Genomic DNA, 72,089 nt, shown 5'->3' on the forward strand with positions numbered 1-72,089 from the left:
TTTTCTAAAAGTTTTCATTATTCATTTGGACGGTAATACTTAGGCAACACTGAAGAAATGTAATGTCTGGTGCATATTCATAGATTCATAGATTCAACAGTGTGGTATCCCTCAGCTCTTTTATGTTTGCTGTTCCATGGGATTTGAACAAGATATTGACTATCCTAACAGTGGAAATGGCACTGATGTCATTAGGTGATTTGAGTTCTCATGTTGGCCCTGCCAATAGATGGCCCTGAGTTCCCAGGCAAAGCATTTAATTTCTCTGGGCTTCCGTATCCTCGTGTGGAAAAGTGATCAGCAATTTTCCAATTTCTTTAGCACCAAAATTCATTTATGCAACAACAAATCTAACATATAAAACAGATTAAAGTAACACAGATGTTAGTGTGACTTTTCTAAGTTCAGACCCATAGTATGTTGACTGGTCTTCCAATAACCCCTAAGATCATAAATATGAGAAAACCTCATTCTAGTTATAATGGAAACCTCAAATGATGCCTATTTGCTGAAGAGTTTATGCAATTGCTTTACCAAACCTGAATGTCCAACTTCTGGGATTTTTATGAGAATAAAACCTCAAGTATTTAAGCCATAATTAATTTCAATTTTCTTTCCATGTCACTGAATCTAATCTTAACTAAGCAAGTTGTGAACCCCCTCCTCAAAAACATTGAATTACTTTTCCTGTTTTCTATCAGACATGCTCAGGGAGGAGTCTTGCAACAGAAATACTGGGACCAGAGGAGTCAGGTGCTTTCTTGTGCAACTTTATCTTTCCCATACTTCCTATTATCAATCATATCTTACATTGCTACAGTTTTAAAAAGCCAAACTAATACTTGTTCAGGGCCTAGAGAAGAAAGGTGAAGATAGAATTGGCAAAGAGTTGGAAGAGGGCGAATGGCAAAAAGGAAATCTATATCATCTGAGTTGAGACAGGATTTGGGGGATTGTACATTCAATCCATTGCTTAATTCCCTGTAGAATGTTCATGCCACACATAGATGAAGCACCACTATGTAGTAAGTAGCCTAGAAAAGTACCTGGTACCTCATAGGTTTTCAATAAATATTTAGTGAATAGATTTGTTTTAAAAAGGTTCTTTTTGCTATTGAGCCAAAACATACCCTTATTAAGTATATTGAATTTCAGTTTATTGCTGGATTCACTTTGTGTTATATTTCACTTTATAATGGTGAAAGAAAGCTGTCTATATCTAATGCTAATATCTTGACAGTAAAATAAGACACTAAATGACAACTTCTTTCAATTAATTCTTGATAAGCATTTTGGAATCAAATCTAATAACTTTCATGTCTTTTTGGTATGACAGCTCATCAATTACTAGGAGACAGTTATCCCATCCTACCCCTCCTACACCTTCACCAATAGTTTCTTATTCTGCCAAAAGTTTACAATTCCTTAAATTCTAACTCATGTGGCTTATCATGTCTCTTTGTCATTCTTGTTTCTCCCCTTCATTGTACCCTAATTGATCATAAATTCATTTTAAATACAGTGCCCAGCACAGTGTAGAATAGTACTCTCAATTCGATTTCCTGAATACCATGTTTTTATTAACTCCTAAGAGACATTTGCTTCTATTCTTAAGTCATGTCCTCCTAAACATTATGTACCCTAAACATTATGGAATATTTAATGTAAACATAAAAATGACTATTTAATAGTTGGTTCAGTCCAATCCTTGTTAGTGAAGCCAGGAAGAAGTAGTCTGATGCTGAAGAGCAAGCCTGGAGGAAGCAGGAAGTAACTAGCCAGCCCAAAAAGTGCTCTAGCTGAGAAGGATGAAACTTTGCTGCACAAAATATAATCTTATGCAAATTATGATGTCTTCTGCAAACATATCTTCCAGTTGTAACGAGGCTGCTCATTCAATACTGAGAAGCATCTGGGGCTACAAGCTACCAAAACATCTGGAAGAAGAGAGGTAAAAATCACCCAGATGTTTGATGAACGATAGAATTAAGATGGGAACTAGTTGCAGCTGTCATTAGTCCTTTTTTCGGTACATTTGTAAGATATCAGTGAACCTCTTAAGTTTTTCCAGTGTATCAGCTTTAAACACACACACACATGCAAACATATATACATGCATATATACACACCTAGAAGATTGTGAAGAACTTCCATACCTTTTACAAGGGAAGGAAAAGAATTTAAAGTTCAAAGAAGCTCATCAATGAAACTCAACAGTTTGAGATCACTGTTTACAGTTGAAAGTTACAGTGGAATTTGGATTTTAGTTTTTTTGTGTCTGTGAACCTTCAGAATTTTTTTGTCTTATACCAAAAAATGTGTTGGTTCCTATGATGACAAATATCAAGTGCCTATTTCTAAAATTTTCAGATTCTATTACGTCAGTTCTCTCAGAAATAGCTGCCTGATTTCCAGTTCCTCTTGTGTCCCATGATTCTGGCAGTCACTGATACCATGATAAGAAAATCAAGATACCATGATACTGTGGTTACTGCTTTTTCCATAAACCTAACACCATAAGAAATTTCATATAGTGAAATATTAAATAGTAAAATTATGTTCCTCTATTGCATTCCCCTTAGTAGAAAGACTAGCAAAAGAAAGACCAAAGAGCATTATAGATGGATCTGTTTCCATAAACAAATATTTCTGCCAAAAATTATACAGATTCCTTGCATTTTAGTTTACACTCTGAATTATAGTTTATTTTTCCAGTGGAAAAGAGACATATCACAGTGTCTAAGTGAATAGGAAAGTTAGTGCAGGCATTTTTTTTTATCTTATTGCAATGAAAATTTTTACTGTGATAATTAGAGAAATTTCTAATACCACAGAGAAATGGGAAAATAAAAGAGCATATTGCAAAATCTAGAAATTTATAGCACCACCTATTGGTTTCAAAGTAAATATTGAAATTTTTCTACTTTTACTAATTATGAAGAATAGTATACAGAGGCATTACTATAATTTTGAGTCATTGTATGAAGATTAATTTTTTACTTCCCAATGAATGATACTATGAAAATTTTTTAAATAAAACTCATATGTAGGACTAATACAAAGTAAAGTTTTTATATGCCAGGGAAGTAAAATAGAGTTGAGAGTTGTACTCTTGCATTGCTTATGCCTAGTTGTATTAAGTTTTTTAAATTACCTTTTCAGTGTTATTTCTAAACCAATGAAGTGTACTGGGCTGCATTTTTTCTATTGGACAACTAGAACAGTTGGGTTAAAACTCACCAGGCTTTTAACTTCACCATTCATGCCTTCCATAAAAGCTGGGAAAGATGCTGAAAGTCTCTGGTAACATTGGCTACTCTAGCCTCTCATTCGGATGGTTGTTACACTTTTCTTCAATCCAGCCTTCATAACAGTGAGGGAGACTTTGCGGGAATCATAAAAATGCTTCCTTTCCACTCTGCTTTCAGCATGCTCCAGTTTGCATCTTTCTCCAGAATGCATGGCCCTTCCTAGGGGCAGGGAAGGAAAGAACCATTTATCTCTTTCCCACAGCACATGGACAATACTATGGAAACTCCCTTCCCCACCCTTGGGACTTCTGAATTTATGGAAGGATCAGTTTAAATCTGTAACAGAAATTATGAACGTATTTACTCTGACCCATTTCTTTTGCATGGATTATTTTTAAAATCAAGTTTTCCTTTATAAGACTTGAAGTAAAAGCCTTGAGGGCATCTATGACATCCTGCCTCTAATATTTGTAATGGGTGAATGATTTGGAAAACTGAACTATATACAGAGGGCCTCAGAATAGAACTGAAAGGAAAACAATCCCACTTGGACCCCACAGTAAACACTAGTTTTAAATGGTTTCTATTCATTAAACCAACTATTCTCTAAATTTTCAACAGACATTAAAATATGAAGAATGACTATATGTGAAAGCAGAGAAAAAGAAAGAAAACAATACAAAAATAATAGTGGACTCTAAAATGAGTCAATCAGAAGAAAATAGACAGATAATGTTCAGGGAAGGAATGATTAGGCTGAACTGTATAAAATTACATTTTTGTAATTCAAAAATTGTCAAACAGTCTAAATTTCACATGATTCAATCTAATATTAAGTGTTAGAAAAAACCATTCAGTCATGTTAAAATTCCAATAAACTTCCAAAATTCCAATCACTTCCAATAAAAATGGAAGTGATAGAGGGAAAGAGCCAATAATACTTTACATAACTCAGAGAGTATGTGTTGCCTATGAGGCTTTCTTCACCAAAGCTTCAAAGTGGTTCATCTGTGTCTGGCCTGGCACTCCTTTCTAATCTTGAGCATTTCTTACTACTTTCTTTCAAATGCATCACTTCTCATCCAGGTTCTAACAGGTAGTTTAAATGTTTCCATATTTGGAACTACCTGTCCTTAATGGAATAGATTTCAAAATGGGACACATGATCTTATTTAGGATTTTTTTTCATAAAACTGTTATTTTGTTTTTTGTTTTTTAGACTTTAAGACTGTTGCAAACAGCCTGATTAGGCTCACTGCACACTCCCCACCCCCCAACTATTCTAAACAGGCTTCACACTAAGCAGCCTTCACAGTCTCCCTGTGGGTCTTACTCACAGAGCAAGTCGTAATAACAAGCTTCTATGCCCTGGCTGGCTTTTTGGCTCAATGGGATGTTTCTGCTGCCAAACTCTGCTTCGAGGGCTTCATGGGTTTATCCTTACATGCACCTTAGTGACGTCCTGTATTTTGTCTCTTCTAAATTCAAGTTCATTTTCTATGTCTACTTATTGCTAACCAGGCGACAAAATGTCTACATCTGGAAGGAAAGAAACCCCTCATATATTTTTGCCTTTTCCTCTGAAAAATATCCTGTTGTACATGTGGGGAGAAGCATGCTAGTAATAAGAGGAGGAAATGATGGGGTCAGCCGGACTGTTAGAGACAGTCCAGATGAAATTTAAAAACGGAACTGCGGTGACGGTTTTTGAGAAAACTGGGTGATATGCGTTTCAAAATCTACAGCCCAAAATCCAGGCTTGACTAAAACATACCAAGAAGCTTAGCTCAGACTTGCAAGGTTCACTCCTTCTAAACATGAAACAAGGAAATGTGGAAGGTTTGCTCTTTCTCTTTAATAAAGAACGTTAACAACCTGCTTTGGGGAACACAAATCTTTTTATGGAGTAAGAACTAGCTCTTAAAAATGGGAAATATATGTGGGATGGTGTTTATTTATGCACACGTAAGTATACACATATGCAATGATTATTAATATTTACATACACATACACGTATGGAAATAATTGTCTCCGAAAGTGGTTTAGATCTAGAAACAATTGGCAGACAAAGAAAGGAGAGCTGAGAATAGTCCAGTCTGCAAAACCATCCCAAAGGACAACAGTCCCAACAATAGGAAGGCTGATAGCATAATAATCCCCATAAAATACCATGGGGAGGAGGGAGTGGAGGATTCTCCAGTATTTTTATGGATTCATAAGATTTTAGAACACAAGTTCTTTTCAAATAAACTTTTATTTCCTTGTGCAAAGAGAGATTGATAGCTTCAAAGGAAGGTAGGTGGGTGTCAGAATCTTGCCAATGGGTGATAACTGCCACACTTGGGTGGGTGTTTGCTAGATGGAGGGAGAAAAAACAGAAAGCAAGCCGTCCCTTCTGAAAAGATATTCCCACCACAAACATGCCACTGTCCACTACAGAGGATGTGTTTTTTTCTGTCCTTGCAGGATTTCAGGTTGATTTTTATCTCCGTACAACACATGCCATGGAATATTTACATGTTTGGGTACATTAACAAAAAGAAAAAACACAAAACAAAACAAAATAAAAAGACCACACGGCGCACACACGCGCGCGCACACACACACACACACACACAAAATGGGATTGTGCTCCTTTGTTTTGCATTTTCTGTAACCCAGATTGCGGTAATTATCTCTCTGGCTTTACAAGCCTTGTCTTTCATTCTAAAGGCAGTTTTTGGAATCGCGTTACACTTAACTCAGTTTAACAAATAAGAGTAGTCTGGCAAAATGGCACCGTGTGCTTTCCACAAATATTTGTGGTATAGGCAAGCTCTCAATGTTTTCATTATGCCCCAGGTTCTTTGGTTTGAAAGCAAGTGGAATAACGTAAAGAAGAGAGAGGAGCATGGATTTGGGAACTGGGGGCATGTTGGATGCACTTTGCAGATCCTTCTGTGCCAGAGAACTGAAAGGAGGGAAAAGATACAATTTAAAAATAACCGGGAGAATAAAAAGAGCGAAGGTTTGGAGGCATTTAGCAGAGCACAGTTTACCCTGGCGTGAGCTCCGGGCTAATGATGAAATAATAACATTTGGCGCTCAGAGCCCCAGAGACTGACAATGAGAGCACTGTAGCCTGTGCGCTCCACACGTTTGCCGGGCTCTGTAGTCGGGACAAAGAGTTGTAGCACAGAGGCAAGCAGAGGAGGGGTGAGAGCGAGAGTCTGCACTCAAGTTGACTGTAATATAAATATACATATACTGTTCTACAGATGTTCCTCATTGGCGAAGGCTGGCACATCATTACGCCCTGTGCTTCATAATATTTTAATGAGCTTTTTCTCCAAATAGCAACAGAAATGAACAATAAGAAGCTCTCAGGGAGAGAAAGTTGGTGTTGTTTTTGTCCCTGGGAAAAAAAATTCTCATAATAGGTTATATTAGTAATGGCAGGAAAAAAAAAAAAAACAAACACTAGTCTGGGCTTAATAAAATGGAATCAAGTTTAAAACATAGTTTCTGAAACTAGTTTCCTTTTTTCTCTCTTTTCTTCAACTCTAACAGTTCATTTAGGCTAAAGGAATAACGTAACGGGTTATAGCGTAATTCTGGGTGATTGTTTCTCTAGCTCTCCCCTTTTCTCTCTCCCTCTTTTTCTCTTTTTAGAGAAAAAAAATAAAGAAAGCCCTAAGTGAAACTGTTGCAACAATGCTGTTAATATATTGTGCCAATTAAAGTCTTGAAATAAATAACAAACCACTTAATATGTGTTGTAAATGTCGTGCTGATTTAAGCATTGTTACGTGCAGATTATATCTCTTCAGGGGCCGGATGGCTGGGTCCTCAGTGGAGGTTTCCTTTTTGAATGTGTGTGTGTGTGTGTGTGTTCCCTATTATTCCTTTTTTATTTTGCCATAGGGTAAATTCCAAATAAAGACCTAAAGACTTAGTGAAAGTTTGCTACCTTCAATACTGTAGCCAGTTTTCAGCCTTAGTACCCCTGCAAGGAAAAGACTTATTTCTGGCCATGTTCAGTATTTCCTTTAAAAAAGAAAAAACTCTACGGCAAAATGAGAGTATGTCCCTTATTTTAGGATGTAGTCTTTTGAAGATGTTTTTTACACAGATCTTCTTATTTTAAGGTAAGGCAAGTGAGAGAATTTAGTTTGTGAACATGTGAGCAGCAAAATTAAAATAAATAGAATAATACCTACTAACCTCTAGATGTTATTTTGAGAAAGACAACAAATTTCCACATGAAAAATTTTATATATTCAGGTATGAAGTACAAATACTGTCTTCTAAATCTGTGGATTAGACATCATTATTATTTGGAATGTCCATTTCTCATGTAAGCGTTCTATCATTTCTAAGGTTGATGTTTTTTATTGATGATAAAATACGCCCAGACCTCTTCCCTTTTTCTAAATCCCACTGTACTATATGTAAGGATTAATGAAAAAGGGAAATCTCATTTCAAGGAATTCATCAGACAATTAGGCTTAAATAACGCAAATTTGCTTTCACTTTTTGCATTTTGACATTAGGAAATGACAAACAAAAGCAGAGGATCTCAAGGATAAATTCATATGAAATAACTTTTAAAGAAAGTTTCTAAAATATTATTTAAAGATGACTTAATTGTCTACCCCTCTTATATATCTCCTTCTTTGGAATATAAAGTACTGTTAATAGGGAGGGCTGGAGGCACAAGAAAACTTGTCATGCCCTCCAAATCAGAATTTAAATGAAATTGAATTATGATGAGTACAGTTTTAGTGTCAAGTTTAATTTTTTTAGAAGTGGATATCATATGCATGACAGTTTTGTTAACTTAACTGGCCAGAATATATTAACAATCTGAATTTCACTTTCAGGTGTCCTAGATAAATGCCCTGGATGTCATAATGCAGTGTGTATGTATATGTGTGTATATTCAGAAAAAGAATTTTCTGTGTACGTAGATAAACTGATATAAAAGGTACAAAATGGGCATTTGTGGCTTTTCATGAATTCTTGATTCCTAATAAGTGCCCTGTAGAGTTAATAATTTTTTTAAGAAAAACAAATTATAAGAATAAGTTAAACCTCATGTGGGCAGAAACAGCTAATTAAATTAGATGTAGTATAGTAGTATAGCTCTGTGCTTGAAAGCCTGGACTCGGTGGTAACCGGATCATATGGACTCAAACCCTTACACTTTCATTTAATAGCTGGGGCCTTGAGCAGGTTTATCAACCTCACCATGCTTCAGTTTATCCATCTGAGAAATGGACATGATGGTAATACCTTCCTCATAGTCTTATAAGGATGATATGGGTTAATAAATGTAAAGTGCCTGAAACAGTGCCTGGCACATAAGTACTGAATAAGTATTTGCTATCATCATCATCACTATTATCATTACTATTTAATGAATCCAGTATGCTACTATTTCATCTCTCTGCCTGCTCTTTGAACCAAGCATTAGAAGTCCTCAGTCTCAGATTCAGCCCCACACTGACTGGCTTTGTGATCTTCGTTTAGCCTGTCTTGATCTTCTGTTTTCTTTAGCTATAAAATTAGGGAAAATTAAGAGATAATTTATGAGTCTAGCTACATGTTAGAACATAAGCCTTTTACAATAATTCACAAGTTGACTAGGGATACCTAATAATGCTACAAAGAAAAAAGTGATTCACGGGAGCTGAAGTTCAGGGCAGAGGGGTTGAAAAGTGTCAAAACTGTCACCCTCTCCCAAATCGCGCCTAAGAGAATTTTACCTGCAGTATGTAGTGCCTCAAAATCTAAGGGGCCACAGCATAAAATATTGGGGCTACCATGAATAGCTGAGGGTCACTATGGTCTAAGGCTGCCTTTAGAGGCTTTCGTCTCAGTTTCTATCTCTCTGGAGAATAACTGTTACCTAGATCAAAACCAGGGTTGAGACAAACCATAAACTTGTCTTCAGGGATCTACGTCTTCTTTTCTCTGGACCATCAGCTTTCCTGGCTCTCTGGAGTATTTTAATCCATTCCATAAAATTAAATTAATATTTAAAAAACCAAAACCAAACAGAGGCATAAGGAGGTTCTCTTGGGAGCTGAAGTTGCATTTTTTTTTTTTTCAGGAGAGTCTCTCCTGTCCTCTGACCAGAGGACACTATATAAAACAATGTGCTTCTCAGCTGGAGTCAGTGTGGAAGATAAAACCCCCGTGCACTACACAGTCTCCCTAGATATCAGCACTGACAGTCTCTACCTATGAGTGTCGGAAAGGTTTAATAGTCTATCTATCTAACGATAATAACACCTAACAGGTCCTGAGTACTTACTCTGAGCCATGCTGCTTTCTAAGTGCCTTCCATATATTAGCTTGTGGATTCTTCACCAAACCCTCTAAGGGCATTTTTCTTCCATGTCTCAGATGGAAAATTGGACATCGAGGTGCAGGTCACATCATAAGGAGGTAGTATAGCTAATGCTGAAATCCAGTCTTCCTCTAAGTAGAGCCCCTAGTCCCCTAGCAGTCATGCCAGGACCCAACTCCAATAATAAGTGCCATACAATAAATTTTAAAAAGTAAAGTCAGAAAAGCTTCCCAACCAGCTATTAGGATTTATGACTACTAACTCAGATGATAAGATACATCTATCTGCCATTCGCCAGTTTTAAAAATAAGAATGTTTTACTCTTTGGATGGTGATTTCACATCTTGTTCTGATTTGAATTTCCCAGTGACTTTGAGAAGTAAGAAAAACATCCAGATTTTGGAAAAGTACAAGTTAACACTTCCTTCTCTTGCCCATAGTTTTTACTTTAGGTTGCTTCTAAGGAAATTTACTCGGCACTACTTACATACTAGCAAGCTGCGTAAGAAAACCCACTAGTTCCTCTTAAGATACCGAACCGGGATCTAAGTTTGGTAGCAGTGGGAGAATCTCTGGCTTGTGTGGATCTGAGAGACCTCCTTCAAGATGTATTAAGGCTGTTACTATTCCTCTACCACTGTCACCAGGTGGGTTAAAACCTCTAGCTCAATTAGTATTGTAACCAGATCTAACCCTTTCACAGTTGCCCAAGGAACAAGTGACTCCTTCATTGAGGAGAGAGTCCTGGCTGCCCGGTCTAGCCACCCTGCCTCGGCTTTGATTCCTTCTGTACTGCCAACCTTGGAGGACTGACATTTTATTTCATTAAAGCAGTGCCATCAAGCACATGTCTCCACTGAACTAAAAGGAAAAGGGAAGCTCAGTGTGATTTAAAACTGAGTGAATTTTGAAATAATAAATGGAGTTGAAGCTGGATTAACTTGGAATATGAATATTGTTTGTTATTTTAAAAAGTTAAAAAAAGAAAGTTTGTGTCAAAAATATATTTTGATATTAATATCTTTTAATTTTTGCCTCAAGAAAATAAATGGCAATGCCAGCAGTATTAAGCAGAATTAACAAATCGTGGTTCTTTATTAATATCAATTATAGCTCTATGTATAAACATCCTTTTCATCTAATCAGGATGGTGTAATGCAAGACATGTGTTACCAAAATCTTGATCACTATTAGAGTGTGTTAAAAGCTCAAGATTTAGTGAAAAGAACTCCAGATTATGCTGGGAATAATGTGAAGTATACATGTACATGGACTTGCCTGATGACTCAGACAGTAAAGAAACTGCCTGCAATGCAGGAAACCCAGGTTCAATTCCTGGATCAGAAAGACACTGTGGAGGAGGGCATGGCAACCCACTCCTATTCTTGTCTGGAGAATCCCATAGACAGAAGAGCCTGACAGGATACAGTCCATGGGGTCACAAAATGTCAGACACAACTGAGCAACCAACACTTTCACTTTCACATACATGCACATGTAGCTTATGACATCATAATATAGTATACTAGATAGTCATGCAGCCAAGTCTAGACTACTTTCTGCTAGGTGTGTCAAGCCTAGGATTTTCCTTTTTTTTTCTTTTTTGTTTCAATTTTCTTCAATAGTTGATTTACAATGGTGTGTTAGTTTCAGGGGTACAGCAAAATGAGTCAGTTATACATATAGCCACTCTTTTTTTGGATTCTTTTCCCATAAAGGTCATTATAGGATATTGAGTAGAGTTCCCTGTGCTATAGAACATATTCTTATTAGTTATTAGTGTGTATATGTCAATCCCAATTTCCCAATTTATCCCTCCCCCATCTTACCCAGTAGTAACCAAAACTTTGTCTCCTACATCTGTGACTCTACTTCTGCTTTGTAAATAAGTTTATTTGTATCCTTTTTTTTAGATTCCACATATAAGTGGTGTCATATGACATTTGTCTTTCTGTGTCTGACGTACTTCACTCAGTATGACAGTTTCTATGTCCATCCGTGTTGCTGCAAATTGCAGGATTTAGTTCTTTTTATGGCTGAGTAATTGGAGAAGGCGATGGCACCCCACTCCAGTACCCATGCCTGGAGAATCCCAGGGACAGAGGAGCCTGGTAGACTGCAGTCCATAGTGTCACTAGGAGTCGGACACGACTGAGCGACTTCACTTTCACTTTTCACTTTCCTGCATTGGAGAAGGAAATGGCAACCCACTCCAGTGTTCTTGCCTGGAGAATCCCAGGGATGGGGGAGCCTGGTGGGCTGCCATCTATGGGGTCTCACGGAGTTGGACACGACTGAAGCGACTTAGCAATAGCAGCATGGCTGGGTAATATTCCACTGTATATACATACCATATTTATGTATTCCTCTGTTGATGGACATTTACATTGCTCTCATATTCTGGCTAAGAGTAAATAGTGCTCCAATGAGCATTGGTGTACATGGAGAAAAGGGAACCCTCCTAAACTGTTGATGGGAATGTAGGTTGGTGTAGCCACTATGGAGAACAGTATTGAGGTTCCTTAAAAACCTAAAAATAGAACTACCCTATGACCCAGCAATCCCACTCCTGGGCATATACCTGGAGAAAACCATAATTTAAAAAGCTACAAGCCCAGAATTTTCTATTCACTTATTTATTTGCAACATAAAGTTCAGAAGTTAGGGCAAAAAACTCTCATACCACCATTTAAGAGCAGCCCAAATTGGGGAGAGTGACTTAAATTTTTTGATCCCAAGTTTACATATCTTCAAAACATGAGTAACAATTCCTGCTTTACAGCATTACCAGAATTTAAGAAAACATGTATGTTGTCCCCATCAGAAGACATGGTTCATAGTAGTTGCTCTATAAATAATATAGCTGCTGTTTCTATAATTACTTCTACCTTACATTCTCTATTTATCTGTATGTTGCTAATACTATCTCAAATCCAGTCAAGCTCTTTGTGATTTGAGTGTATACTTCTACCTTGGTCAGACAGCAAATAATCACGTGGAAAAATTATACAAAGGACATGACGGTATAGGGATTGAGAAAGAGAAGATCAAGACAAGAAAGCTGAGTTATCTCTTATTGTTTTCCTAAACCTGATATTTGAGGAGTAAGGGAGTAGCACGTGACAGTTTTATCTTTAGTGCTAAGAGGCAGCAAATTGTCATGCAACTAACTCAGGAGTAAGACATTGGTTGCAGAAGAAGTCCTTTGTCAATATGACTCCCTGGCAAGTATCCAAGAATGTACAATTCTAATTCCTTTTTACTCAATGAATGTTTATGTTTATGAAAAGACCTTATAAGCGTTGACTTGATTTCCCTGCAAAACAAAATTGCCATCATGATGATGACCTTGTTGTAGTTACTGAGTAGGTTTGTTTCAGCACACCCATCTAAAGGCACACTAGTCTAGCACATTGAAAAAAAGAGTCTTACTCAAATTTAGGGAAAATCTTATAAAAGAAGGCCTCTCTCAAAAACCTAGTGTTGAGCAGTCTACCAGTTCTTTCTTTTTCAGGGGATTGGGAAATAGTGCCTATGAGTGTGTCCCTAGATAAGCAGCCCAAGAACAGAGCTGGAGAAAGCTGAGATACAGATGGCAAAGGTCTGGGCTGTCCTTCCTGGCACAGGCATGTTTGTGACCAGCTCCATGTCCCACGCAATGGATTCAACTGGATAAGAGCCTAGCCCATTACAAATGATGGAGGGAATGGAGAAAATTGTTTCCCACAGAGAGGATGAAGTTCAGAAGGCAAACTGAATCTGCAGGAGAAACTTGCAGGCCTGCATGACCCTGGAAACATAACACAATCCAATCCAGCCCATAGGAGGAACTTCTTAGGCTTCACAATATGGTTCATAGTTCTCACAGTGCTAAAAGAAGCTTTCTAATAGAAAACCTAATTTTCTCACTAGAATGGGGCTCAAAAACAGAGAAAAATTTACTGAATTAGAAAATAAATTTGATATTTGCCTGGGGAAGATGAGTGAGGCTTAATCTGGGTGATTCCAAAACATTTCTCGGTGAATGTAACAGGCAGGTCAAATTTAGCTCAATAGGAGGAAAAAATCTGACATTTACATCTATCCCAAACTTGGAATGGTTGTGGTTTAGTCGCTAAATCGTGTCTGACTCTTGCGACTCCAAGGACTGTAGCCTGCCAGGCTTCTCTGTCAATGGGGATTCTCCAGGCAAGAATACCAGAATGGGTTGTCATTTCCTTCTCCAAGGGATCATCAAGCTCAGGAATCGGTCCCGGGGCTCCTGCACTGCAGACAGGTTCTTTACCGACTGAGATATGAGGGAAGCCCAAACTGGAAGGCACTGAAGGTATTCCAGCAAAGGCTGAATAAGCACTGCTTGGGCATGTTCTGAAAATTTATACCTTGGAAAAGTACTAGGCTAGAATCCTGAACTACTATAAAAATATTAGATAAAAGAGAAAAGTTTTGATATCAGAAAACACTGGGAAAAAAAGCTGCATTGAATTATTTGTAGAAAGCAAAGCTAAACTGCTCTGCTTTCCTCTCTGCCATCCCACTCAAAAGCCCTGCCATTAACATAGAAGTTTGGTGTTCAGAAGCTAAGAGCGTTCAGTGGGGACAGCGACTTCGGGAGGAAGCTAGTTGCAAGCAACAACTAGATGGTGTTTAATCCATGTGTTTCTAGTGGAGTAGAAGCACCCTGGTTTATTTGGCTCTAGTGGGAGCCTTTTCATAGCTCACCAGGTGTCCTCTGCTGATTTGTACTACAGAATATTTTTCTCCAGTCTATATTCATAATATCTTTGTTTTTACCATTCTTAAAGAGAATACTTTTAGTCACAACTGTGTCCGAATCGTATTTAATATCCTTGATCACAAAAAATTCTATTGGCTTTTGCTTCTCAGTTTTCATTACCTGAATGCTCTCTGCCTTTCGTCCACTCTTCAAAATCTATCTGATACTTTTTCACCCCTTGAACCCTCCTCTGGCTTTCCAATGAATTCTTTCTGAGACTTCTTCTGGGAGTTCTGGGAATTCTTTCTGGAAAACTTTGGGCTTCCACAGAGCTGTGTATAGATCCCTACGATAGAACATATGACCAAGACCCATTACAAAATTTGCACACCCAAGTGCAAAATGAAGATATGGGTCCCCTATTTATAAATGGGACCTTTGTGACTGCACAGATGAAATGTTCGTGAAGCCAACCCTATTTCTGATGTTGTAATCAGATCCTGTGTTACATATTCTATGTTGATTTCAGGCTACTAATCATCAGTCACCCTTTTCTTGTGGTAGTGTCCAGAGTTCCACTGAGGGGTTACTTCTTCCCCACTGTGTATGTCTCAGTGCATCTATAAATCAAGGTGCCCCAGCCTCTCCTTCTAAGGAATAGATACGTGACTAAATTCCACTAACTCCTCTCCCTCCTCCCTTCCTATCTATTCTCTCTCTCTCTCTTCCTCTCCTTCTCCTCAGTTGTTGAAATCTTGATGAGAAGGATAAAGGATAAGGACAAAAAAATTGTAATGTATTTGTCCCCAGCAGTGCCCTCCAAGGCTGTTGAGAAGTTCTGATACTTACACCCTCAATGTGTGCTAGTTTTCGAGTTCTTCTATTTTCTAAGCCTGATTCTCCAGGCTTCTAGTTGGTCCTGTGAGTGTCCCAAGAGCTTTTCCATAATTTTGTCTCCTACTTAAGCAGCCAAAATTTGTTTCTGTTGCTTGCAATCAAAGAACCCTATGAGTGACAGCATATCTCACTCTTACTAGACTGGGGATTCTTTAGTCTAATTAAAATTATAGCATACATACACACACTAAGTAAATACAGAAAAGTGCAAAGTGTCTCACATATGGGATTTCTTTTAATTTTCAAAATGAACCTTCAAGAGTGTCACCATCTCCACTTTTTAGATGACACAAATGAAGTTCTGGGAGATCAAATAATTTGTGAAAGTCTCCCAGTTACTTATTTATGGAATCAGGCTTTTCAGACTAAGGTTTTTTCCGACTCCCAAGACCACACTGTTTTTGTTGTTGTTGTTCTTTGTGTATACCAATTGTCTAGCACATTTCTTGGCACATTGTATTCCCAGTAATTATTCAGCGAGTGATTGAATAAAGGAGGAATGTTCCTACCATGTCTTCATCCAGTAGCAGTTCATAACCAATACCTAATGGCTGACAATTATAAAGTCAAGTTTTATCTTTTGCCTCTCTCATCATAAAATTTTATTTGCCATTTACTACTATGAAAACATTGGCAGATTCATCACATTTCTAAAACTGGCTTAGCATACCAATAATCTCAATTTATTAAATGATTTTTTTTAGTGGTTCACTGTGACTGTCCCTTTCAAGATCAAAGGCACAATGACTGGCACAGATATATATATATATAATGTAAATTTTTGACTGCCAAGAAACAAACTGAAACTTTAGCTATGTTGGCCTTCACTTCAATAGAGACATTCAGAAATGATTTTCCTTTATCCATAAATCTTTGCAGAATCAATAATGGGGAAGGGATAAAGAAATACAGAGTCTGAGAGTCTGCCTGAAAATGTAATTGTGCCCAAGTCCAACAGCACTGAGAACCAGAAAGTCAAGAAGGTAGCTAGAGCAGTTCCAAATTCTACATGAGATCTATCTAACTATTGTATAAACAGAGGAAATACATTTGGCAGGTAAAAACAAAACCCATTATTTTCCCTCTTATGTGTGTCTAAACAATTCAATGTAAATAAGATGTTACTGAGTAAAGGACTAATCTTTACTGTTCCCTGTACAGGTTCAGAGGTAAAAAGAAAAAAAAAAAAAAAAAGCAATTAATTACAAAAGCTTCCAAACAATGCAAACAGCATTAAGCACAGTAATTATAAGATAAGCACTGGAGCAATTTTCAGTTGATTGGGTGTGGGTGTGCAGACGTAAACCTACAGTTTGCCTGCTGACGTAAGAATGGTTTACATGCCAATTAGTGGTTATTGCTACTAATTATTAAAAACATTTTTAAAAGTAATTAAAAATTAAATGCACCTGTATGATGGCTCATAACTGTGTGGTAGTCAGTTGCTCAGATTTTCCATATCAATCACACAGGAACTAATCGGTAAGATGGAAAAGCAGTATGACAACACGTATCAGAAGCCCAACCACATATTCATGTGCTTTCTCTGAGGAAGCATTGCTGAGATGTGTTTTTTCTGCTCAAGTTTCTATGAATAAATGCTACCAAGTCAAGGTCTTTACAGCTCATGAGGATAGTAGTTGAATGTGTAATCCTTTGTTTCTGACTTTAGTTATAACCTCATTGCCATAAAATACTGTTGAGAAACCAAAGAAGCAAGGGAAAGATAAGACTTAGCCTCATCTAAGATCTCACTTTCCTTCCTAAAAGCTGTGCCAGAGAAGACAACTTTAAAATTCTAGAATGAATACCAGGATCCCAGTCTCACCATTAACTATGTGACCATGGGTAGTTCAAGGGCTTCCTAGGTGGTGCCAGTGGTAAAAAAAATAAAATAAAACCCACCTGCCAATACAGGAGATGCCAGAGACGCAGGTTCAATCCTTGGGTGGGGAAGATCCCCTGGAGGAGGGCATGGCAACCCACTTCCGTATTCTTGCCTGGAGAACCCCATGGACAGAGGAGCCTGGCAGGCTAGAGTCCGTGGGATCACGAAGAGCTGGACACATCTGAGAGAAAGAGAGATGGACACATCACTAATCCAGCTGCCTCAGCTTCTTTACCTTCAAAGAAAGGAGACGGATTAACTGCACTTGTAAATTCCTTCCAGTGATAAAATCTGTGTCCTTATTGGGCTAGTATTCATGTGACATAGATGAGAAGAAATGGATAATATTTACTGAGTGTTCATTTAGTCTCAGGCTTTTCCATCAGTGGTTCATATCCTTGGCTATGGTGCAGAATCACCTGAAGAGCTTTCCAAAGTATATTGTCAGGGCCTGTTCTCCAGAGATTCTGACTCAATTGGATGGAGGTGGGAACAAGAAAGACATCCATAGCTTTTCAAAGCTCTCCAGGTGACTCTAATGGGCTTAGAAAGTTAATAAATTACAACATGCTTTCCATACATTAGATCACTAATTCTGATATTTTAAAATACTCTGTGAAGCATGCATTTTTGTCCCCATTTTACAAATGAGGAAATATATTTAGGGACTTTCAGTGTCTGTCATAATACAAATGTGATAGAGACAGGATTGAAATTTTGGAAAACAGATATTTTCTAAGCATTTCTGATCCAAAGAACCTGAGTTTTCTTAACCTTAAATATACTATCAGTTTTGTAATGCTATTGACTGACTTATTGGTCCTCTTGGCTTCCTATTTTTGTTATCAAAGCATACACCCTTAAATGTGTTTTCGTTAAATTTCTTTATAGTTCTCAAATATACAAAAGGAATCAAACACAAAATAAGGGTTATGAATTTGCTTGTTATTCCTATAAAGGATTCTTTAACATGCATGTGTGCTCAGTAGCTAAGTCATATCCGACTCTGCGACCTCATAGACTTTAGCCCTGCAGGCTCCTCTGTCCATGACATTTTTCTAGGCAAGAATACAAGAGTGGGTTGCCATTTTCTCCTCCAGGGGATCCTCCTGACCCAGGGATTGAACCCACATCTCCTGGGTCTCCTGTGTCTCCTGCGTCTCCTGTGTCTCCTGCATTGCAGGCAGATTCTTTACCACTTAGCAGTCCAAGTGTGATGTTCTGGAAAGTTAGAGCAAGCAGGCTCTGTCAATAGGTGATGGAGACTGAAAAAGTATGGAAGCTCAGGAAGAAGAGGCCTGAGAGATGACTGCTGTCTCGCTACAGCCACGTGCACAGACAGGGATGCAGGAACAGGAACCTGCGCGAACACTGAGAAGTGAGGGGAATTTCTATTAGCCTCTGCCTCAGGCCTTTTAGGTTTTGTTTGTATTTTGTTCATCTTAAGGCTGTTACCTCTATTTCTTAAGATTATCTCCCTGGACCCAGGACATTCCTACCACTTATTTAGTTATTATCTCCTCTGGAAATCTGCTTATCTTTTTAAAAGGTACAGAGCAATTTATGTCCCACCATCATTCTATTTACAGTCTTAATCCTACACAGCCAAAGTAAAAAAAAAAAAGAGTCAATACCTGTACATATTGTGAGTCTACTATTTGGTACATTATTGGAGCTTCAGGATAAAAATAACAACAACAAAAACCAAAAATACACCTCACACAGCATTTACTGCGCTTCTTTTGATGGGAGATCCCACTACCTACCTGAAAGCAAGAAGGAATTATATTCTCACGCCAGCATATAATTGGCAGGCCCATATTTTGTTTTTGCTTGTTTCTTTCTTTCAGCAAAATCAGCCTGCCTTCTTTCTGACTTTCCCTGCCAACCATATCGAATTATGTGAGGTTTACGGATGTACAGTCATTCCTGGGCAACCTGAAAATGAAGGAGACAAACAAGGAGATACTGCAAAACAAAGGAAAAAAATGTGAAAGTACGGGTGAATAACAGAAGACAGATTTGAGATAATTATTGGAGAGATGACAGAGTATAATCACCATGATTTGTTTTGCCAGATTGTCGTTTCAAAGATAATGAAGAACTATTAAATCAATTTCTTCCCCCCCCCAAGGAAATGAGTACACAGATATTAAAGAATAAATGAAATGAATACTCAGATACTAATTATAAATACTAATTATGATAAGTTTGAACTGCTAGTTACTTTATACAACACTAGAGATACTCGTTATGCAAATGCACAGAGTCTACCCAAAGGTTTTATAGATCCCTGGAATTAGGTCCAAAGCTATTGTGCAGAAACAGGAGAGAGGCCCAACTTGGTTGGGGGTCATTTTTATTGCCAATTTAACCAGTGTCAGATTAGTGGGTATTTGACTATCACTAAAACACTGTAGGGCTCAATTCACCAAAGTATCATTTTTACTAATATTTTAGTGAAAAGTGAAGAAGTATTCCTCCCGATACTATCCTGCCATGCGGAGGCACCACTGTTTTCTAGTCTCTAGTAATGAAACTTGCATTAGCAAAAGTGAGCTGGTTGCCTACCAAGAAAAAAAAATAATGTCCTTGAGAACTTGGTATCCTGCTGTATTTTTATTGCAGTAAAGCCATTTCACCATTCCTCTTCACTGAATGAGATTTTTTAAAATTCCTAAATCATGAGCCAAATTAGTCTAACCCATCCAGCATTTCATGGAAGATCTTCAGTGTAGGATTATTACATGGAGCTACCAACTTTTCTGTTTTAGGAAAGTGAAAAAAAAAAACATATTTCTCTACCAACAAGAAACATGATCCACTCCACGTTCAGAAAGATTTACAAATGCCACAACACAGTTATCTACCAGCAAACATATCATGTCTTTGTTTCGTAGGACACCAAGCATGAATTATTCATGAGCCCCCATTTCAGATGCTTATTGTGTCTGGTGGCAAAGTCTCCGCCTGTTCAGCCCCAGGAAAGCTCAGGCACTCTGCTGCAGGCCCAGCGCTCTGTGCCACCCAGGGGCCAGCCGTGTGCTCTCGAGTTACTAGAGCAGTGCGGGCGGCTCCAGTGGCCTCAGCTGTGGAGACAGCTGTTTGCCCACAGTCTGTGATGGCAGAAATGTGTGGTAGGCTTCCCCCTAACAGCATGACCCCCCACACACTCCCATGCCATGCGTCATGCACACATTACCACCGAAGGGATGCTAAGAAGCCCCACGATTTGGGGACCAAAATGAGCAATGCACCGCAGTTTAGAAATAGCTCTTTATCTTGTATACAAAATTATTGGATAGCAGGTACAGTCTCAGAATCTAAAACCTTCTTGTTATTTATGTATCAAAAAGTTTGTGCATGCGTGAAATTGACATGATTTCCTTATTTCCTTATTTAATGCTTTGATTGATGTGCCAGGATCCCACAGGCAGCAGAGAATTTTTATTTTTTAAAGATTATTTTAAAAGAAATAGATAGCCATCGGGCATTCCACAACACGGTCCAATCAAGGCCTCCTTAATGGTGTGTATTCATAAGGAATTCCTTTCTGTTCTTGCTTGCTACCTGTCTGTGGCTATTCATTGACACAAAATATTGCACCTTGTACACAATAGGAAGTGACAAGGTTGGAAAATTATTAGGCATGGAAGGGTAAAATATGGGGAGAAAATCTGGATCAAACAGCAGCATCGAACAGTCAATATAATCATCTATAGTAGGCAATCCGTTGCTTGGAGCTTGAGCTGGAAGTGATAGAAAAACTCCACTACAATGAGCACTGTTAAAATTCCATCTGGTATCATTTCCTTGCAGAAGAGCGAGGTGCAGACAGAAAAACATCCCACAGTAAAAAATTCCTCTCATAGACCTTGGATCATCTGTTTATCTTACAGGCACTGACTTACTTTCATTTTGTAAATAACTGAATTGGTCAGTGTAATAAAATTAAATTCTCTGTAAATGTTGAAAGATTCTTACAAGGAAAGTTTCATAGATGTCTTACTAGCATGGCTCTTAAATTCTATTCATTACGTTATTAGGGGATTCTAATGTTGTAATTGGTCTTGGTGAATAGGGATCAGATCAGGAGATGGGGGCACCCGTTTACAGAAACTGGATACTGGATTCGGCAGACTCACATTCACTCAATGTTCTATGCGTATGATGTTTGTGTAAGATCTCTGTCCCCTCACTTCCAACCAAACTCTAACTTGACATAATGCGGCATAGAATGGCACCAGTCATCAGGCTTGCATCAGAAATTCATTTTATTTGGATTCAATTCAGACTCTTAACGAACTGATTCCTGTAAATGTAGCAGATGGGAGCGAAGCAAATGGGAGCGTGTGTGCGGCCTCACACCCAGCATCACTGCTGCTTCCCTGTGCTAAAGCCTTCCTGAGTTAGCTGGTTAGTTAGTTAGCTAATTAGTTAGGCACACTCCAACTGAAAGTTTTCATTATAATTAACACATTTATCCTACCAGTCCACCAAACTGAGGCATGAAAATCTACCGTCCAGCCAAGGCAAGTCGATTCTTTCCTTAGCTTTCTCTCTCCTCATGATAAATGTGGTGAGTGTTGCCAGAAGATGGCCCAATGGTTTATAAACCTGGCAAAGCTGTAGCCAGAGCTTCTTTGCTAAAGGTCAATTAAAAATGTTCATTGCACTGTAAACAGAATTCTCGATAGAAGATTGCCACACAGTGCCCAGAGTGGTCTCTTAATACAAAATATCAATTTGATTTTCCTCAGGAGATTTGCTCTCCTTTTGCAATGCAAATATTTTCAAGTGTACTAAACACGTTTTAGCACCTCAACATAGGCACTAAAACTATTTGCATGCAAAATTACCCAGAGTAGGCAGACAGGCACAAGCTTATGCTAGCACCATATGTGCTGAAGAATTTGAGCCAGGAAACAACTAGTATCTGGACGTTATTTACAATTTAAATTTAATTTTACATTATTATTCAAACGAGAGCTTATATATAAAGTCTCTATTAAAATTAATGTTTCACATGGAACAAAATTTCACCTAAAATTGCATGTTTAATAGTGTTGGGCTTTTTCGTTCCAGCTGTCTAAACCACTCAAGAAGGACAATATGGGCACTTTTGTCCCTTGCTTTTCAACTACCTGAGTGCGGGGTTCATTTTCCCCTGTAACAACTCTCAGAAAGAGCAGCGAAATTAATATTGTTTGGAAGGCCCAGAAAGCAACACAAAACAGGGACCAAGCCAGACACTTGGAAGTGCAGAAGTGATTTGAAGAACTACACGCCACTTGGACATAGCCTGGAACATTGTCCACATTCAGATTTTGAGAGAAAAAAGTCATTTTTTTTCTTCCAAGAAACTCCCCTTCATATTTTGTGAACATAAGAAATGACTCTGGTTAAGCATTTAGTTTGCAAATTGCAGTGTCTTGCCGTGTCCCAGGAAAGCAGCACCTCTTTAAGTACTCTGGAACACTGTTAACCCTTTCTCTCCATTATGCTTTCAGAGTACCTTGATGGAGAAATCAGAAGTCTATTGGCAATGTCTGGATGGTGTGTTTAACAATTACTTGTTCATGCAGATCAAACTAGAACTCATCTATCTTTTCAAGTAATTTAGCATTTCCAGTTTGGTGAGATTTCATATCTTTCATCTCATTAGTTTAAATGTTTACTAGTTTATTTTTGTGTTCATTTTAGGAGAAAAAAAAAAATTCAGCTGAAGCAGAATGAGTATTTCTAACCCACAGCTTTGGAAATAAATTTAGAGTGGAGGGAATATAAGAAAAATTGGTATACTATATTTCATCACAAGGGCCATGTCAGATATACCCAGAATCTTAACTACGAGAGATCTTTCTCTTGGATTAAAGATCCTTAAATTTATTGTAAATCTAGCATATAAAATTTTTCTTTGAAAACTTCAAGTATTGTTCTAGGTTAAATAGCTCTTTTTGCTTCCTCTTTCTTTCTTTCTTTTGTAGGAAGAAGAAGCAACTTTCTTTCTTGACTTACAGTCAGCCTTAGAAATGTTGAATCATTGCCTAGGTGCATGAACTCAGTTCTAAGCAGCTTTAATTTCCAGCAGCCAACATTTCTATAACATAAGCTCTCTAAAAGAGGCCTACAGAAGAACCAGAAATCTGTGGTTGTGTAGAAATTTTAATGAGAATGGAAAATCTCCACGTTTAGGCGTCTATCCTTGCATATTAATATCATTACATTTAAAGGGTGGTTTGATTTCAAACATTGAATTAATTAAAGGAACTTCCAGGTCGAGTTATAAGACCAAATCAAATGCCAACAGCTCCCTCTACTGGCTACTGGAGGAAATTATTTGATCTCAGGCTGAAACTCCAATACTTTAGCCACCTGATGCAAAGAGCTGACTCATTTGAAGACCCTGATGCTGGGAAAGATTGAGGGCAGGAGGAGAAGGGGACGACAGAGGATGGGATGGTTGGATGGCATCACCGACTCAATGGACATGGGTTTGGGTGGACTCCGGGAGTTGGTGATGGACAGGGAGGCCTGGCGTGCTGCGGTTCATGGGGTCGCAAAGAGTCGGCCTGAGCGACTGAACTGAACTGAACTGAACTGAATGAAAACTTGCTGTTTATTTGAGAAGAGTCTTCATCAAATTAAGTTCTTTGGAAAACATTGAAGCTTCTGGGGAAAGATGAAAGACGTTCATATGTGGTGATAGAAAGAAAAACACTAAGAATTACAGAAATTTATAGTCATGTGAATTTTCTACTATCAATGAAGAGTTCTTATCTCCACCAAAAATCATCTGCTCATTCTCTTGCCCTGAGCCATCTATTATATGGACTTCAGATTACAGTTAAAATATTATTAAGGATACATTTAGGTTTTCATTTTCCCAAATCTAATACAAATATTAAATTTATTTTCTGGAAGTTGAAAAATCTTAGTATAAGTATCCATTTTTTCCGTGTTATTTGTCACTTGCTGAGTTCTACAAACAACAACAACAAAAACCAAGAACTACCTTTATTGTTATTATTTCATTGAGAATAGAAAGATCACTTTTAAGTTGCATGCCTTTCGGAAGCCATAATGTTGGTTTCTTTTATTTAAACTCTAAAATTTGGTATAACAAATAATCTAATTGGGACAACAAAAGTAAAACATGTAAAAAATAAGCTACATTTTCCTCCCAAACTCTGTGCCTCAACCTTCCTGAAGAGTGCCATCCTTTCCCAGCTGAAACAATCGAGCTACTTGGTCTCACTCACTTAGAGCCGTCTCTCCCTCCAGTCTCCTCCCCACAACTGCCTGCAAGTCTTGGCCTCATGGTCACACAGCCATAATCCTGGAACATAAATGGAAAATGTAATAGCACACTCAGAAGTTTTTAAATCCCACTCATTTCAACAAGTGAGACTTGAAAATATTAATATGATAGGTGTGTGCGAGAAGTTTTAGAATTTTGACATAAATGCACCATGAAGGAAAAATCTCTCCTTTTTTAGGAAAAGAATGGAGCACGGCAGAGACATCAACATCCCTTTCTATGGAGGTGCTTTAACAATGCAGTCCCACACCCCCAGCTCAGTTTAACATATAAATAGTGAAAACAATCATGTAATTTTTGAAAGATTACCAAAGTAGAATAATTACTTTATTCTTTCCACTCTTTCTCACTCTACCAAACAGCCACCTCGTTTCTTCCACCCACACAGCCTCAAACTGTATGTATGTATCCTTCATGTTTGGGAACTGGCCCATTTCTGTTAAAAGAACTATCTTGCATCTTAAACTTGATATCTTAATTTAGAAAATCCCACTGATTTCCTAAAGCATCCATAATTGGTGTCAAAAGCCTCAGAGAAGATTTTTATGACAGGTTCTTCTTTGTTTAACAGTAAAATCACTGTTGAATTATAGTTCATGTTGGTATGCAACATTTTTAGGGTTTTCTTATTTCACTAATTCACTTTGAACACTAAATCTATTTCAGAAGTTGAATTTTTGAAATGTTAACTTAAAAACATGACTTTGGAATCAGACGGGTCTGGATTCAAGCCTCATCTCTGTCATTTATAAATTGTGTGACCTAAGGCAAGTCACTTAAACACTGGGAGCCTCTGCCTCCTCTTTGGTTCAGGTCAGTTCAGTTGCTCAGTTGTGTCCAACTCTGCGACCCCATGAATCGCGGCACACCAGGCCTCCCTGTCCATCACGAACTCTTGGAGTTCACTCAAACTCATGTCCATCGAGTTGGTAATGCCATCCAGCCATCTCATCCTCTGTCGTCCCCTTCTCCTCCAGCCCCCAATCCCTCCCAGCATCAGGGTCTTTTCCAATGAGTCAACTCTTCGCAAAAGAATAATAATAACATCTCTGCCTCATTGGATGGCTCACTGCAGTTGCCAAGAGATAATATGTATAAAATGCTCTAGCAACATTGTACCTAACAAGCAACCAATGTTTCTATTCCTGCTTAATAAATAAGAAAAGGAGTCTCATGTGAATGAAACAATATAATTGATTATTTTATTTCCTGAGGAAAAAAATGCCATTATAGTCAACCAAGGGAGCATTGGATACTGATTACTTTGACTAGAAAATTGAAAAGAAGACATTATCTAAAACAAGGATTCAAATCTGATGGGCAAAACAGACATTGTGCTCACCTGAGAGAGCACAGTGGAGTTCTTCCCTGTGATGGGACAGGTACTGGTTTGCAGTAGGTTAGAACCTAGAGCCAGAGAATAAAGTTGTCCTCGAGGAACCATCTGGAGAGGATGTCTACAGGACAACATGACCACAAAGGATTGTGAATTGTTGTTGTTGTTCTTCTTCTTCAGTCGCTCAGTCATGTCTGACTCTTTGCAACCCGCCAGGGACTGCAGCACACCAGGCCTCCCTGTCCTTCACTGTCTCCCCAAATTTGAGCAGACTCATGTCCATTGAGTGGGTGAAGCCATCCAAACACGTCATTCTCTGTTTCCCCCTTTTCCTGTCCTCAATCTTTCCCAGCATCAGGGTCTTTTCCAGCGAGCTGGCTCTTCACATCAGGTGGCCAAAGTATTGGAGTTTCAGCTTCAGCACCAGTCCTTCCAATGAATATTCAGGGTTTATCACCTTTAGGATTTACTGGTTTGATCTCCTTGCAGTCCAAAGGACTCTCAAGAGTCTTCTCCAGCACCACAGTTAGATAGCATCAATTCTTTGATGCTCAGCCTTCTTTATGGTCCAAATCTCACATCTGTAAATGATTACTGGAAAAATCATAGCTTTGACCATATGACCTTTGTTGGCAAACTGATGTCTCTGCTTTTTAATATTTTGTCTAGGTTTGTCATAGCTATACTTCCAAACAGCAAGTGTCTTTAAATTCCAGGCTGCAGTCACTGTCCATGATGATTTTGGAGCCCAAGAAAATAAAGCCTGTCACTGTTTCCATTTTTTCCCCCTATTTGCCATGAAGTGATGAGACTGGATGCCATGATCTTCCATTTTTGATGTTGAGTTTTAAGCCAACTTTTTCACTCTCCTCTTTCACCTTAATCAAGGGGCTCTTTAGTTCCTCTTCACTTTCTTCCACTAGAGTGGTGTTATCTGCATATCTGAAGTTATTGATATTTCTCCTGGCAATTTTGATTCCAGCTTGAGCTTCCTCCAGCCTGCCATTTTGCATGAGGTACTCTGCATAGAATTTAAATAAGCAGGGTGACAATGTACAGCCTTGACAAACTTCTTTCTCAAATTTGAACCAGTTCGTTGTTCCATGTCCAGTTATAACTGTTGCTTCTTGGCCTGTAAATAGGTTTCTCAGGGGGCAGGTAGTGTGGTCTGGAACTCTCATCTCTTTAAGAATTTTACACAGTTTGCTGTGATCCACACAGTCAATGGGCTTACCTGATATCTCAGTTGGTAAAGAATCTGCCTGTGATGTAGAAGACCTCAGTTCTATTCCTGGGTCAGGAAGATCCCTTGGAGCAGGGATAGGCTACCCACTCCAGTATTCTTGGGCTTCCCTGTGAATCAGCTCGTAAAGCATCCACCTGCAATGTGGGAGATCCCTGGGTTGGAAAGATCCCCTGGAGAATAGAAAAGACTACCTACTCCAGTATTCTGGCATGGAGAATTCCTTGGACTGTATAATCCATAGGGTCACAAAGAGTTGGACATGACTGAGCAACTTTCAATTTCACTTCACACAGTCAAAGGCTTTAGTGTAGTCAATGAAGCAGAAGTAGATGTTTTCTAGACTGCCCTTGCTTTTTCTATGGTTCAACAGACATTGGCAATTTGATCTCTCATTCCTCTGCCTTTTCATCATCCAGGTTGTACATCTGAAAATTCTTGGGTCGCATACTGTTGAAACATAGCTTGAAATTTTTGAGCTTTACCTTACTAGCATGTGAAATGAACACAGTTGTGCAGTAGTTTGAAAATTCTTTGGCATTGCCCTTCTTTGGGATTGGAATGAAAACTGACCTTTTCCAGTCCTGTAACCACTGCTGAGTTTTTCAAGTTTGCTGGCATATTGAGTGCAGCACGTTCATAGCATCATGTTTTAGGATTTGAAATAGCTCAGCTAGAATTCCACCATCTCCACTAGCTTTGTTCATATAATTCTTCCTGTTGCTGCTGCTAAGTCGCATCAGTTGTGTCCAGCTCTGTGTGACCCCATACATGGCAGCCCAACAGGCTCCTCTGTCCCTGGGATTCTCCAGGCAAGAATACTGGAGTGGGTTGCCATTTCCTTCTCCAATGCATGAAAGTGAAAAGTGAAAGTGAAGTCTCTCAGTCATGTCCGACTCTTAGCGACCCCATGAACTGTAGCCTACCAGGCTCCTCCATCCAAGGGATTTTCCAGGCAAGAGTACTGGAGTGGGGTGCCATTGCCTTCTCAGATAATGCTTCCTAAGACCCACTATAAAGAAAGCTGAGCACAGAAGAATTGATGCTTTTGAACTGAGGTGTTGGAGAAGACTCTTGAGAATCCTTTGGACTGCAAGGAGATCCAACCAGTCCATCCTAAAGGAAATCAGTCCAGGGTGTTCATTGCAAGGAGTGATGTTGAAGCTGAAACTCCAATACTTGGGCTACCTGAAGTGAAGAGCTGACTCATTTGAAAAGACCCCGATGCTGGGAAAGATTGAGGGCAGGAAGAGAAGGGGAGGACAGAGGATGAGATGGTTGGATGGCATCACCAACTCAATGGACATGAGTTTGAGTGGGTTCTGGGAGTTGGTGATGGACAGGGAGGCCTGGCATGCTGTAGTTCATGGGATCACAAAGAGTCAGATATGACTGCGTGACTGAACTGAACTGAACTGAAGGCCCACTTGACTTCACACTCCAGGATGTCTGACTCTAAGTAAGTGATCACACCATTGTGGTTATCTTGGTTATTAAGACTTCTTTTGTATAGTTCTTCTGTGTTTTCCTGCTACCTCTTCTTAATATCTTCTGCTTATGTGAATCATTAGGAGAATCATTTGAGAATCCATACTTTGGAAGTGCATAGACCTTGTTCCAATCCCACTGCTGGGTACCTTTGAACTGTGTGAACTTTGGACCATTTCCTCACTCAGTGTGAGCTCTAATTTCCAATTCTGAGAAATAACATTGTCTAACTCACAAAGCTAGATGAGAAAATTGTGGTCAATGGATTATTGTAAATGATTCTACCTGATCCAACTCCTCTTTCTTTTGTAGCTTTTCTCCTTCCCCGGTCCTCCTCTTTGCTTCTTCTACTGCAGACAAAAGCATCTTCTTGGAAGCCTGAGGCTCTCATTCTTGCCATGTTCCTCACAACACATGATCTCTTAGCTCAGCCATGGTTTCTTGTGGACACTTTCCTTTACTTTGCTGATTGGGCCAAATTCCTTCCATGTCATCTTCAACTATCTTACAGTTCTCCTCTATCATGGCACTTATCACAGGTTTAATGTAATTTGATTGACTCTCTCCCTACTGGATTATGAGCCACGTAAGCACAGGAAGTGTCTGTTTTTGTTACCATTGCATCCCCTAGCAGCAAAATACAGATACCTACTAATTACTGTTGAACAAATAAATGGAAATCCAACCCATAAGAGATGCTTGCAAAATGGTAGTTATTCCTACAAAATCTTAGCATCAAACAGAACTTAGAGGTCCTCTAGAGATTAGTCTAAATCACTTTCCTTCCACTATGTCACTAGCACATTGACACCCTCTTTAGATCCATGAGCAAGGCATCAAGACCTCAAAATCAATGGATGTCTTAAAATCTACACTTATTATGCAATGGCATCCACATTTCCCCTGGTTCTCCTAAATCACATTCTCTTTTGTAATTAAAACAATGTCTCAGTTGTAAAGAGCTCTGAGTGTGATGACAGTAACTCTGAACTATGCCCTCCAGGGGATGGAATTTTATGTAGTGATGGGACTGGAAATCATTTACTTTGGGGAGAGAATCCTTTTTGGGATTTCTGCACAAGACTTTGTATACAGTGAGATGCTGTGCATATTGTGGGGCTGGGGAGTCCTAGAGCTGGATTTTCAGATGTTCTTTATTCCACTGTTTGTATATTTACTCAACTCCTATCCCCTGCAAATTCTGCCACTCGGTAGAAATGGCGATAACGCCTGGGAAACATTTTAATGCCATAGTAAAAGTCACCAGGAGTGTGGCAACACAAGAAAGAAAGTGTAGTGGTAAAGCTGTAGAAACATTCAACAAAAGTTTTTCCATTCATTAAAAAAAAATTACCCTCAGAGACCTGAAAGGCAGGAAATGCTGCCACTTTATTGCCTTTTTAGTCAAATGCCTTTATAGGCATATCCCTCTAACATATATTATTGATATTGATCCCCCAGGGCCTATCACAGTTTCCACCTCCTCCCTGTTCTGACTGCCCCAGGACACTCTGACCTTTTCTATGAGTTTCCATTATGCCTCTTTGCCCTCTTTACTCTTTGTGAATTGTTTTTGGTATTCATTTTTCTCTCAACCACCTTGGAAGTAGGAACCCGTTGGAGAGGGCTAGGTAAAAACACTAAAGACTTTGAAAGTACATACAGATTTTGCAGGAGAAAGACTCAGTTGAAATTCCATTTCTTGATCCTCACTTCCAGGATCTAGATCATTTATAGATATCTTACCAAATTATTAGAATTGAAATGGATTAAAGTGTGGTGAATTAGCAACAGTTTACTTTATCACCCTGCCTCCTACCATGTCATGGATTACAAAAATTTAGTTACATTAGTTTAAACACTTTTTATAAAGCTTTTGTACTTTTGTTTTTATTTTTTTGGTTAGGAAACACAGACAAATGCCTTTAGAAAATTTGAACAATTCAGAAAAGTATTAAAAAAGAACTTACAAATTAGCAGTTGCCTTATTTGAGGGACTACTCTGTCTGGTAACTAAGCACACAACACAAGAATATATACATTAAAATCTTTATTATATAAACTACTTATTATAGGAAGGAGATATCATATAATCTTCCGGATGTATCCCTCGTGATTTAGACCTTGTTAAAAAAAAAAAAAAAGACCTTTGTAATAATCCTCCAGCCCATTTCATTATTATTTCTTAACAATGATTGAAAAAACAGCTACCCACCTCACTAAAGTGCCTGGAGGCCAAGAATGAACCCTTGTCCATCATTGTCATTTCACCAGGTTTGGTCACTAGTTTAAGAAAGGGAATGTGGTGTCACAGAGAGGGGTAGGCAAAAGTCCAGGATTCTAATCATGGTTACAGTTTACTACCATGACTATATTTAGAGCAAGGAAAACTGATCATTGTTTAAGTCTCATTCCCTGGTGGCTCAGATGGTAAAGAATTCACCTGCAATGAAGGAGACCTACGTTTGATCCCTGGATGAGGAATATCCCGTGGGGGAGGAAATGGTAACCCATTCCAATATTCTTGCCTGAAAAACTCCATGGACAGAGGAGCCTGGTGGGCTACAGTCCATGGGGTCTCAAAGAATCAGACACAACTGGGTGACTTTTACTTATACTTTCCTTTTTGTAAATCATTAGCAATATTTTCTCTACTGTCTTATAGAGTGGTGGTGAGAATTAAATGTCAGGGCATTCTGTACATACTATATTATTATTATTTATACTTGTCTAAAAAACATGTATTTATTTAGAAAGAAAAATCACAGAAAATTCTTGGGTCCATCCTTTTCAATACATAGAAATGTCTACAGATTTCACAGAGGCTCTATTTGTTCTAAAAGAAAAAAAAAAATAGTGGACTATTTGTGCCCCATGGAGAGGAGGAATGTATTGAGATTGGGAACTGACTTTATTTTTAATAGAATATATTTATTAAGAGCCTTGATTTTTTTTCTGTCATTGAATTCTATTAGAAACTTAAAACCACTTCTGTGTTTTTAATCATCTCTGCCTTTCCTCTTTTGGGTCTGTAGCCCAAAGTCTCATACTCCTTAGAGGACAGAGAAAACAAAAATTAGTCAGAGTTCTTCCCTTAAAGGCAGGCCTGATACCCTCTCTGGTTATGGTTTGTACAGGTTCTTTGTGGCCTGGAACAGAATGTCTGGCCAGGAAAGCAGAAGGCCGTTGGCTGGTGTCCTGGCATAGGTGGATGGGGACACTTCTCTGTTCCCCCTCATCACTGTCTGGGTCATAAGACAGTGATGCTATAACTATATGCTATAACTAACCTATGCTATAACTATGCTATTAACTAACCACATTGCATAAAAATCCAGTAAACATGAAGTTTATTAATAGTGTAAGTCTCCAAGATACTTCTCATTAAAAAAAAAAAAAAGGTCATACCACAACTGGTATGATAGTTGTACCGTCTATTCTCTTCTTTATTTTTTTCTGAAAATTTTCCTTGTCACATTATTTTCATTCCCTTAGTGATTATTTGGGAACATATCCCTCAAGAAGGTGAAAATTCTCTTAGTGTTATCATAATGCCAATCTGGGCCAGTATGGTTGATGTGGGTTTTATTACTTTATTGAATTTCCCTCTGTGTTTTATTTCAAGAGTTTGTATCATGGTGGATATGGTTCCATAAGCATGTGTTTCCAAATGATGGACTGCTAGATGGATCTTTCTTTCCCCTCTCTTTAACTCAAATATCTGATGTCTCCTTTTCAGCAGGGTCTTGAAAAATGAATCTGCATCTCTGGAGTCAAAACTCTTAGTGGTATCTCTCCTGCCTATCTATAATAAAGGATCTGAAATCCTTCAGGATCAAGTAGTTTAAACTTGATACTGAAATCCCAGAGGAAACATTTGCAATATGTTTTCTGGTCCATGTATGGTAGTATGATTCTTGCATCAAGAAGTAAATAATAATTATGGTTTACTTCAGTAATGTAAATGTTTACAAAAAATAAAAAGTGAAGAAAAAAAATGAAGAAAAGGGCTAATTTTCCATTTGGCTCACAGTTACCATTCCAGAATACAGGTTGTAACCCTCTTCAAGTAAGAATGCTAAAACCTGTGGTTGGTTTTCTGCCCTCAAATTTCAAGACATCACTATTCAGTTTTCTGTATGTTCAAATGAGGAGATATTCAAATAAAACCTGTTAAGGCAACTTTTATTTTTAAAAGCAGATTTAAGTATAATATATCAGCACTATCCACCTCTTCCCCTTGTTTTAAAAAGATCCTCCAGCCTGCCATATCAAAAAAACTTGAACCAAGTCATTTATGTGTTATTGTTATGAATGCAAGTTTGTGTGCCCAGCACTCAGTGAGGGCAACAAAATCAAAATATTGGAGTATGGAGCAGAGAAAGTGTTCTTGCAGGGCCATGCAAGGAGAAAGAGTAGCTCATGCCCACAAAAGCCCATACTCCCCAAAGGGTTTCAGTAAAGCATTTTTAAGGGCAGATGAGGGACGGTTGGCCCAGGGTATGTGATCAGCTTGTACACAATTCTCTGATTGGTTAATGATGAGGTGACATGATAGTTAGCATTATCAATCCTTTGGGACTAGAAGGTTGGGGCTAGAAGCTCAGAATCATCAAGTAGTTAGCTTCTTCCATTTGACTTTTACTGTCTGAAAGAATTCAGGAAATATGCATGAGATGCTGTGTCTGGACATTTGAGAGAGAAGCTACAGCAGAGGATGGGGTAGGGGTCTGTTCTGGGAAAGACGCAAGGAGTCCTGCTTAGTAACATTATGTGAAGCAATAGGTGGAAAAGTGGTGTGATAGGGAAAAAAAAAAAGAAGAAGAAGAACTTGACCAGTTCTAATTCTTACTCATTAGATGCCTCTGAGCAAGATAACTAGTATGTCAGGACCTCAGTTTCCTTGCTCATAAAATGGGGATAAGACCAGGGCCTGCCTTCCAGGGAGGTTGTGGAAGTTACATGAGAGTCTAAGTGCACGACCTCCTGGACATGGGCAGTTTTGGCAGCTGGGCCCTCTGCACCCCAAGTCTAACCTCTTGTCTGAGTAGGAAAATACTGGATAGTGGTGTTGTACTGCACATCTTTCCCAAGACTGTGCTTAGTAATGTCCCATCAGTGGTTTGTAGTCTGCCAGGTGGAAGTATTTTCACTAAGGAGGCTACAAACCAGAATTTTTTCTTCCTGGAGGGCTGGTTGTTTAACCAGCATAACCACTAGTTCTGTCTCAGTAGATTGAAATGAGACTCAAGACAGTATTTTATGGCATACTAATAGTACCATAAGTTCAGAAACTATTTCATGTGCATTACCATTTTCAGATAGAACCTTCAGTTCACAAGCTATGAAGGGATGCAGCCAGAAACAGAACTGATGTTTCCAGTTCAGTTCAGCATCACTTGCACCCACTCTGTTAGTTGACCCAGCTTGAGAAGTCTGTATGCTATCCTGGTTCAGCAAAGAGCAGAAGATACGTTGGTTATTGTTGGCTTCAAAAGTTAGAGAGGGACACAAATTGCCTGATTTTTAGCTTTGACTTTTATGTGTACTCCTTGCAAACTTCTCTGAGGTTATATATATTTAATTGCCTGGTGAATAGTATAGCGAAGTCTCAGGTGCACAGATAATATGTAATATTTTTGATTTTGTTTGTATTAAATAGAAAAGAATCTTTTAAATATTTATTTTTGACAAAATTGTATATATATTTAAGACATACAACATGTTTTGATATATATATATATAAATATATATACATCTGTGAATGATTACCAAAATCAAACTAAGTGACATATCCATCACCTCCCATAGTTACATGTGAGTGTGAGTGTGTGTGTGTGTGTGTGTGTGTGTGTGTGTGGTGTGATAACTCTTGGGATCTACTCTCTTAGCAAGTTTCAAGTGTATAATACATTATTATTAACTATAATCACCATACTGTACATTAGGTTTCCAGTGATATTACAACTGAAAGTTTGCACTTTTGATCAATATTTACTCTTTTCCCTCAGCCCCCAGCCTCTTGTAACAACCATATGCTACTATGAGTTTGACTTTTGAGAGAAACAGTTTTCAGGGGAAAGAATGGGATTTGAATGGAACTTTGAAGAATGGAAAGGATCCATCTGGTTGAGAGAAAAGAGTGAAACATCAACAGATACAGAAAGCAAAGGAAGTGCAATGACCATACAAGAGAAAAGTAAGTCATTAAGTATGGTTGGAGAGCAGGATTTACAAACAAGTACAGTGGTGAAAGGGACTGGAAGGTTAGATAGAACCTAATTACAATATTGAATGCTGATGCTAAACTGATGACGGTCTGGGAGAGGTGGAAAGAGTTAAAGCAAAGGAGTTTCAGTGTTTGTTTTAATAAGTTTATTTTTCTTTTAATAAATATGCTTGTAGTATGCACTTGGGCTTCCCAGATGGCTTAGTGTTAAAGAATCTGCCTGCCAAGCAGGAGATATGCGTTCAGTCCCTGGGTCAGTTAAAATTCCCTGGAGGAGGAAATGATAAGCCACTCCAGTATTCTTGCTGATAAATCCCATGGACAGAGTAGGCTGGTGGGCTATGGTCCATGGGGTCACAAAGAGTCAGACACTACTTAGCGACTAAACACCAAACAACATACACTTCAGTTCAGTTCAGTTCAGTCACTCAGTCACGTCCGACTCTTCGTGACCCAATGGACTGCAGGATGCCAGGCCTCCCTGTCCATCACTGGAGTTTACTCAAACTCGTGTCCATTGAGTCGGCAATACCATAAAACCATCTCATTCTCTGTCGTCTCCTTCTCCTCCTGCCTTCAATCTTGCCCAGCATCAGGGTCTTTTCAAATGAGTCAGCTCTTCGCATCAGGTGGCCAAAGGATTGGAGTTTCAGCTTCAGCATCGGTCCTTCCAATGAATATTCAAGACTGATTTCTTTTAGGATGGATTGGTTGAATCTCCTTGCAGTCCAAGAGACTCTCAAGAGTCTCCTCCAATACCACAGTTCAAAAGCACCAGTTCTTCAGTGCTCAGCTTTCTTTATAGTCCAACTCTCACATCCATACATGACCACTGGAAAAAACATAGCTTTGACTAGACAGACCTTTGTTGGCAAAGTAATGTCTCCTCTTTTTAATATGCTGTATGAGTTGGTCATAAATTTTCTTCCAAGGAGTAAGTGTCTTTTAATTTCATGGCTGCAGTCACCATCTGCAGTGATTTTGGAGCCCAGAAAAATAAAGTCTCCCACTGTTTCCAATGTTTCCCCATCTACTTGCCATGAAGTGATGGGACCAGATGCCATGATCTTAGTTTTCTGAATGTTGAGTTTTAAGCCAATCTTGATTCCAGCTTGTGCTTCATCCAGCCCAGCATTTCTCATGACGTACTCTGCATATAAGTTAAATAAGCAGGGTGACAATATACCACCTTGACATACTCCTTTCCCTGTTTGGAACCAGCCTGTTGCTCCATGTCCAGTTCTAACTGTGACTTCCTGAGCATACAGATTTCTCAAGAGGCAGGTGAGGTGGTCTGGTATTTCCATCTCTTTACGAATTTTCCACAGTTTGCTGTGATCCACACAGTAAAAGGCTTTAGCATACACTTCGTTGATAGTATCTTTCCTTTTCTCCTTTGCTTTTCATTTCTCTTCTTTTCACAGCTATTTGTAAGGCCTCCCCAGACAGCCATTTTCCTTTTTTGCATTTCTTTTCCATGGGGATGGTCTTGATCCCTGTCTCCTGCACAATGTCACAAACCTCATAGTTCATCAGGCACTCTATCTATCAGGTCTAGTCCCTTAAATCTATTTGTCACTTCCACTGTATAATCATAAGGGATTTGATTCAGGTCATACTTGAATGGTCTAGTGGTTTTCTTTACTTTCTTCAATTTAAGTCTGAATTTGCCAATAAGGAGCCATTGATCTGAGCCACAGTCAGCTCCCAGCCTTGTTTTTGCTGACTGTACAGAGCTTCTCCATCTTTGGCTGCAAAGAATATAATCAATCTGATTTCAGTGTTGACCATCTGGTGATGTCCATGTGTAGAGTCTTCTCTTGTGTTGTTGGAAGACGGTGTTTGCTATGACCAGTGTGTTCTCTTGGCAAAACTCTATTAGCCTTTGCCCTGCTTCATTCTGTACTTCAAGGCCAAATTTGCCTGTTACTCCAGGTGCTTCTTGACTTCCTACTTTTGCATTCCAGTCCCCTATAATTAAAAGGACATCTTTTTTGGGTGATTGTTCTAAAAGGTCTTGTAGGTCTTCATAGAACCGTTCAACTTCCACTTCTTCAGCATTACTAGTTGGGGCATAGACTTGGAGTACTGTGATATTGAATGGTTTGCCTTGGAAATGAACAGAGATCATTCTGTCGTTTTTGAGATTGCATCCAAGGACTGCATTTTGGACTTTTGTTGACCATGGTGGCTACTCCATTTCTTCTAAGGGATTCTTCCCCACAGTAGTAGATATAATGGTCTCTGAGTTAAATTCACCCATTCCAGTCCATTTTAGTTCGCTGATTCCTGAAATGTCGACATTCACTCTTACCATCTCCTGTTTGGCCACTTCCAATTTGCCTTGATTCATGAACCTGATATTCCAGGTTCCTATGCAATATTGCTCTTTACAGCATCGGACCTTGCTTCTATCACCCAGTCACATCCACAGCTGGGTATTGTTTTTGCTTTGGCTCCATCCCTTCATTCTCTCTGGAGTTATTTCTCCACTGATCTCCAGTAACATATTGGGCATGTACTGACCAGGGGAGTTCCTCTTTCAGTATCCTATCATTTTGCCTTTAAGGCAAAAAAAATAATAGAATACTAAAAGAGGAACTCCCCAGTTCAGTAGGTGCCCAATATGCTACTGGAGATATGCAAAAAAGCAAAATGGCTGTCTGGGGAGGCCTTACAAATAGCTGAGAAAAAAGAGAAGCAAAAAGCAAAGGAGAAAAAGAAAGATATAAGCATCTGAATACAGAGTTCCAAAGAATAGCAAGAAGAGATAAGAAAGCCTTCCTCAGCAATCAGTGCAAAGAAATAGAGGAAAACAACAGAATGGGAAAGACTAGAGATCTCTTCAAGAAAATTAGAGATACCAAGGGAACATTTCATGCAGAGATGGGCTCGATAAAGGACAGAAATGGTATGGACCTAACAGAAGCAGAAGATATTAAGAAGAGGTGGCAAGAATACACAGAAGAACTGTACAAAAAAGATCTTCACAATCAAGATAATCACGATGGTATGATCACTCACCTAGAGCCAGACATCCTGGAATGTGAAGTCAAGTGGGCCTTAGAAAGCATCACTACGAACAAAGCTAGTGGAGGTGATGGAATTCCAGTTGAGCTCTTTCAAATCCTGAAAGATGATGTTGTGAAAGTGCTGTATTCAATATGCCAGCAAATTTGGAAAACTCAGCAGTGGCCACAGGACTGGAAAAGGTCAGTTTTCATTCCAATCCCAAAGAAAGGCAATGCCGAAGACTGCTCAAACTACCGCACAATTGCACTCATCTCACATGCTAGTAAAGTAAAGCTCAAAATTCTCCAAGCCAGGCTTTCCCCTTAATCATAATTTTCAATGTTAGTTTCCATTACATTGTGTTTTGAGATGAGAGGGTGGGGAGGTGCTGATAAAGTAAGGATCCAAGATATTTTATATGAATGTCACAGATTTCAAGTGAAAAGGAATACTCAGCAGGACCATAAGTTCATATTACTGGTATTTTCTTCACTGTTTCAATTTTTAACAAGTGAAAGTAGTTGGTATTAACACACAACATCTTAGTATACAACCCTTGCTGTCCTATCCTTGTTTGCTCAAAGGAAAAAAGATCACACTCAATTCCCAATAACACACAAATGCATTTCACAAAAATTTATTAGCAAAAAGGTTTATAAATTTGCGTTGCCTCTTTTTCAAAGAGAATTCAAACAAGATGTAACATAATGCTACTGGAGATGCTACTGGAGGTCAGTGGAGAAATAACTCCAGAAAGAATGGAAAGACGGAGCCAAAGCAAAAACAAAACCCACTTGTGGATGTGACTGGTGATAGAAGCAAGGTCCGACACTGTAAAAAGGAACCTGGAATGTTAGGTCCATGAATCAAGACAAACTGAAAGTAGTCAAATAGAAGATGGCAAGAGTGAACATCAACATTTCAGGAATCAGCGAACTAAAATGGACTGGAATGGGTGAATTTAACTCAGATGACCATTATATCTACTACTGTGGGCAAGAATCCCTTAGAAGATATGGAATAGCCATCATAGTCAACAAAAGAGTCCAAAATGCAGTACTTGGATGCAATCTCAAAAATGACAGAATGATCTCTGTTCATTTCCAAGGCAAACCATTCAATATGACAGTAATCCAAGTCTCTGCCCATACCACTAACACTGAAGAAGCTGAAGTTGAATGGTTCTATGAACAGCTAAAAGACATTTTAGAACTAACACCCAAAAAAGATGTCCTTTTCATTATAGGGTACTGGAATGCAAAAGTAGGAAGTCAAGAGATACCTGGAGTAACAGGCAAATTTGGCCTTGGAGTACAGTATGAAGCAGGGCAAAGGCTAATAGAGTTTTACCAAGAGAACACACTGGTCATAGCAAACACCCTCTTCCAACAACACAGGAGAAGACTCTACACATGGACATCATAGGATGGCAACACCGAAATCAGAGTGATTATTTTATTTGCAAACAAAGATGGAAAAACTCTATGCAGTCAGCAAAAACAAGACCAGGAGCTGACTGTGGCTCAGATCATGAACTCCTTATTGCCAATTCAGACTGAAATTGAAGAAAGTGGGGAAAACCACTAGACCATATATGACCTAAATCAAATTGCTTATAAATATAGAGTGAAGGTGACCAATAGATTTAAGGGGCTAGGTCCAATAGACAGAGTGCCTGATGAACTATGAACAGAGGTTCGTGACATTGTATGGGAGACAGGGAGCAAGACTATCCCCAAGAAAAAGAAATGCAAAAAGGCAAAATGACTGTCTGGGGAGGCCTTACAAATAGCTGTGAAAAGAAGAGAAATGAAAACCAAAGGAGAAAGGGAAAGATATACACATTTGAATGCAGAGTTCCAAAGAATATCAAGGAGAGACAAGAAAGCCTTCTTCAGTGATCAGCGCAAAAAAATAGTGGAAAACAATAAATGGGAAAGACTAGAGATCTCTTCTAGAAAATTAGAGATATCAAGGGAACGTTTCATGCAAAGATTTGCTCAATAAAGGATAGAAATGGTATGGACCTAACAGAAGCAGAAGATATTAAGAAGAGGTGGCAAGAATATACAGAAGAACTGTGCAAAAGAGATCTTCACAACCCAGACAATCACGATGGTGTGATCACTCACTTAGAGCCCGACATCCTGGAATGTGAAGTCAAGTGGGCCTTAGAAAACATCACCATAAACAAAGCTAGTGGAGATGATGGAATTCCAGTTGAGCTATTTCAAATCCTAAAAGAGGATGTTTTAAAAGTGCTACACTCAATATGCCAGCAAATTTGGAAATCTCAGCAGTGGCCACAGGACTGGAAAGGTTAGTTGTCATTCCAATCCTAAAGAAAGGCAATGCCAAAGAATGCTCAAACTACCACATAATTGCACTCTTCTCACACACTAGTAAAGTAATGCTCAAAATTCTCCAAGTCAGGCTTCAGCAATAAGTGAACTGTGAACTTCCAGATGTTCAAGTTGGTTTTCGAAAAGGCAGAGGAACCAGAGATCAAGCTGTCAACATCCACTGGATCATGGAAAAACCAAGAGAGTTCCAGAAAAACATCTATTTCTGCTTAGTGATTCTGCTGAAGTCTTTGTGTGGATCACAACAAACTACAGAAAATTCTTAAAGAGAGAGGAATACCAGACCACCTGACCTGCCTTTTGAGAAGTCTGTATCAGGTCAAGAAGTGACAGTTAGAATTGGACATGGAGCAACAGACTGGTTCCAGATAGGGAAAGGAGTATGTCAAGGCTGTTTATTGTCAGTCTGCTTATTGAACTTCTATGCAGAGTACATCATGAGAAACGCTGGGCTGGAAGAAGCACAAGCTGGAATCAAGATTGCTGGGAGAAATATCAATAACCTCAGATATGCAGATGACACCACCCTTATGGCAGAAAGTGAAGAACTAAAGAGCCTCGTGATGAAAGAGGAGAGTGAAAAAGTTGGCTTAAAACTCAACATTCAGAAAAGTAAGATCATGGCATCAAGTCCCACCACTTCATGGCAAATAGATGGGGAAGCAATGGAAACAGTGACCCACTTTATTTTGGGGGGCTCCAAAATCACTGCAGAATGTGATTGCAGCCATGAAATTAAAAGACACTTACTCCTTGGAAGGAAAGTTTTGACCAACCTAGACAGCATATTCAGAGAAGGCAATGGCACCCCACTCCAATACTCTTGCTTGGAAAATCCCATGGATGGAGGAGCCTGGTGGGCTGCAGTCCATGGGGTCACTAAGAGTCAGACACAACTGAGCAACTTCACTTTCACTTTTCATTTTCATGCATTGAAGAAGGAAATGGCAACCCACTCCAGTATTCTTGCCTGGAGAATCCCAGGGACAGAGGAGCCTAGTGGGCTGCCGTCTATGGGATCACACAGAGTTGGACACGACTGAAGCGACTTAGCAGCAGACAGCATATTGAAAAGCAGAGACATTACTTTGCAAACAAAGGTCCATCTAGTCAAGGCTATGGTTTTTCCAGTGGTCATGTATGGATATGAGAGTTGGACTATAAAGAAAGCTGACCACAGAAGAACTGATGCTTTTGAATGTGGTGTTGGAGAAGACTGTTGAGAGTCCCTTGGACTGCAAGGAGATCCAATCAGTTCATCCTAAAGGAAATCAATCCTGAATATTCACTGGAAGGACTGCTCCTGATGTTGAAACTCCAATCCTTTGGCCACCTGATGTGAAGAGCTGACTCATTTGAAAAGACCCTGATGCTGGGAAAGACTGAGGGCTGGAGGAGAAGGGGACGACAGAGGATGAGATGGTTGGATGGCATCACTGACACAATAAATATGGGTTGGGGTGGACTCTGGGAGTTGGTGATGGACAGGGAGGCCTGGTGTGCTGTGGTCCATGGGGTCGCAGAGTCGGACACAACTGAGGGAGTGAACTGACTGAACTGAGCATAATCAGTGGCCATGTTCAGAATAAACTAGAATGAGTGGGGTACAGAGAAGAAAAGCAAGAACAGCTAATAAAGCCAGATTATCTTCCCATGTCCCAATTTTTGTGCAAAAGAAATCTTCCTGCTGGGCAGGCACTCACATACAGCTCAGAACTAGCATTAGCATGGTACATGCATCTCATCATCTCATCGGTCACTATGCCCCGTGTCTTTTAACAGATCCTAGCTGGGACACAGCTAAAGAATAATACAGTGGAAAGCTTAGAGTTTAGGCTATGGGATCGGGCTCTATAGACTGAAATCTGGCTTCACTGTCCACCACCAGAGAGACCACATACATCAATGTGAGATGTTGATAATAGTATATCCCTCAGAGAGTAAGAGGAGCAATTGTAGTAATGAATATAAAATGCTTAGCACATGACTAGGCACATGGAGAGCAAGTTGACTATTGTTACTAGTACTTTACTGATGTTGGTAGCTAAAGAAAGTATGATATCAACAATTTGATCTGACCACAGTAAGTAATTATATTAGTCCATTTCAGTTCAGTCACTCAGTCGTGTCCGACTCTTTTCAACCCCGTAGACTCCAGCACACCAGGCTTCCCTGTCTATCACCAACTCCCGGAGTTTGTGTATATATATATATATATATATATATAGTAATTATATACCTTAACAGAAAATGAAGTTACCTGAGGCTTTGTGTGGTTGTGTGTGTGTGGATGTGTGTGGATCATTGTGTGTGTGTGTATGTGTGTGTGTCTAAACCTGCATTGCACCCACCAATGCTTGTGAACCTGGGACGGTCGTGTAACTCCTCTGTGCCATTACTCCGGTCCTCTTCATTGCCCACCTCTCAAAGGTACCATGCTGTTGTTGTTCTGTGTTGTTGGTTAGTTGCTAAGTCCTGTCTGACTCTTTCATGGTGTCATAGACTGTAGCCTGCCAGGCTCTTTTGTCCATGGGATTTCTTGGGTGAATTGCCATCTCCTTCTGCAGGTGATCTTCCTGATACTGGAATCAAACCCATGTCTGCTGCACTGGTGGGCACATTCTTTACCATCGATCCACCTGGGAAGCCCCAAAGTACCATATGCTAAGGTAAATCAGAGCTCCGTTGGCTATCACTTTTCATCTTCTCACAGAGGTCCCAGCTTGAGCTCTGACTCTGCTGGGGAGAAGAGGAGGCTGAGAAACAGCTGATCCTTCCTGGGATGTGCAACTAACGATAGCCAGGAAATTCAAGAGAGCAAAGCACAGACAATGCAAGGAAAGTTCTGGTCCTGGAAACTGAGGGGCAAGGACCGAGGGAAACTGTGGAGACCCCTCTTCAGCAGTTTTTACCCAGTCATGGGAGAGAAAAAGATAAAACTAAAGCCGTCTGAAGAGACTGTGATTATCTTTCTACTCCACCTCACTTCTAGCTTTAGATTTTATATTGACAATCTAAGCTTTTTTTTGCCTTGAGATAATTTGGCTAGATCAAGGTCTTAGAAAAAAGAAAAAAAGAAAGTTTGCCTACAATGTTTGATCCAGAAAAGTTTCATGAGAAGATGGATGAAATGTGAAATATTTGCATTTCTGGGGCAACTACTGCTTAGGTATTTACCTGCCTATAGTCCAGGAATTCACAGATAATGCCTCCTACCAAGACCAAAGCATCACTATTTACAGTGTAAAACTGGCTGAGAGTGGAAATCAACTTTACTTGACATAAGCTTCAGGAGGAAATTGAAGCTTTCATTCTAACAATGTTGGTTAAGGTGTTCTCCTACTTTTATCTCTGTTAAGTCACAACTAGTGAATTTCCTCACTGACATATATGTTAAAGATACATATATGGGAAGGGTTATATACATAAGGGAGGGGTTTATTTTTAAGTGTCTCCCACATTTTCTTGATTCCCAGAATTTTATATTATTTATAGAAACAATGTATTTGGTATCTGATGAATAAAGGTTAAAGATCCAACTCCATCAATTACTATGTGACCTAAGTTAGAGCCTCAAATTCCTTATCTGTGAAAATGAGGAAAACAACACATTTATAATTTTGGTATAAAATTTAGAAGTAATTAATATAGTGACTGGTATATTATAGAATCATAAGTAATAATAACTAATATCATAAATATAATGTATAAATAATTATATTTGACTCTTTGTGAATGAATATAAATATTTATATTTCACCAACAAGTAGTTGGTAAAAATTAAAGGAAGTGTTTGAACACAGATCACACATCTGGGTTGCATTCTCCAAATATTTGAAACCAAGATACCTTTATCCAAAAACCAGATATCAATTTGAAGGAATTTTTACATCATCTAGAAAGAAAGAAATAACCTAAAACTAATCCTTGTCAGGATTCTACTCTAGGCTATAGTACAAAGTATTTAGCCAGAATGCATTTAGATGGAGGACACTTCTCTACCATTGGCCTCTGTTTTATCTGAACCAGCATTTGTTCTGGCTGCTTAATGTCAATATATATGGATTATTAAATATTTTGAGTTGTATTCCTGACTATTAGTGCTTTGAAAATGCTGCTGCTGCTGCTGCTAAGTTGCTTCAGTCGTGTCCGTCTCTGTGCGACCCCATAGACGGTAGCCCACCAGGCTCCACTGTCCCTGGGATTCTCCGGGCAAGAATACTGGAGTGGGTTGCCATTTCCTTCTCCAATGCATGAAAGTGAAAAGTGAAAGTGAAGTTTCTCAGTCGCGACCCCATGGACTGCAGCCCACCAGGCTCCTCTGTCCATGGATTTTCCAGGCAAGAGTACTGGAGTGGGGTGCGATCATGTGAAAATGCTACTTGATATTTAAAATTTTATCAAAGCATAGATGATTTACTATGTTGTGTTACTTTCTGCTACACAGCAAAGGGACTCATTTATGCACACACACACACACATATTGTTGTTTTACATGTTCTTTTCTGTTATGGGTTATCACAAGAAACTGAATATAGTTCCCTGTGCTATACAGTAGGACCTTGTTGTTTATCCACCCCATATATGACAGTTTATACCTGCTATCCTAAACCCCTAGTCTATCCCTTCCCCACCCTCCCTCCACCTTGCCAAACACAAGTCTGTTCTCTATCTCTGTAAGTCTGTTTCTGTTTCATAGATACGTTCATTTGTGTCTTTGATTCCATATGTAAGTGTGATATCATGTGGAATTTGTCTTTTTCTTTCTGACTTATTTTACTTAATATGATAATATCTACATCTATCCTTGTTGCTGGAAATGCACTATTTCATTATTTTTATGGCTGAGTAATATTCCACTGTATATATGTACCACATCTTCTTTAGCTACTTATCTGTTGATGGACATTATCTCCGTATCTTGGCTTTTGGTAACTAGTACTGTTACGCATGTATTGGGTTGGTCAGAAAGATTTTATGGAAAAACCCAAATTAACTTTTTGACCAAATCAATATCTTTTTGAATTATAGTTTTGTCTGGATATATACCCAGGAGGGAGATTTGCTGGATTGTATGACAACTCTATTTTTAGTTTTTTGAGAATTCCCCATACTGTTGTCCAAAAATAGTTAATCCTCACTGCAAGCCTTTGACATATCATTGTCCCAATATACAGATGAAGGAGCTGTGAAGTGAGGGGGAATATTTATATCCAAACTGATTTGAAAGTACTCTTCTGGGGTCAACTTTTACTACAAAACAATAGCAGGGCTGTATGTTTCTCATCTCTGTGTCCTAGTATCCAGAGAGTCCTGCCAGGGAGTTGGTGCTCAAAAATAGTTTACTCCATTGAACTGAACAGAGGGATGTTCATCTTTTGTGGGCTGAGGAATATTTCACTTGTCCAGATTCCACGGGGAATCAGTTCAGGTTTTCATAGTCATACCTTCTGTCCCAGGCTACAGCTTTAGGAATTTGAAGATTCCACCATGTTTAATAGGCTTCCCCAGTGGCTCAGTGGTAAAGAACCCACCTGGGATGCAGGAGTCGTGGATTCGAGTCATGGGTTGGGAAGATCCCCTGGAGAACGGCGTGGCAACCCAATCCAGTATTCTTGCCTGGGAAATCCCATGGACAGAGGAGCCTGGTGGCCCACAGGTCACAGGTTTGCAAAGAGTCAGACACAACTGAGCAGCTGACACACACCATGTTTAATACATCAATAAATGCAACTGCAGAAAATTTACTTACATTAATCTTGCTCCCTATTATGGTACAATTTATTCTCAGGAAAGGGGCAAATACTTCTAGAACTCTACCCCAAGTGAATATGATACTAATGAATATACAAGTACTAATGAATATGTACAAATATATTCAGAAAACTATTGTTGGAAATAATTAGAAAATGATAAACTGAATACCTAACAATGAAAGTATGGCTTAATGCAGTCATTATGAATCATTTTCCATTACTTTAAAATTTTTTATTAAATAAATATTTTATTCAAGTATAACATACAGAACAGAAAAATACACAAATCTTGACTATGATCTCAATAAGTTATCAGAGAATTACACTCTAATCACCATCCAATTTTTAGAAATAAATTATTCACATTATACCAAAAATCTACTTCATGATCACTCTTAAATACTATCCTCACTTTCCCAAAGATATCTATTAACTTGACTCCAAATAGTATAAAGGGAAATTCCTATTATAAGTAAAAAAGGTCAGAACAAATTGTTTATGCAGTGTTCTCCTAGTTATGAGATTATTGATATGTAACTAAATGTGCATGATATTGCCTGAGTGAAATAACAAAAATGTTCTCAGTGATCATCTCAGTAAGCAGATTAGGCATTATTTTTATTTTCTTCGTCCACAGAAAGTATATATTATTCTAATAAATAGTTGAAGGTCAAATATTATATAAATGGAGTAAAATGTATTATAATTAATTACAAACATGATTTTTTCATATTTGCTAGGAGTTGGCATTATTATTATAGTCCTAAAATGTGGAAGGGCTCAAAAGTTAGCCTAGGAAGTTAGGCTAGTACATACAATGATATTTAGAATAATATGTTCCTTATTAGAATGTAGTCAATTATCATACACCTTTGGTTACACCGTGGACACCAGATACCATGAACCACAAACACATACCATGAAACCACATGTGGTATGGTTAACCCCCCTAGCTGGTGTGAGTTTGAATTTGCTGCCAGCACAAAACTTCTAAGGTTCCCATTATACTAGCTTTGCCATGTTCCAGATAATTTCTTCCCTGTTGTCCTGGCTCTGCTTGGGAAAGAAAAAAGCATAAAAAGATGCTAGAGATCAGGGCAGCAGAAGGTTCTGAGTTTTGGACATCAGTTGAAATCCACAAGTGCGTAGACAGCATTTTTTGCATCTTGTTCAAAATTAACAAGAAAAGATTATATATCTGTTAGCTTTGTAGGTAATGTATTGATGTGAGGATAGAGATGTGGAGAAAATTTTAGTTCTCAAAGAAGCCTTAAATATATGGCTCAGAAAGTAAAGAATCTGCTTGCAATGATCTCTGGGTTGAGAAGATCTCCTGGAGGAGGGCAACCCACTTCAGTATTCTTGCCTAGAGAATTTCACGGACAGAGGAGCCGGGAGGGCTACGGTTCACGGGGTCCTAAACAGTCGGATACAACTGAGCAACTAACACACACACACACACACACAGTCAAGATTAGCTGGATTCCTTTTCATTCCACACTTTCTCCTAATATTTCTTTTATTGCTTGTATATTTATTTTGAAAACAGATTAGAATATACCATACAGAAGGGATGGATGAGAACTAGAGGGAATGAAACAAGAACTAAATAGAAAACAAATGGAAAGGAATTCAACGAAAGGAATTCACAATATCCAAGAGAGAAGCTGACAAATTTCCTAATCACAAAAACTTCCCTCTTGGGAAGTCAGTTTTCCAAGAAGGAGCTGGAGAAGGGAACAAATATTTAAATCATTGATGGTAAAATCCTACTCCTCCATCCAGGCAAAGGCCCCTGATTCTGCTCTGTACTGTGGAGAATATTCCAGACGGAGTTGTCCAGGTTACTGAGAAATTACAAAATTTGAGCTGGGGAAAGGGAGTGGAAATTGTTAAGAGTCTGTGGCTGAAACCTCATAAATAGTAATGAAGTTAGCAAATCTTAGGCCTCAAACTGCTCTCTCTATTGTCCAGGAAGATACTATTTTTCCTGGAAAGAAAAGCCCAGGATAGTGGAATGTCTAAAAATCCTGCTGTAATAGCCAGACTGTAGAATTTAGTGTCCAGCAGTGACCCAGAGTGGTAATTTTTCAAACCCTGACATTTATTTAATGCCTTTAATGTGGTTATGTAAAAGTATTTCACATACACACTATTAATATTTAGGTGCCAGGTGGCTGCTAGGCATAGTGGTTTATTATTTATGAGTCTTTTTCTTCTGGTTCGTGGGAAGATGAGTGACTGCCATTGACCCAAGAAGGATTCCTTTAACATCACCCATTAAATTCTTCAGAGAAAGAATAACAATATCTTGCAGCGGATGGTATTACAAAGTATAGTAATGTACTAGAACAGAGATCAAGAGAATTGCATTATGGTTGTTCGTTTGTAACAAGTAAAACCTGGAAGTGGGTGCATTTGCTTAGCCTCTCTGAGCCTCAGTTTCTTCATCTGTCAAATGGGAATGTTAACAGTGTTTTTCTCAGGGCCACATGCTGTATGCCTGTCAAAATGCTTTGAAAATAGAAAACGCTTAAAACTCATTTTCTACCTCCATTTAGAGGTTTCAGTTCCCTCATATGGAAAAAAATAGTCATTAGACATGAAATGACAAATAGTTTCATTTCACCTGATAACCCCAGCCAATTGATATTAATTTCTTGGAGTGTGCCCTGAAAAGGATTTGAAATCCAATGTGTCTGAAAATGCTAGATAGATTATTCACGTCTGCCTTGGATAAAGAAAGAAAAATGGCTGCCCATTTGGAACTTATTTCCCAACTCCCAACCCAACTCCAAATCCTAAGGTCTCTGATTTTGAACTTGGCCTTTGTGTTTATGAATTACCTGGGGGAAAATTAAGGAAAGCTAATTAGGATCATTGTTACTAGATCTTTAAAGCAGCCTTAATAAAAGTGGGCAGAGCCTGGCAATTTCCCTACTCAGCTTAGAGCCTTTTGCTCACAGACATTGCACAGAAGCTTGCCTTGCTAACTTTTGACCAGTGAAGCTCTAAGTCAATGGCTGGTATTTGAATATTTGCCAGTAAAAACAACCTTGTGGAGTTTTATTACCTTATATATTCCCAAAGGAGTTAAGATCTCTGCTTATCTTATTTTTTTAAATCATTCCACTCACCTTACTTTACTTCTCTGAATTTCACAGGAGGAAGACAAGGAATTATGTGATTGGGATAAATGAAATGTAGTCAACAGTTTGGTCATTAATAAGTACAAAAAGTAATTTCAGAAATTAAGTGCATCCTCATGTATAATTACTGAATTTACTGAGACTAATGTTTTAAATATTAAGTTCTGTTTTCATGAGTTTTTCACATTTATGTAAAAATTCTTTTAAATATTACTTTTTAACTACCCCAAAATGTTGCAGACTTAATGCAGCTATTGTTATTAGAATTTATTCTATTCCAAGTGTTGTATATTTACATATATATAGTTATTCTTAGTGGTTGTAAATATAACAGTTATAATTTTAAATTCTCATTCATGCAGAATTAAAAATATTTTCCTGGGTTTTTCATCTTCATTACAAACAGAAGAGGTCATGCGAATTGTGTCATAGTATATCATCAATGTTTGGACCAGAACTGATTAGCCATTTGCTTCTCATAGAATTTTTATATTGTCAGAGCCATATTATGGTTTGAACTTAGGATTGTCTGCACATTCCAACTTGTTATACTACACAGACCAATCCAGCTTTTCTGTTTTACATTGAAGAAAAATATTTTGTGTAAAAAAACAAGCTCCATAGTCCATCATTAATTGTTTGAAAAATAACAGTCAGAATGTGTCCTAAGTGAAATAATTTACATATATCACCTTTTGAAATAAATAGTTTCATTGCTTTCAACAGTGTCATAGAGTTTTGATATAATGAATATAAAAACATTCTTTTAAACATTGTGCCATAAAAAATGTCATCATGATATCTGAAACATTCATTGTCATCTTAAATTTTGTCAACATGACTAGCCAACACCTTTTTAGCTATGGACCTCTACTGGGCATTCATGGAGAATTAGTGGAATGAGTTACCCCATCTCTCCCTTCTATACAAGAAACCTCCTAAGTGAACAGTTTTTTTTGTTTGTTTTTTGTTGTTTTTTTTTTTACTTTATTTTACTTTACAATACTGTATTGGTTTTGCCATACATTGACATGAATCCACCATGGGTGTACATGAGTTCCCAATCCTGAACCCCCCCTCCCACCTCCCACCCCATATCATCTCTCTGGATCATCCCTGTGCACCAGCCCCAAGCATCCCGTATCCTGTATCAAACAATTTTTTAAAAGAGGTGAAATATAGTTGAAAAATACAATAGGGTGGTTTTTAAATAAGACAGCTTGGGTAACCTTGCTGTGTGATCATGGCAATGTCATTTAACTTCTCTGGTTTTGTTTCCTCATCATATAATTGATATAAAGATTCAAGTGCTCTTTGAACAGTGTCTACCGTATAATCCCCCAATACATTTTAGCTATTGTGATATAAATTTACTCCAAAGGCAACGAACCAGGATTGGAGGGAGATAAGACTCCAAGAAAGGCAAGATGCTTGTCATCCTGATGGTCTTTCAGTTCATCTCCTAGGGACGCATGACAAACTCTGAGGATGGGAGTCTGCTGAAATAAATAAAAAATGAAAACAAAAAGAACCATTTTGTGAATATGTTCAGCTCATTAGAAGGGAAAGTAATCAGGTGACAAAGACAGAGTCTCCCAGGTGGCTGATGAGGACACTGGTTTCCTCCCATCAGTCCACACGCTCTTCTTCGACGCTGTCATCGACTAAAATCATCTACAGCAGTGCTTTGATGTGACAGATAGCCACACGTGCCTATTTGCCACTGGTAGCAAAGAAGACATGATCCTAAAAAGGCTAGAGAGAAGATGAAAATGTAAAAAAGAAAAAAAAATTTTTCCCAAAATTCTCAAAGAAGAAATTTAGAGGGTCTATTCCTGATGGTAGGGAATTTGCTACTGAGAAATAATGTTTTGTGGCACTAATTTCACCCACAGACAGTTATGATATATTGCACCAAGTTTTAGTGGTGTGAATAGAATAATGATTTGCTACAAAAATCCATAAATTGGTTTATTTGACAAGCATTTACTGAACGTCTATAATTGAGGCTCGAGGCATTGTTTACTGTGCCAGTGAGAGTCGGATAGGTGATATCATCATAACAAAGTACCCCCAAATCTCACTGATTTATAATAACAAACATCATTCTTCATCTATGATATAGGTCTCTCACGGTAACAATGGCTCTCCTCCGTCATCATCTTCACTTAGGAGAGGCAGCCAGCCAATGGAGGAACTTCTGTGTGGTATATTGATGGCATTATGCTAGAGAGAAAAGAGAAAGGGTGAAGCACTAGTTGAATGATGAAGCCCTTCTGTGCTCAAGGACTATGTGTCAGCCCCTTCCATGACCCTCTGAATGCAACAGGGCAGGGATATGTGATCTCTTATAGAGTGGGAGACCAGGGGTGGGGGAAACATGAATTTTCAGCCAACAGCAACACAATCGACTTGCCATGTAATCTATCTTGTAGAATTTCATTTGGTCAAATTAGTCTTAAATATGATACTTATTGGAGTAAACATGCAGACATCAGTGAAAGCACAAATTTGGTAGTACAAAGTCAGTGTGCTTTTAAGTGTTAGTTCCTTGAGATTATTTGGAATTGAGGATCATATGAGTTCAGGGCTCAAGGATTCAAAAATATCTCCAGATTCTTTCATCATTTCCCAAAGGAAAAGCAAGAATAAGTAGGATACCAGACATTTATGCAATCCCTATGAGATCATACAGGCTGAGGAAAGTTTTCAAAAGGCAAAAATATCATACAGTTTCTTTTCAATAGACATTATTCAGTAAATACAACATCATTCATGGCCTGGAGACATACCTCCTTCGGTTGTGATCCTGGCAGGTATCATAGATTCTAAAAGATGGGGCAAATTACATTCTTACAGAGAAGATCTTCTTTTGGAACACCCAAGGATTACAAAAGTGTAGCTATCCTTCAGATGAGATTTTATTTGGAGTGTTTCTTGTTCAGTGACCCTTCCTAACTGCACATAGGATAATTTTCATTCATTTGCTTTGGCCAATTTTATCTTCAGCAATCCTAGATTTCTGTAACTGAATTGATCTTGCCCTTTACTGAATTTATACAGATGAAATGGTCTTGTTTTAGACTTCTGAAACTATTTGTAGACCTCTCCCTTCACATGTTTGAAATAAATGTGAGGCATTAATTTTAGTCAGACAACACTGAGCCCAATTCACTTGGGAAAATGCATTTCAATGTGCAATTTATCATTCAGGACCTGTCCACTACTCCCTGAGAGTAAATTAGGCACTTTGAAATGTGCATTAAACTCCTCCTGGCTACTAGATACCTTTTAGGGCTGTGGGGCAATAATTTACTTAGTGGTAACTTGGTGACCTCAAAAAGTTTATGTTATTTTGAAAGTTCTTAATTTTCTTCCACAAAATAATTAATGCACTAGGAGGCTGGGTATGCTTAAAAATATGTTTCCAGACAGGCAACAACTATTGAATAAATAAATAAGATAGTGTCATCAAGCAGATACAGAAATGAAATGTTGCATAAATGTGTTGTCTATCCTATCCACACAACAGATGCTTATCTCACAAAACAATTATTTCTTTGGATTTCTTTTTATTTATAGGACTGTCTTACATTTTATTGTAATTAGTAATGCTTCATAGATATAAGGATTTCCAGATTCAGATCACTGGTTTTTCCATAGTACAAAGCACATTTATCCAAAGTTAGAATAATGTGCTAAATATCTTGAGAGTTCTCACAGCAACTTACATCTTGCTTCTTCCTTGACTCACAGCAAAGCTTCATCTAGATTAACTAAGTTGGTTATTAAGTTTCAATACCTCCTACTTCAGTTGCTCATTTATCCAGTTCAGTTCAGTTCAGTTCAGTTGCTCAGTCATGTCCCACTCTTTGCGACCCCATGAATTGCAGCATGCCAGGCCTCCCTGTTCATCACCAACTCCCGGAGTTCACTCAAACTCATGTCCATCAAGTCAGTGATGCCATCCAGCCATCTCATCCTCTGTCGTCCCCTTCTCCTCCTGCCCCCAATCCCTCCCAGCATCAGAGTCTTTTCCAATGAGTCAACTCTTTGCATGAGGTGGCCAAAGTACTGAAGTTTCAGCTTTAGCATCAGTCCTTCCAAAGAACACCCATCCTTTAGAATGGACTGGTTGGATCTCCTTGCAGTCCAAGGGACTCTCAAGAGTCTTCTACAACACCACAGTTAAAAAGCATCAATTCTTTGGCACTCAGCTTTCTTCACAGTCCAACTCTCACATCCATACATGACCACAGGAAAAACCACAGCCTTGACGAGACAGACCTTTGTTGGCAAAGTAATGTCTCTTCTTTTGAATATGCTATCTAGGTTGGTCATAACTTTTCTTCCAAGGAGTAGGTGTCTTTTAATTTCATGGCTGCAGTCACCATATGCAGTGATTTTGGAGACCCCCAAAATAAAGTCTGACACTGTTTCCACTGTTTCCTCATCTATTTCCCATGAAGTGATGGGACCAGATGCCATGATCTTCGTTTTCTGAATGTTGAGCTTTAAGCCAACTTTTTTACTCTCCTCTTTCACTTTCATCAAGAGGCTTTTTAGTTCCTCTTCACTTTCTGCCATAAGGGTGTTGTCACTGCATATCTGAGGTTACTGATATTTCTCCCGGCAATCTTGATTCCAGCTTGTGCTTCTTCCAGCCCAGCGTTTCTCATGATGTATTCTGCATATAAGTTAAATAAGCAGAGTGACAATATACAGCCTTGACGTACTCCTTTTCCTATTTGGAACCAGTCTATTGTTCCATATCCAGTTCTAATTGTTGCTTCCTGACCTGCATACAGGTTTCTTAAGAGGTAGGTACCCCTTGCCCAAACTCAGGGGCACCAGCTGAGAGGAGCTATCCCATGTCCTAGGAGTGGTGGCTGCGCAGGCACAGGAGGGCCGAGAGGAGCCACTCCACGTTCAAGGTCAGGAGGGGTGGCTGTGAAGAGATACCCCTCATCCAAGGTAAGAGAAACCCAAGTAAGACAGTAAGTGTTGCAAGAGGCATGAGAGGGCAGACACACAAACGATAATCACAGAAAACTAGTCAATCTAATCACATGGACCACAGCCTTGTCTAACTCAATGAAACCAAGCCATGCCTGTGGGGCCACCCAAGACGGGCAAGTCATGGTGGAGAGGTCTGACACAATGTGGCCCACTGAAGAAGAGAATGGCAAACCACTTCAGTATTCTTGCCTTGAGAACCCCATGAAGAGTATGAAAAGGCAGAATGATAGGATACTCAAAGAGGAACTCCCCAGGTCGGTAGGTGCCCAATATGCTACTGGAGATCAGTGGAGAAATAACTCCAGAAAGAATGAAGGGATGGAGCCAAAGCTCATTTATTAAAGTGCCTCAAATTAAGCTTCATCCACCAAGTTAAGTGCAAGTTATATCCTCTGGATCTTGCTTCCACTTGGGGAGAGAGAATTACTGATAAAAAGAAATACAGCATTCATCTATTCTAAGGTGCAAAGAATTTCAACTGTTGATATCTCTAAAATTTGAGTCTGTCTTATAATTGATCTGCCTACATTTCTTTGGTAACATCTTTTTCTCTCTTATTTTTATAAAGTGATGGTACGGTTTGCAACTGATGGCATATTGGATTTTTGAAACATAACAAGGCAGTATATTTTAGAATTTTGAAGACAAAGACCTGAGTGAAAATAGCTCCAAGGCTTCCCAGGTGGCTCAGTGGTTCAGAATCCACTTGCCAAAGCAGGGATTGCAGGAGGCACAGGTTCAATCCCTGGATGGCGAAAATCCCCTGGAGGAGGAAATGGCAATCAACTCCAATATTCTTGACAGAGCACCCTGGAGGGCTACAGTTTACGGGGTCACAAAGAGTTGGACGTGACTGAGGGACTGAGTACACTCACAAGAAAATAGCATAAGACAAGCAGAAGCTGATAATGTTTTCAAACCCATTTCCACTATACTGTCCCTCTGAAGATAAGTTTATTCCCAGCCTCGAGTTTTGCAAATGTTTGAATGGGGCAGAAATTGACCATTATATAAAAGTAAAACGTGTGTGAAATTTTGAGGAAATATATGTATACCATAATAAAGCAGCAGAAAAGTTCGTTTGAATAACTAAAGATTATTCTTACTACTCTCCAACTAATGGGAGTTGAAACAGTGACTTGCCAGTGAAGCAGAGTTTTGGTAAGAAGCACTGATCCAAAAAAACTTGTGTATACAATTAATATATCTCTTTGGTCAGAAGAGACCGGTAAGGGAATGTCTTTTTCAGAAAAAATTCTACTCAAGTCATTTCAGTTGCATCTACTATGGACCTCTTTGAATGAACCATCAAGTTCACATGTCAGTGACAACGGAGACAGGTGGGTAGAGGCATAGGAAACAAGAAAAACAGAGAAAAAGAAAAAAGGAAGGAAAGATAGAAGGAAAAGAAGAAATAGAAGAGATTACATGTAATCAAGATATGGAATTCCTCAAATTATACCCTTGATGATACCCTAAATTTAGAAAGGTATTTGCCTAAATAGTCTACACATTTTTATAATAAAAAATATATATGCTCCATTCTCTTAGTAAAAGGTGATGCCCGATAGAGTTTGTTTGCTATATTATCCTGAAGTATCAACAAACAAGTGGAAATCCCACTTCTGATACACAAAATGTCAAAATTCCAAAATGTGATTTCATGAGTATTCCAACACCAAGCTCCCTGAATAGGGCACTTTTCAGGAAAGATTTCATTAAAATTTAATAGCTATGTCATAATTTTCAAATGAAATGTATATAGTTGAACATCTTGTGAATTTAAGTCCTAGAGTACAGCATAACTGTAAACTATTATATGATAAGAACTATTTTATGAATCTACATACCTTGATAGCATTGTGAAGAGAGAAGTTAAGATGTAATACACAGGATAATATGGAAGATTCTGAGACTGAGGCCTCTGCACTGTTCCAACCAACATCACAACAGATTCACACTGAAGTTGAATGTGAAATATGCATTTGAACTCTAAAAACTTTAATAATATTTATACATCTATAAATTCTGCATTTGCCTGAAATTACTCTTCAGAGTCTGTTTATAATCTTTAAATTATAGAGTTAGTTGACATGATTAAGAAAGTCCCAACTTCATGGGAAATGAGGGAAAATAATATAATTCATTTTTTCCTTTTGATTCACTTCTGTTGACTCTATTGATCCATCTGTACCTTGTGAGGATGACCAGGGTCTGGAGGCAGGCAGTAAAAACTATTAAGTTTGAGAAACATGACCCTCAAACTTTTATTTATACTTGCAACCTTTTAAACATCTAATTAATTACATTACATTCATAAACTAATGATAATTATATTTCCTTTTATAGTTATCAATAGGATTAAATGAAGTCATCTATGCAAACATCTGACACATCAGTATGTTCAATCATTGGTTGGTTAAAATAAGTCCCATATAGCCAAAGAAGCGACTTAGCAGCAGCAGCAGCAGCAGCCAAAGAGGAGTAGTAGCTTACTTTTTAGTTATGTGGTTAGAGTCTGCTGCTGCTGCTACTAAGTCACTTCAGTCGTGTCCAACTCTGTGCAATGCCATAGGCGGCAGCCTACCAGGCTCCCCTGTCCCTGGGATTCTCCAAGCAAGAATACCAGAGTGGGTTGCCATTTCCTTCTCCAACACATGCATGCAGGTTAGAGTCTACTTGATGATTTACTTCTACTTTCTCCATAAATTTCAGTAACTTAACTCAATAAATATTTATTGAATTTTTATTAAATATTGAATATGTGATAGGTCTAGCTGCTGCTGCTGCTAAGTCACTTCAGTCGTGTCCGACTCTGTGCGACCCCACAGATGGCAGCCCACCAGGCTCCCCCGTCCCTGGGATTCTCCAGGCAAGAACACTGGAGTGGGTTGCCATTTCTTTCTCTAGAGAGGATAGAAATTATAAAGTACCTCCCATAGAAGTGTTCAGTTCAGTTCAGTGACTCAGTTGTGTCCAACTCTTTGCGACCCCATGGACTGCAGTACACCAGGCTTCCCTGTCCATCACCAATTCCTAGAGCTTACTCAAACTCATATCCTGTGAGTCAGTGATGCCATCCAACCATCTCATCCTCTGTTATCCCCTTCTTCTCCTGCCTTCAATCATTCCCAGCATCAGGGTCTTTTCAAATGAGTCAGTTTTTCGCATCAGATGGCCAAAGTGTTGGAGTTTCAGCTTCAGCATTAATCCTTCCAATGAATATTCAGAACTGATTTCCTCTAGGATGGACTGGTTGGATCTCCTTGCTGTCCAAGGGACTCTCAAGAGTTTTCTCCAACACCACAGTTCAAAAGCATCAAATCTTTACTGTAGCAGACAGCTAATCAGATATCTAATTTTAGCTTAGTTCACATATAAGGGTCAATGGTCTTTAGGGGTGAGAAACTATCCTTTCTTGCTTGAAGTCTTAGATCCATGAGGCATGATATGATTTATTTTATTGATAAAGGAATGTGAGATGACCTTGAGGGAGACATAAAATGACTCAAGAATCTGTAGGTCATAAGGAGACTCTGGTCACACTTTTTCAGTGGCCCTGACCTCCTCTTCCATTCTTCATCTTCTCCACCTTCCAAAACCACCAAATCTTCCTTTCATTTCCTACCAGCCAAATGATCTTTCACATATGGTTCCCTTAGAATTACATCTTCTAACCTAAACCAGAATATCAGTAAGTTTTCAAAAATGACATTTGTTCCTGCATGGAAGAGAAATCCTAGTGCAAACTGTTAAGATAATACTATGTTTGAAACAGACTCATAGACACAGAGAATAAACTAGTGGTTACCCAAAGGGAGAGGGTTGAGGCTTTAGGCAAAATAGGTGAAGGAAATTAAGGACAAACTTCTAGTTATAAAATAAATAAGCCATGCAAATGTGATGCAGCATGGGGAATATAGTCATTGCTATTATAATAACTTTGTATGGTGGCAGGTAGTTACTAGACTTATGGTGATCAACTCATGATGTCTATAAATGTCAAATCACTATTTGTATATCTGATGCTGATATAATATTACACGTCAACTATACTTCAATTAAAATAAAAGAAAATGAAGAGAATACTGTGTTCTCTATTTGAGCACTCCAGAATAAATTACAAATTGTAGTAATTCACATATCTTCCTTTTTCTGTTGGCTTAATTGTAAAGCTTTAGAAGGTGGGGGATGAAGAGCAGCTGAAGCTCAGCTATGAATTATGTGACCATCTATCATCAACTTGTGAATCAAGGTCATGACCAGAGTGTTGTTTGGTAATAGCATCGTTGATAATGACACATGGAATAGTCAGTTATCCAGCCTTCCCAAAGATCTCTCATCTTCTGTTGCCAAAGCTTCATCCTTTTTTTAAAAAAACACAGTAAAGTTTAAAAAAAGAAAATAAAGTTTACAAACATTCTAATACGGAATTAGGAAGACAAGAGAGCTAGTATTTATCCCCCTTAAAGAGCAGGTGATATGAAAATTACTCTTTTTCCAGGAAAAAAATGTGTATAATAAGGAAGGTGATCATGGGGGGAGAGCACGTGGTGTAAGTGACCACTGGGATGAGAGAAAGGGGAAGAGGCTCAGTGCCTATCAGGAGTGGGAGATCTGGAAAGCGGGAAAGGTTTCTAATGTACGTGTGGGCTGTCTAAAACTCCTTCAATGAATCTTTAAAATTTAAGTTTTCTTCAAAGAGCCAGTAAACACTGCTGTTTCTTTATATGTTGCACCACATAAAGATTAGACCATATGGCGCCTCAGGTGTTATATGGGATGCAAATTTATATATAGGAAGGTGTTTTTATATATGTATATACATATTATTTTCAATGCCAAGTTCTTATTTATCCTTACATTTTCCACAACACCAAGCATAGTATTTTGCATACGGCAGGTACTCAATAAATATTCAGTAAAGTCACACAAATAAGTATGGTTCACAAACTAGTGTTTACTAACCTGGAATCATTGTGATATGCCAGAAAGAATATATGTCTGTTGACATGAAAACATCTCAGCTATACTCCTTGGCTTATTAAACTCAATGGTTTTGGAACCTTTAGCAAGTTCTTTCTCTTTCCTAGAATCTTGTCCCTTCTCTGGATCATAAGGGCATTGACTGGGTCATCTCTCATTGCCTGTCCAACATTCTAAGTCCAACACTGTACACTTATACGTTTCCAGGTAATTTTATTGGGCATAGATGTTATAAGCATTGTGTAGCCCTGGATTCCATCAGGTCTACTCTAGAGTTCTTCAAGTCTATATTTGGTTTCCCACTGTTTATTGTTTTAAGATAAACAGCTGAGATAATACTGTGAAAGAAGAGTGATGAAAAGCACTAGTTAAAACTCATGTGGTGTGTGCGTGATAAGCTTCAGTCACCTTCGACTCTTTGTGACCCTATGGACCATAGCCTGGCAAGTTCCTTTGTCCACAGGCTTATCTAAGCATGAATACTGAAATGGGTTGCCATGCCCTCCTCCAGGGGATCTTCCCGACCCAGGGATCAAACTCGCTTATCTTACATCTCCTGCATTGGCAGGTGAGTTCTTTACCACTAGTGCCACCTAGGAAGCAACCCCCCTCCCAGCGTTGTTTAAATGACCAGAGGTGATGATGTAGCCCCAGTAACAATAATAGCTATTGTACATTCAGTGTTTACTGTGGGTCCTAGGCACTGTGCTGGTCATAAAAGAAACATTTTCTTTTTTGCTTATAATAATCCCAATAAGTGGGCTTCCCAGGTGGCTCAGTGGATAAATAATATGCATGCAAAGCAAGAGACACAGGAGACATGGGTTCAGTCTCTGGGTTTTGAAGATCCCCTGGAGGAGGGCATGACAATCCACCCCAGTATTCTTGTCTGGAGAATCCCATGGACAGAGGAAGCTGGTGAGCTACAGTCCGTAGGATTGCAAAGTCAGACATGACTAAAGTGACTGAGCAGGCACACAGGCAATCCTGAGAAGCAAGCCTCATTGTTTCAGTGGCAACACTCCTTGAAATAAGTATAATAATCACCAGAAAGAGCGCTGATGGTCATCTGGGATTAGGGGTTATGGACAGGTTCTATTCTTCCTTAGATGGTAACCCATAGAGTCACAGCAAGATATTGTGCAACTATCCCAAATTCAAATTTGTAAATATGCTGCTATGAGTCATTTTTGTAAGGAACTGACATCTGTAAAAAAGCAACTTTAAGAATATTTTAATAGATCTTACTTGTGCTAATGAATTTTATGAGATATATCCTTTGTCCTATTTTCATCTGGTTCTATTAGAATTAGCTCTTTCTTACAAGTAAAAAAACTAAAGATTTATTGTCCTCAGAACATGTGGAAATTAGAAAATGGACTAATGGAATCCATTAATATCCTTTCAACAATTAGATGAATTGTAGATCAATACAGTATATTAATAGAGTCAAACTGATTTATATAAATATCCCATCGGGACAGCCTCAGGAAGCTAGCACTAGTCTGAATTGTCTTGAAAAAGCAAGAAAGTCTTACTTACAAGACAAAGGCCTCTTTTCTATCTTGTATTTTAACAATTTTGAAGTGACAAGTGAAAATAAGCTAGTCTATATTGTTTAATGAAAACACATCACGTCTTATTGAAAAACATCTAAGAGTAGCAAAGTGAACAGCATTCTTGTAATATTAATAATAAATTAGTTCTTTGTTGTGTATTCCACAGTCAAATGTATGTATTGTTTTAAAAAATGATCTTAGTAATAATTCTTATTTTAGTTTAAATATCCTTTTTGTTTTCAGGATGCAAAAACTCAGAATAAATGGACTGATTAAATATGATTGATATAACAGTTACCCTCTCCTGTACACATTCTCCATAAACCTCTAAGTCTAACCTCAAAGATTAAAAATAGAATTCCAAAGGAAAATTACTGCAAAAGTACTTTGTGCTAAACTGGCATCAGACATGAAAATAAAATAACGTCTGTAAAGTTTAAGGGACTAATTAAAATTGTAATGTGGCCTCATTCCTAGGAAAATATTAGGACTCGTGATTCAAGAAGCCTTGTGTTTCAGAAATTAAAACAAAAACTATTGAGATAGTTCATCTATTAAAATGTTCCAGGATTGAAATTTAATGAAAATCTTTAATTAATTTATATCTGAATCTCATTTTCTCATTATCAGTGAGAATCATTAGGAAAATAGAGAATGGTATGAACTACCCACATTCCCATAAAAAAAGAGGTCAAAAGGTAGAGCATGGCAGTTCAGCAAGAAAAAGAAAACAAACTATAAATTATCTTCTGCAGAAGGACAGCGTGTTCAGCCAGACACAACAGGTTTTCTTTCTTTTTTTTTTTTTTTATTGCTCATGATACTCTGGCACCCCTGCTTATGAGCTTAGACCTACAAAAGCATTGAAAGTTGAAGTATATAGGCGTTGGGTATACTCAGCTCCAAATGAGGAGTCAGGAAACATCTGTTCACACGTTACTAAAAGGAGATGGGCACAACCGTAGTAGACATCAGACCCTGTACAATTTGGAGCAGGATGCAGAATAAAGAAGTCAGCTTTAATTCTGGGAGAAAGGGGGAGAAAAGCCCAAACATCCTTTTCCATTTACATTGACAGCAGACAAAAATGGAAAGCAAAAAAGAAGCCCAAGATAAGGAGAAAGCTGTTTCTTATTATTCTGACTCTTAAGAGGAAAAGAAATAATGTATATTGGGTCAACATGAGGTATTGATTGTCATATCACTGATTATGAATTTAACTACCATTAACATAGATGCTAGAAAAGCTTTCCTTGACACTCAAAACAATTCATTCGGTTGCTTAAATGCCCCTTAGATCCCCCTGCAGCTTCCAAAGACAAGTTTTATAAAATTACATAATGCATAATCAAAAGAATCAAATGAAAGATAGCTGAGTCGTGATGGTCAGTAAGAAGGTAAATTTGCCCTTCCCACTTGGGCACACGATTCTAAGAACATCTCTATTCATACAACTGAACACTCAGTGACTGCTTTAATTCTTTGAGGAGGCTGGAAAGAATTGACAGCACAGATCAATGGGTACAAACACAAGCTCTTCCCAAAATGAACCCACGAAGAGGGTTGTTGTTCATCAAACTGACTTTTGATGGTTTCTCTAAAAATCTAATTTCCTCAAATTCTTAACAGGGAACATGTAGTTAAAAAGAAGAAATTTGAATATTGCCAGCAAAGTGTTCTATGAAGAATTTCCACATTTAAAAATTTTTAACAGTAACACAAAATGAAACAGAAAGAAAGGAAAATGTTGAGAAGAAGCACAGAGTGTTCAGAAGAAATAATACTAACTTAAGGAAGCTTAGGGGCTTCCCAGGCAGCATGAGTGGTAGAGAGCCGGCCTGCCAATGCTGGAGATGTAAGAGATACGGATTCAGTCCCTGGGTTGGGAAGATCCTGTGGAGGAGGGCATGGCAACCCACTCCAGTATTCTTGCCTGGAGAATTCTATGGACAGAGGAGTCTGGTGAGCTATGGTTCATGGGGTCGCAAAAAGCTGGACATGAGTGAAGCGACTTAACACGCATGCAAGGAAGCTAAGGCCCCCTGATACCCAAGGTTTGCTTAGGAAGGACATTTCTGCCTCCTCAGTTCTTATAGAACTGAAGATGTTTCCTCTGACAGAAAAATGGAAGAGAACTCCGATTTTTTGGAGGGGGACTTCCCTCAGGTTCTGCATACATTATTTTAGCGTGCTGACTCAGTGTTTAAATCATATTTTTTTTAAAATCAAATCTCTTTTAAAAATGAATAAAATAATACCTAATATGTGTAACAAGTATAATGTCAAATGCAACATGCCAAGGGTTTTGAAATATTATCTATTTTTCTCACCACGAGAGTCCTAAGAAGATGGTACAGTGATTGCCCTGCATTATAAAGATGTGGTAAAATATCCCCCAGGAACAGATTTATGAAATAGTGCATCAGAGATGTATTTTCAACTTTTAACAAGTCTCTGGGCCCCAGTTCTGGTCATATTACTTCCTGGGACTGTGCTACGAAGACAGTAGCTACTAGGCCACGTGTGGCTCTTTAAATTATCAAAAATTAAACTTAAAACTCATTTCCTTAATCATAGTAGCCACATTTCAAGCATGCAATAGCTACTGTAATTTATAGTGCAGATAGAACACTTCCAACATCACAGAAAATTCTTTAGACATCACCGCCTTAGGACATTGGTTTTCCTTTGATGGTGCTGTCAACTTTCTCTTCCATTCCCTACAATATTCTAAACCAGCATTAATCTACGGAAAATACTTTGATAGGCTGTGATGAATCTTTCCTTCCACCTCCCAGGAAAGGAGTACCATCCTCTTATCTGGAGAAAATTGTTTGTATCCCACTTCTCAAAACAAAACTGTTTTCATTTCTAAAAAATGATGAGGAATGAAAGCTTAAAATTATTATCAAATAGAAATGTGATGAGTACTCTCTGGGAGTCAATGTGGGCTTTTCACCAAACCATCTGTATGATCTTTGACGGCTGAGAAAATAAAGCAAGTAAGATTATTATGAAGTATATTTTATGCTGATGATGTTATTTTGGCTTCACATAAAATACTGATGAAATTTCACTAGGGAATGCAGTTATGTGCATTTCTGCCTAAAATGATATAGTAGGATGTTCTGAGTCTAAGAACACACATCAGAGAATAATCAGAATGGTTCAGTGCTAAATCATGACAAAGAAATATCCAATCTTGGCCTGAATCCTATAGACAAAAAGAAGATGTTAAGGAGTATCACAAAGGTAAATGAGATCCAGAAGGGAGCAGAACAGGTTATTGCCAATAATTTTCCAATAATAGCAGTTCAATATAATGTTATTAGTTGTGTAAATTGCTAGTCATTAAATTTGGAAAAGTGTTAGGCAGTATATTCAAAATCAAATTACAAACATAATTAAGAAATCAGTTGAGGTAGGACTCCAATTGTGCTTTTTGAAGGTAGAGAAAGCAAGCACCCAAAAATACTGACAGAACTAAGATAATGATTTCAACTGATCTAGGAAAATATGTGAGGAATGAAATGAAGACTCAGTACTGTTGGCTAACATACTGGCTTACTTGTAGTTTTCATTCCCAAAGTGAAGATATTGTACTATCTTATGAAATAATACGTTACATTGAGTTTTTACTTTGAATAGTGGCACAACTTTGTCATGCACATACAAAAAATCTTAGACTCTTAAAATGTTCTTATTGAAAGAAGCTTTGGGAAGTTCTCTGGCTTAACCTCTAAATTTTATTGATCAGGATCCTAAGACCCAGAAAGTGTCAGTAATTCAACTATGGTTACTTAGTTCATTGGCAACAGAACTGGGGCTAAAACCATGGCACTGGCTGAATAATTGCAGCTTGTGTAGTAGCCAGCAGCAGCAACATTTCCATGTGTCTGAGGACCCAAGTAGTTTGGATGTGGTAGATGATCTCTAGGGTTCTTTCAATGCTAGTATTTTGAGAAGTCTTTTTTCAATCAAAAATAAACTTTAAAATTTTTATTTTAGAATAAACTTTTTAATGAAACAGAAAATAACAAAATGTTTAAAGTCACCATCCAAGGAAAACTAGCATGCCCATCTTAGATTTTACTTTAGAAGCCACAGATATTACATATTGGAAATGCTCTGTGTAGCACACCCAGCAACCATCTCCTTAAAGATAGTAGCCATGTCTCTTTCATTTTTGTATCCTAGACCTGGAACAGTGCCTGGAACATGAAAAACATTAGTTAAATTGAATTGATCTCAATTATAAAGATGAGAAAACTCAGTCCCATTCTGGCTGGAAACTTGTCTTCCTTCTATCAATGTAACTCATGCATTCTCAACTGAGATAATGCTTCCCCCAGAGTGAAACATTGGTTCTTGAGGGGCAAAAAAATCTAAGTCTTATCATGTATAAAATACAGATATACAGAGAGTACATTAAAAGGCATACAGTATAGCTGGGTATTAAGATTTCATAAGAGAGTGAAAATTAAAACATCTTCTATGAGGACAAAAGAAAATTTAAGATTGAGAAACACTGGTCTAAGCCTATAGAAATTTCATGAAAACAATACACATCACAAAATCAGAGGAAACATACCAATATTTTAGACTGATCCTTTTTTAATTTTTATTTTTATTGTTTTTAACACCAAAAACATTTTGCATTGGGGTCTAGCCAATTAACAAAGTTGTGGTAGTTTCAGGTGAACAGCAAAGGGATTCAGCCATGCATACATATGTACCCATTCTCCCCCAAACTCCCCTTCCATCAAGGCTGGCACATAACATTGAGCAGAGTTCCATGTGCTAAATAGACGTTTGTCAGTTATCAGTTTTACATATAGCAGTGTGTATGCGACCTTCTCAAAGTTCCTATCACTTCCTCCAGCAACCATAAGTTCATTTTCTAAGTCTGTTAATCTCTTTCTGTTTTGTGAGTAAGTTGACTTGTATCTGGGTTCAATCCCTGGGTTGAGAAGATCCCCTGGAGAAAGGAATGGCAACCCACTCCAGTATTCTGGCCTGGAAGATACAGTCCATGGGGTCACAAAGAGTCAGACATGAGTGACTTTTACTTTCACTTGTATCCTTTCTTTTTAGATTCCACATGTAAGGATGTCATATAATATTTCTGCTTCTCTGTCTGACTTACTTCATTCGTATGACACTCTCTAGGTTCATCCATGTGCTGCAAAGGGCCTTATTTCATTCTTTTTAATGGCTGAGTATTATTCCATTGTATGGATGTACCACATCTTCTTTCTCCATTCTTCTGTCGATGGATATTTTGGTTTCTTCCATGTTTTGGTGATTTTAAACAGTGTCACAATGACACTGGGGTACATGTATCTTTACAGACCATGTTTCTCTCTGGATATATGCCCAGGAGAGGGATTGTAATTCCAAATAGTGGCTCTGTGTTTAGTTTTTTTAAGGAATCACCGTACTCTTCTCCGTAACGACTGTACCAACTTACATACCCACCAACAGTACAGGAGGGTTCCCTTCTCTCCATACCCTCTCCATCGTTTGTTGTTTGTGGATTTTTGATTCTGGCCATTCTGACCAGTGTGCAGTGATATCTCACAGTAGATTTGATTTACATTTCTGTTATAACTAGCAATGTTGGACATCTTTTCATGTGCCTATTGGCCATCTGTAGTATGTCTGCTTTGAAGAAATGTTTAATCAGGTCTTCTGCCCCTTTCTTGAGTTGGTTGTTTGTTTTGATGCTGTTAAGGATCATAAGTGGTTTGTAAATTTTGGAGACTAATCCCTTATTGGTCATATCATTTGCACATATTTTCACCCAATCTGTGGGTTGTCTTTTTGTTTTGTTTATTATTTCCTTTGCTATGCAAAAGCTTTTGAGTTTAAGTAGGCCACATTTGTTTATTTTTGCTTTTATTTTCATCATTCTGGAAGATGAATCAAAAAAGATGTTGCTGCGATTTATGTCAGAGAGTGTTGCGCCTGTTTTCCTCTAGGAGTTTTATAGTGTCTGGTCTCACATATAGACCTTTAATCTGTTTTGAGCTTACTTTTGTGTGGAGCTAAGGAGTGATCTAATTTCACTTTATTGCATGTGGATGTCCAGTTTTCCCAGCACCATTTGTTGAAGAGACTGTCTTTCCAACAGTGTGTAGTCTTGCCTCCTTTGTCATAGCTTAATTGACTACAGGTGCATGGGCTTATTTCTGGGTTTTCTGTCCTTTTCCATTGACCTGTATTTCTATTTTTGGGTCAGTACCATATTGTTTTGGTGACTGTAGCTTTGTAGTATAGTCTGAAGCCAGGGAGCCAACTCTTCCAGCTTCATTTTTTTCTTTTTCAAGATTTCTTTGGTTATTCAGGGTCTTCTGTGTCTCCATACAAATTTTGAGATTTTTTTTTGTTCTAGTTCTATGAGAAACACAGTTGGTAATTTGGGATACCATTGAATCTGTAGATTGCCTTGGTAGTATAGTCCTTTTGACAATATTGATTCTTCCAAACAACAAACATGGTATATCTTTTGATATGTTTATTTTTTCTTCAGTTTCTTTCATCAGCTTTTTATGGTTTTCAGACTGTAATCTTTTGTCTCCTTAAGTATGTTTATTCCTAAGTACTATATTCTTTTTCATGCAATGGTAAATGGAATAGTTTCTTGAAATTCTCTTTCTGATCTTTCATTGTTAGAGTATAGAAAGGCAACAGATTTCTGTGTATTAATTTTGTAACCTGTAACTTTACCAAATTCATTGATTAGCTCTAGTAGTTTTTTGGCAACATCTTCAGGATCTTCTATGTATAGTTTCATGTCATTTGCAAACAGTGAGGAGTTTAACTTCTTCTTTTCCAATTTGGTTTCCCTTTACTTCTTTTGCTTCTCTGATTGCTGAAGCTAGGACTTCCAAACCTATGTTATATAAAACATGGTAAGAATGGACATCCTTCCCTTGTTCCTGATCTTAAAGGGAATGTTTTCAGTGTTTCATCATTGAGTATGATGCTAGCTATTGGTTTATCATACATGGGCTTTGTTATGTTAAGGTAGGTACTCTCTGTGCCCACTTTCTGGAGAGTTTTTATGATAAATGGATGCTAAATTCTGTCAAAAGCTTTTTCTGCATCTATTGAGATGATCATATGGTTTCTATTCTTCAGTTTCTGATATGGTGTGTCACATTGATTGATTTGAAAATGTTGACAAGTCCTTGTATCACTGGGATGAATCCCACTTGCTCATGGTGTCTGATCTTTTTAATGTATTGTTGGATATGGATTGCTAGTATTTTGTTGAAGATTTTTGCATCTCTGTTCATCAGTGATGCTGACCTGTAATTTTCTTTTCTTTTTCTTTTTTTGTAGTATCTTCATCTGGTTTTGGCATTAGGGTGATGGTGGCCTCATAAAATGATTTGGGATGTTTTCCTTCCTCTGTGAATATTTGGAACATTTTCAAAAGGATAGGCATTGACTCTTCTCTAAATATTTGATGAAATTCGCCTGTGAAGCCATCAGGTCCTGGACTTCTGGTTTTGGGGAGGATTTTGGTCATGGTTTCAGTTTCATTACTTGTGATGGGTCTGTTCATATTCTCTATTTCTTCCAAGTTCAGTCTAGGGAGACTGTAACTTTCTAAGAATTTGTCCATTTCTTCCACATTGTCCATTTTATTGGCATATAGTTGTTCATAGTAGTCTCCTGTGAGCCTTAGTATTTCTGTGGAGTCAGTTGTAACTTCATTTTTATTTCTAATTTTACTGATTTGAGTCTTCTCCCTTTTATTCTTGATGAGTCTGGCTAAAAATATATTGATTTTGTTTATCTTTTCAAAGAACCAGCTTTTAGTTTCGTTTATCTATATAATTGTTTTCTTTGTCTCTATTTCATTTGTTTCTGCTCTAATCTTCATGATTTCCTTCCTACTAACTTTAGATTTGTTTGTTTGTTTGTTTTTCTTTCTATGCTTATTAAGGTACAAGGTTAGGTTGTTTATTTGAGATTTTTCTTTTTCTTGAGGTAAGATTTTATTGCTCTAAACTTCCCTCTTAGAACTGCTCTTGCTGCATTCCGTAAGTTTTGGACCATTGTGCTTTCATTTTCATTTTTTTAATTTCTTTTTTTATTTATTTAGTGATCCAGTGGCTGCTTAATACCATTTTGTTTAGCCACCACGTTTGTGTTTCTTAGAGTTTTTCCCTTGTAGTTTATTTTTAATCTCATAGCATGTGATCAGAAAAGATGCTTGATATGATTTCAATTTTCTTAAATTTGCCAAGGCTTACCTTGTGGCCCAGCTTCTGGTCAATCCTGGAGAATGTTCCATGTGCACTTGAGAAAAATGTATAATCTGCTGCTGTTGGATAGGATGCTCTATAAATAGATTGATACTATTTGGCCCTCACAAATGCTTAAAATGTTACACATTCTGTTTCATGACAGTTATTAAAATGGCTTTATTTTGTTCTTATTATTCAGTCATTCATTTAAGAGATTCACTTTCATATTCTATTCAAAGCCATCTTCTTTCTGAGCTTTCATTACTAATTCCTTAGGAAACTCCCTCTCTTCCTCCAAGGGACCCCAGTGCTCCCTTTGATCTCCCAGCATCACTGGTCCTCTGACTTCATCTGACCTATGAGTTCCTCCTTCCCATTTAGTGTATGTGGTCCTACAGAACCCCTTTTCCCACTTAGAAATCTCCATGTCTCTCTCCAATACTGTTACCCCTACATTAGAAGGAAAATTAAGGTAGCCAAGCTGGCAGCTAGACAGAAAGCATGTGGGGTGCCCTATTACAGCTCCCCCAAACCTGGAGGCACCTCTCAATTGACTTCAATGAGGGGAAATACTACTGTCCTCTCTTCTACAAGGAAATGAAATGAAGGATTGGCTTTTCCTTCCCAGCACTGTACTCCCACAACATACAACTGACTCTTTCAGCTCCTCCCCTGTCACCCACTTCCATCCAGAAGTGGACTTGCTTCTCCTAACTGCTGAATGAGAGCTGGCAGTCCTCTACAAACACTGCTGCTCTAAACATTGAATATGCAGCACTTATTTGATTCTCAATGCTTGATTTTTTCTGAGCTGTGAGCCTCATTTTCTAAGTCAAGTCCTAGGCCTCTAACATGAAACTATTAGGCCCACTGCCATTTGCCTTGGGGACTAAGCATTTGATGTATATTATCTCATTTATTTCTCATAACCAACCAGTAAAATATTATTCTCTTCTTTTTAGAGATGAGGAAAGTGATTCTTCAAAGTTAAACAACTTTTCTAAGGCACATATATTTCTAACAAATAAGTGGTTCAACTGCTAATGGACTCTAGACAGGTAAACTCTAAAGTCCAATTCAATCAATAATTTCTTAAGTGAAAGTGAATTAAAATTAACTTGATTGGAAGCCTGCTTGAGAGATACCCAGGACGTAGTACATAGCTAGTAAGGAAACCTATGTCTAAAGTTGGGGCTCATGAAAATATTTAATAATTTATAACAATAAACTGTGGAAAATTCTGAGAGAGATGGGAATACCAGACCACCTGACCTGCCTCTTGAGAAATCTGTATGCAGGTCAGGAAGCAACAGTTAGAACTGGACATGGAAAAACAGACTGGTTCCAAATAGGAAAAGGAGTACGTCAAGGCTGTATAGTGTCACTCTGCTTATTTAACTTATATGCAGAGTATATCATGAGAAAACGCTGGACTGGAAGAAACACAAGCTGGAATCAAGATTGCTGGGAGAAATATCAATAGCCTCAGATATGCAGATGACACCACCCTTATGGCAGAAAGTGAAGAGGAACTAAAAAGCCTCCTGATGAAAGTGAAAGTGGAGAGTGAAAAAGTTGGCTTAAAGCTCAACATTCAGAAAACTAAGATCATGGCATCTGGTCCCATCACTTCATGGCAAATAGATGGGGAAACAGTAGAAACAGTGTCAGACTTTATTTTGGGGGGGCTCCAAAATCACTGCAGATGGTGACTGCAGCCATGAAATTAAAAGACGCTTGCTCCTTGGAAGAAAAGTTATGACCAAGCTAGATAGTATATTCAAGAGCAGAGACATTACTTTGCCGACTAAGATCCGTCTAGTCAAGGCTATGGTTTTTCCAGTAGTCATGTATGGATGTCAGAGCTGGACTATGAAGAAGGCTGAGTGCCGAAGAATTGATGCGTTTGAACTGTGGTGTTGGAGAAGACTCCTGAGAGTCCCTTGGACTGCAAGGAGATCCAACCAGTCCATTCTGAAGGAGATCAGCCCTGGGATTTCTTTGGAAGGAATGATGCTAAAGCTGAAACTCCAGTACTTTGGCCACCTCATGCAAAGAGTTGACTCATTGGAAAAGACTCTGATGCTGGGAGGGATTGGGGGCAGGAGGAGAAGGGGACGACCGAGGATGAGATAGCTGGATGGCATCCCTGACTCAATGGAAGTGAGTCTGAGTGAACTCCAGGAATTGGTGATGGACAGGGAGGCCTGGTGTGCTGCAATTCATGGGGTCGCAAAGAGTCGGACACGACTGAGTGACTGAACTGAACTGAACTGAACTGAACACCTATTTTACTTATTTTTTCTGGGGACATCAGATGTTATTTTTTCAACCTGAACTGAGAGAAATGTTTCATATACAAAGCTATATAATGGAAAATAACATGGTAGCACCCAGGCATTTGGGGGAACACTTGAAGAATTATGGACACCTTTCTTATTATTGTTTTTTTTTTCAATAGGTATTAAGTGGAGAAACAGCAAGATGATAAAAGTTTCTTCCTGAGTAACAAGAATAATTCCAAAATAGACTAGCCCAGAGTTGGGCCCACCATAGCTGAATCAGAGAACAGCATCATTTCTGGTTGATAGATGAACAATCTGTTGTAAGGCTGGCCAAGAATTCTGGACTCCTGTGCCATCTCTGATTCATCTGTGTCACCAGAGTCTGAATCACAGCTGTGTGACCTCAACTGATTGATGAAAAACAGAGAAAAGAAAAAGATTTGGAGGAGATTGGACTGAGAAGCTGATATGCTTTATTTCTTACCTACAAATCCTTGTAATATCATCTTTATGTGTACCGTTTCTAAAATTCATTATTAATCTCGCAGATGTTTATATGGCAAAACTTGCAGATCTTCCTGTCTGTTCTCTATAAAATATCAGTGTCTTAGGGATATATTTTTAGCTTTCTAGTCCCCAGAGATCATCTGTGAGAGACTGGTTGACTCCAGTGTTAATGCAACAGTCTTCTGATGGGGGTTCTGGGAACATCCCTGTAGCTGCCTGATCGAGTCAAGGAGACCCCAGTTTTCCTACTATACCTCTTAATAATGGCATAGGATATTGTCTGTCCAAGGACGCTTTCTTACTGGTGCTGAGATTTTGTGATGCCATAGTCTCTCCCAGGTTACCTCCACTAAAACCTATGTGAGAGTAATCAAGACTTGTTGGGCTTTAATCAAAAGTTATTAAGACAACTGACTTCTCTAAAGAAGCAATTCTGGGAAAAGCATTTCTTTCTCTAAAGTGAGCAGAGAGAGTTGGAAAGTCAGAG

The sequence above is a fragment of the Oryx dammah genome, unplaced genomic scaffold, assembly GCF_014754425.2.
Source record: "Oryx dammah isolate SB20612 unplaced genomic scaffold, SCBI_Odam_1.1 HiC_scaffold_11050, whole genome shotgun sequence".
In the NCBI taxonomy this organism is placed as follows: domain Eukaryota; kingdom Metazoa; phylum Chordata; class Mammalia; order Artiodactyla; family Bovidae; genus Oryx; species Oryx dammah.